This window comes from Zea mays, chromosome 5 (genome assembly GCF_902167145.1).
Source record: "Zea mays cultivar B73 chromosome 5, Zm-B73-REFERENCE-NAM-5.0, whole genome shotgun sequence".
NCBI lineage: Eukaryota > Viridiplantae > Streptophyta > Magnoliopsida > Poales > Poaceae > Zea > Zea mays.
In genome coordinates, this window is record NC_050100.1 from 208634892 (window position 1) to 208706980 (window position 72089).

Here is a 72089-nt window from a genome sequence, read left to right on the forward strand (position 1 = left end):
TTTGCACCTATCTTCTTTTCTTCTTCTTTCTGTTTCTAACACTTAGACAAGTATATTAGTACACAAAACCAATGTACTAAGGCCTAGAAACATACCTTTACTCTAGATTTGCACTTTGTCCATCCATGAGCATAAATTCACATTTAAGCATTTGTGTTGGCACTCAATCACCAAAATACTTAGAAATGGCCCAAGGGCACATTTCCCTTTCACATGTGCCCTTGCAGGTATTTTGGAAATTATGGGATAATCTCTGACATAGTTCACAGCCACATTCGTCAAACAATAGCTCTATTTGCTATGGAACCACCTGTAAGTCTTGATGGAGAGGATATCCGAGATGAAAAGGTAAGGTGGTATAATTTTTTAGCATAGGAAATCGGCACTACTGTGCTAGATAGAAGTTAGAAAGCGCTGGCTTTGATACAGGATCATAAGAACTTCCACTTATGCAGGTGAAGGTTCTCAGATCAATTCGGAAAGTGAACCTTGATGATGTTGTTCTTGGTCAAATTAAAGATATGTCTGGTAAAGTTGACAGATACACAAAATCCATGATACCAACCTATTTTGTTGCTGCTATGTACATTGACAATGCACGCTGAGATGGAGTACCATTTTTTATCAGTACAGGCATGGGACTTATGACGAATAGGTACGTTCAATTCAATGAGTTTCATAACTTTTATTAGGAAAGGTCTTAATAGTTAAATTCTGAATTTAGCCACCTCATTGTAGCACTGTGTTGTTATGATCTTATTGCATTTCTATAACCTAACATCTCAAAACGTAGAATCAGGAATCGATTCTATACATATATCATGTTGTTCTATCAAATGTTTCAGTAGTGCACCCTGTTCTGATCACTTTGTTGATAGCCTTTGCAAGATTGCGACACTTCTATTCTAATTCTGGACCAATTAGTTCAAAACCATGTGCCCTTGCAGGTATTTTGGAAATTATGGGATAATCCGTGACATAGTTCACAACCACATTCTTCAAACAATAGCTCTATTTGCTATGGAACCACCTGTAAGTCTTGATGGAGAGGATATCCGAGATGAAAAAGGTAAGGTGGTATAATTTTTTAGCATAGGAAATCGACACTACTGTGCTAGATAGAAGTTAGAAAGCGCTGGCTTTGATACAGGATCATAAGAACTTCCACTTATGCAGGTGAAGGTTCTCAGATCAATTCGGAAAGTGATATGAATAGAGTGGGACAAAGCAGGGTAAGTAGCACACCATTGTCCTTTCAATAATAGAAAATGGACTCATTATCCTAAAAGTTTCAGCTAGACATCGGCATCTGCGAGTTGATTTTAGTGCGCAAGGTACCCAAATATGCACAGAAACAGGAAGAGGGAGGGCAATGTGCAGTTTGGAAAGTTTGGCCAGCGTGATGAGTACCCCAACCTGATCTATAGGGATGTTCCATACCATTTCCTGAAGGACTCAAAGAATCATCCCTCCAACCGTAGGGCTTATAGATGGTGTAACTAACTCTTTGAATTATGTCAAACATAATGTTTCAGCACTAGATTACTATCATCATGAATTCGTGCTGAAACATAGAATCAAGAAAGGCCTATCTTGGAACGTGTAATGCTTTTATTTTTACATGGGAATGGCAAGATGGCTGTGTGACCATAAGGCTAATGAGCCGGACTATGCAAAATGGAATTTTAAGAAAATAAGGAGGCTGACAGATGCATCATCATTCACTTAAGGCAAAATGTCTGTTTTTTTGTGCTACTGTACTAATGAGAATTTATGATGTCGTTTGGTTTTCTATGATTTAATTTAGCTCACCAGTGCATAGAGACGCTTGACTGAGGAAAACTTGTGTTTTCAGTGTAATCTGCACTTCTTTATTCAAAATGGACAACTTTTATATATAATTGAACCCAGCTAAAGCTAATTTCCCATTGCTTTGGCTAAACTAATCACGAAATATTATTTTTTTTATTTGATACTTGAAATCACATTTATCTCTTGATATAGGTTGCCATTCGTGATGGCATTACTATGGATGGTGGTGGAGTTGTTTCCATTCCTGGAACATTCCACATTGCAACTTATAGGACAGTACATCACTTTTTATTTTCTATAGATTTTTGTGGTGAGCTTATTGAAAGCATCTAGGCCCCTGGTTGGTTTTAGTGATTAATGACAACGTAATACTATATGTGACTAACGTGTGTTTTGCAGAGACAAATGGTAAGTTAGGTCGCATGACAGGTAGAAGTACTACAACGGTGAAAACAATCCCGGAGATAAGAACTCGAAGCGACGGCTAAAACGACGGAACAAAAGGTGAAGGTCTACGGAGTCCGAGTGTCAAGGAGATGTGGACACTCGCGTTTTAGTTAGGTCTTTTATTCTCTTTTAGCCGTACTATAAAGAGGGGTTGTCGATAAGTAGTTTGACCAAGAGAGTTCTAGTGTAGTGTTGGTGCACAATCACACTCATATACAGTGCTAGGTGTCACTCTAGAACTCACACACAAGTTAGAGCGAAAACCGATTTGAAAATCAGCTGAAAAACAAGAGTTAGTGTTTCTGGCTTTGGGGCACCGGACTGTCCGGTGTGCACCGGACTGTCCGGTGCACCCTCTGCCAGGTGGGGCCAGGATGGTCCACGGCAGAGTCTTTCCCCTTCGTAGAAACCCAAGAGCGCAGCTTTCAGAGTTGAATTTTAGTGGCACACCGGACACCGCACGGAACTGTCCGGTGTGCACCGGACAGTGGACTGTTCACTGTCCGGTGCGCCATGAGTCCAACGGCTCTCTGTTAGAACTAGCCGTTGGAAACGACCGTTGGCGCACCGGTGGCGCACCGGACTGTCTGGTGCGCCATCGCGCAGTGAATTGCCTGTAACGGCTAGTTGGTGGGTGAGGGCTATTTATACCCCCTCCACCCACCATATTCAATGTCTTGCACTCCACATTTATTCCAGCACATTGCTAGAGCATTGCAAGCACCAAAAGCCTAGTGAGGAGATTAGAGAACCATAATCCGCGCTTGTTCCTCATTAGCGCTAGTGAGAGCCACCTAGAGCACACACCACTTGCATTAGGCTTCTCTTGGTCAAGCGAAAGTCTACGACTTGTTACTCTTGGTGATCGGCATCACCTAGACGGCTTGGTGGCGTTGGGAGCTCGGTGATCACCGTGAAGATCTTGTTGGTGACCCGACTCAAGTTTGTAAGCGGTCTCGAGGGATCCACCGCGCCGGAGTGGCAAAGGATCATCTCGTAGTGAGCACTTGGTTCTTGCGAGGACCAAGGGGGAGCGATACCCTTGCGCGGGTGCTCCAACGAGGACTAGTGGAGAGTGCCGACTCTTCGATACCTCGGGAAAAATTGGAGGAGTCTTCTAAACTTTGCTTTACATTCCGCACTTAATTCAAGCACTTTACATTGTGTATTTGTTTAGCAAGTATTTGAAGTATTATCTTAGCTTTGTTGCATTTCTAGTATTATATTCTTAGTGCTAGTTGTTGGGGTGAAGTTGGGCTCTTGTTTAGCTCTTGCTTAGGTTTTAATTAGTGTTGATTTTTAGAAAAGCCCAATTCACCCCCCCTCTTGGGCATCGTGATCCTTTCAATTGGTATCAGAGCCTTGTTGCTCATAGATTAGCTTAACCGCTAGAGTTACGATGTCCGGTGGGGATGGATCTCCTCCCGTTTTTGATGGTGACTATTTTCCTTATTGGAAAATTCGTATGGAAGCATACTTAGAGGCTATAGACATTGGTGTCTATAAAGCCGCCACACAAGGGTTCCCCGAACCTAGAGATCCCACAAATCTTGTAGGTGATGAGTTCAATTATGAGAAATGGAATGCTAAGGCCAAAAACACCCTTTTTAGAGGCCTTTGCAAAGATGTGTTCAATAGAGTAAGGAATCATAAAAATGCTCATGATTTGTGGATGGACATTTGTGCTCTACATGAAGGAACTAGAAGTGAACGTGAGGAAAGATATCACATAGCCATGCGAAAGTTAAATTCTTTTGAAATGCTTACTAATGAAAATGCAAATGCTATGTACTCACGACTTAATATTCTTGTAGAGGAAGTCAATGGATTGGGGCTTACTCAAATCTCACAACCGGATGTTGTGAGGAAGATTCTCAGTGTCCTCCCAATAGACAAATATGGACACATTGTCACTGTGCTACATCAAATGGATCTTTCAGTTACCACACTGAAAGGGAAATGTGCCCTTGGGCCATTTCTAAGTATTTTGGTGATTGAGTGCCAACACAAATGCTTAAATGTGAATTTATGCTCATGGATGGACAAAGTGCAAATCTAGAGTAAAGGTATGTTTCTAGGCCTTAGTACATTGGTTTTGTGTACAAATATACTTGTCTAAGTGTTAGAAACAGAAAGAAGAAGAAAAGAAGATAGGTGCAAAAAGCTTGGTTGTGTACAGCCAAGACTCAGCTCGGTCTGGCACACCGGACTGTCCGGTGTGCACCGGACAGTGTCCGGTGCGCCAGGCTGACTCGGCGTGAAGTGGCCGCTCTCGGGAATTCGCCGACGGCGTACGGCTAAAATTCACCGGACTGTCCGGTGTGCACCGGACTGTCCGGTGAGCCAACGGTCGGCTGAGCCAACGGTCGGCCGCGCGATCTGCGCGGGACACGTGGCCAAGCCAACGGTCGGAAGGGGGCACCGGACTGTCCGGTGTGCACCGGACATGTCCGGTGCGCCAGCGGCTCCCAGATCTACAACGGTCGACTGCGCCGTTTAAGGAAGGAAATCGGGCACCGGACAGTGTCCGGTGTGCACCGGACTGTCCGGTGCACCAGTCGACAGAAGGCAAGATCAGCCTTCCAGATTTGCTCTCAACGGCTCCTAGCTGACTTGGGGCTATAAAAGGGACCCCTAGGCGCATGGAGGAGCAACCCAAGCAACCTTAGAGCATTCTTGATCATCCACACTCAGTCTTTGCGCATTCGTTTGTCATTCTCAGTGATTCGAGCTCCGTTCTAGTGAGAACTTTGTGATAGTCTTTTGAGCTCGATTCTTGGCTGTGTGTGTGCGCATTTTGCTGTGGATTTGTGTGTGTTGCTTTCCTCCCTTACTCTGTGCTTCTTTGTGAAATTCAATTGTAAGGGCGAGAGACTCCAAGTTGTGGAGATTCCTCGCAAACGGGAAAAGATCAAAGTAAAGAAGAACACCGTGGTATTCAAGTTGATCATTGGATCACTTGAGAGGAGTTGAGTGCAACTCTCGTCCGTTGGGATGCCACAACGTGGAGTAGGCAAGTTTTGTACTTGGCCGAACCACGGGATAACCACCGTGTCATCTCTGTGATTGATTTCTTGTGGTTATTGTGTTTTGGCTCCTCTCTAGCCACTTGGCAATTATTGTGCTAACGATTAACCAAGTTTTTGTGGCTATAAGTTTAAGTTCTACAGGATCACCTATTCACCCCCCCTCTAGGTGCTCTCAATTGGTATCGGAGCCGTTCTCTTCAAGAAAGGGACTAACCGCCCGAAGAGATGGATCCTAAGGGGAAGGGAATCGTGATCAACGATAAGGAGAAGGAATCCTTCGTCAACGAGCCCAAAGATGACAAGCCGACCGACTCTGGCTCGGGCCATAGACGGAAGGAAGGGAAGAAGAAGAAGACAAGGCGCATCAAGGAGATCGTCTACTACGACGACAGCGACGAATCTTCCTCTTCCCAAAAGGACAACGACGACAACGACTATGACAAACAAAAGACGGTTAACTCAAACTTTTCTTTTGATTATTCGCGCATTCCGCATAGCTCAAATGCTCATTTGCTCCCCATTCCACTTGGCAAGCCTCCTCACTTTGATGGAGAGGACTACGGATTTTGGAGTCACAAAATGCGTACTCACCTATTTTCTCTCCATCCAAGCATTTGGGAGATTGTGGAAAGTGGAATGAAATTTGATAGCTCAGATAGCCCTTCGTTTATTAATGAACAGATCCATAAAAATGCACAAGCTACTACTGTGTTGCTAGCCTCTTTGTGCAGGGACGAGTATCACAAGGTGAGCGGCTTGGACAATGCCAAGCAGATTTGGGACACCCTCAAGATCTCTCATGAGGGGAATGATGTCACCTTACTCACCAAGATGGAGTTGGTGGAGGGCGAGCTCGGACGATTCGCGATGATAAGGGGCGAGGAGCCAACACAAACATACAACCGGCTCAAGATCCTTATCAACAAAATAAGGAGCTACGGAAGCACGCGATGGACGGATCACGACGTCGTCCGCCTAATGCTAAGGTCATTTACCATTCTTGATCCTCACTTGGTGAACAATATTCGTGAAAATCCTAGGTACATCAAGATGTCGCCCGAAGAAATTCTTGGAAAATTTGTAAGCGGGCGAATGATGATCAAGGAGGCGAGGTACGTGGACGACGCGTTGAATGGCCCAATCCATGAGCCTCAACCCATTGCTCTCAAGGCAACAAGGAGCAAGGATGCGCTACCCAGCAAGGTGGCGCAAATTGAGGCGGCCGGTCTTAATGATGAAGAGATGGCCCTCATCATCAAAAGATTCAAGACGGCACTAAAAGGTCGCAATGGACAGCCAAGCAAGACTAAGACCAAGGGAAAGCGATCATGCTTCAAATGCGGTAAGCTTGGTCATTTTATTGCTAACTGTCTCGACAATGATAGTGACCTGGAACACGGGAGCAAGAGGGAAAAGAAGAAGCATTACAAGAAGGCCAAGGGCGAGGCACATATCGGAAAAGAGTGGGATTCGGATTGCTCCTCCTCCGACTCCGATAATGAAGGACTCGCCGCCACTGCCTTCAACAAGTCATTCCTCTTCCCCAACGAGCGTCACACATGCCTTATGGCAAGGGAAAAGAAGGTATGTAATCAAAACAATGTCACTTATGATTCTTCTAGTGATGATGAGTCTAGTGATGATGAAATAGATTACTCTAGTTTGTTCAAGGGATTGGATAGAACTAAAGTAGATAAAATTAATGAATTGATTGATGCCTTGAATGAAAAAGATAGACTCTTAGAAAAACAAGAGGACCTTTTGTATGAAGAGCATGACAAATTTGTAGAGGCACAAAAATCTTATGCTTTAGAAGTTAAAATAAATGAAGTGCTTTCTAGTGAACTATCTTCTTGTCATGAAACCATTGCTACTTTAAAGAGTGTTAATAATGACTTAAATGCTAAACTAGAAGTAGCTAGTAAATCTAATTCTTGTGTAGAACATGTTGAGATTTGCACTAGGTGTAAAGATTTCGATGTTGATGCTTGTAGTGATCATTTAATTTCAATTTCCAAATTAACTGAGGAATTGGCTAGTCTTAATGCCCAACTTAAGACTAGCAAGAATGAATTTGATAAACTAAAATTTGCAAGGGATGCCTACACGATCGGTAGACACCCCTCAATTAAGGATGGACTTGGCTTTAAGAGGAAAGCCAAGAACTTAACAAGCCATAAGGCTCCCATTCCCGCTAAGGAGAAAGGGAAGGTCCCTATGGCTACTAGTGCTAAAAAGAACCATGCCTTTTTGTATCATGATAAGAGACAAACTAGAAATGCTTATAGGAGTTATAATGCGTACGATGATTTTTCTCATGCTATGTTTGCTTCTAGTTCTTCATATGTGCATGATAGAAATATTGGTAGAAGGGATGTTGTTCATAATATGCCTAGGAGAAATGTTGTTAATATTCCTAGGAAAGTTAATGAGCCTTCTACAATATATCATGCTTTAAATGCTTCCTTTGCTATTTGTAGAAAGGATAAGAAAATAGTTGCTAGGAAGTTAGGGGCAAAATGCAAGGGAGACAAAACTTGCATTTGGGTCCCTAAGGATATTTGCACTAACCTTGTAGGACCCAACATGAGTTGGGTACCTAAGACCCAAGCCTAAATTACCTTGCAGGTTTATGCATCCGGGGGTTCGAGCTGGATTATCGACAGCGGATGCACAAACCATATGACGGGGGAGAAGAAAATGTTCACCTCCTACGTCAAGAATAAGGATTCCCAAGATTCAATTATATTCGGTGATGGGAATCAAGGCAAGGTAAAAGGGTTAGGTAAAATTGCAATTTCAAATGAGCACTCTATCTCTAATGTGTTTTTAGTAGAGTCTCTTGGATATAATTTGCTATCGGTTAGTCAATTATGCAATATGGGATATAACTGTCTATTTACAAATGTAGATGTGTCTGTCTTTAGAAGAAGTGATGGTTCACTAGCATTTAAGGGTGTACTAGACGGCAAACTTTATTTAGTTGATTTTGCAAAAGAAGAAGCCGGTCTAGATGCATGCTTAATAGCTAAAACTAGCATGGGCTGGCTGTGGCATCGCCGCTTAGCACATGTGGGGATGAAGAACCTTCACAAGCTTCTAAAGGGAGAACATGTGATAGGTTTGACTAACGTACAATTCGAAAAAGATAGACCTTGTGCAGCTTGTCAGGCAGGTAAACAGGTGGGAGGAGCGCATCACAGCAAGAATGTGATGACCACATCAAGACCCCTGGAGCTGCTACATATGGACCTCTTCGGACCCATCGCCTATCTAAGCATAGGAGGAAGTAAGTATGGTTTAGTTGTTGTTGATGACTTTTCTCGCTTCACTTGGGTGTTCTTTTTGCAGGATAAGTCTGAAACCCAAGGGACCCTCAAGCGCTTCCTCAGGAGAGCTCAAAACGAGTTTGAGCTCAAGGTGAAGAAGATAAGGAGCGACAACGGGTCCGAGTTTAAGAACCTTCAAGTGGAGGAGTTCCTTGAAGAGGAAGGGATCAAGCACGAGTTCTCCGCTCCCTACACACCACAGCAAAATGGTGTGGTAGAGAGGAAGAACAGGACGCTCATCGATATGGCGAGGACGATGCTAGGAGAGTTCAAGACCCCCGAGTGCTTTTGGACGGAAGCCGTGAACACGGCTTGCCACGCCATCAATAGGGTCTACCTTCATCGCCTCCTCAAGAAGACGTCGTATGAGCTACTAACCGGTAACAAACCCAATGTATCTTACTTTCGTGTATTTGGGAGCAAGTGCTACATTCTAGTGAAGAAGGGTAGAAATTCTAAGTTTGCTCCCAAAGCTGTAGAAGGGTTTTTGTTAGGTTATAACTCAAATACAAAGGCATATAGAGTCTTCAACAAATCATCGGGTTTGGTTGAAGTCTCTAGCGACGTTGTATTTGATGAGACTAATGGCTCTCCAAGAGAGCAAGTTGTTGATTGTGATGATGTAGATGAAGAAGATATTCCGACGGCCGCTATACGAACCATGGCGATTGGAGAAGTGCCGCCACAGGAACAAGATGAACGAGATCAACCTTCTTCCTCAACAACGGTGCATTCCCCAACTCAAGACGATGAACAGGTTCCTCAAAAGGAGGCGTGTGATCAAGGGGGAGCACAAGATGATCATGTGATGGAGGAAGAAGCGCAACCAGTACCTCCAACCCAAGTTCGAGCGGTGATTCAAAGGGATCATCCCGTCGACCAAATTTTGGGTGACATTAGCAAGGGAGTAACTACTCGATCTCGATTAGTTAATTTTTGTGAGCATTACTCCTTTGTCTCTTCTATTGAGCCTTTCAGGGTAGAAGAGGCCTTGCTAGATCCGGACTGGGTGTTGGCCATGCAAGAGGAGCTCAACAACTTCAAGCGCAATGAAGTTTGGACACTGGTGCCTCGTCCCAAGCAAAATATTGTGGGAACCAAGTGGGTATTCCGAAATAAACAGGACGAGCACGGAGTGGTGACGAGGAACAAGGCTCGACTTGTGGCAAAAGGTTATGCCCAAGTCGCAGGTTTGGACTTTGAGGAGACTTTTGCTCCTGTGGCTAGGCTAGAGTCCATTCGTATCTTGCTAGCATATGCCGCTCACCATTCTTTCAGGTTGTACCAAATGGATGTGAAGAGCGCTTTCCTCAACGGGCCAATAAAGGAGGAGGTGTACGTGGAGCAACCCCCTGGCTTCGAGGATGAACGGTACCCCGACCATGTGTGTAAGCTCTCTAAGGCGCTCTATGGACTTAAGCAAGCCCCAAGAGCATGGTATGAATGCCTTAGAGATTTCTTAATTGCTAATGCTTTCAAGGTTGGGAAAGCCGATCCAACTCTTTTTACTAAGACTTGTGATGGAGATTTGTTTGTGTGCCAAATTTATGTCGATGACATAATATTTGGCTCTACTAATAAAAAGTCTTGTGAAGAGTTTAGCAGGGTAATGACGCAGAAATTCGAGATGTCAATGATGGGTGAGTTGAATTACTTCCTTGGGTTCCAAGTGAAGCAACTCAAGGATGGCACCTTCATCTCTCAAACGAAGTACACACAAGACTTGCTAAAGCGGTTTGGGATGAAGGACGCCAAGCCCGCAAAGACTCCGATGGGAACCGACGGACACACTGACCTCAACAAAGGAGGTAAGTCCGTTGATCAAAAAGCATACCGGTCAATGATAGGATCGTTACTTTACCTATGTGCTAGTAGACCGGATATTATGCTTAGCGTATGCATGTGTGCTAGATTTCAATCCGATCCTAAGGAATGTCACTTAGTGGCAGTGAAGCGAATCCTTAGATATTTAGTTGCTACGCCTTGCTTCGGGCTCTGGTATCCAAAGGGGTCTACCTTTGACTTAATTGGATATTCAGACTCCGATTATGCTGGATGTAAGGTCGATAGGAAGAGTACATCGGGGACGTGCCAATTCTTAGGAAGGTCCCTGGTATCATGGAACTCTAAGAAACAAACTTTCGTTGCCCTATCCACCGCTGAGGCCGAGTATGTTGCCGCAGGACAGTGTTGCGCGCAACTACTTTGGATGAGGCAAACCCTCAGGGACTTTGGCTACAATCTGAGCAAAGTCCCACTCCTATGTGATAATGAGAGTGCTATCCGCATGGCGGAAAATCCTGTTGAGCACAGCCGCACAAAGCACATAGACATCCGGCATCACTTTCTGAGAGACCACCAACAAAAGGGAGATATCGAAGTGTTTCATGTTAGCACCGAGAATCAGCTAGCCGATATCTTTACCAAGCCTCTAGATGAGAAGACCTTTTGCAGGCTGCGTAGTGAGCTAAATGTCTTAGATTCGCGGAACTTGGATTGAATTGTAGCATACATGTGTTTATGCCTTTGATCATGTTCATTCTGCATTTTGTCGCTTATTGTGGTGCTCAAGTTGTACAAACACTACCTGGACCTCACAAGTCCGTTGCAAAGTGATGCACAGTTTTAGGGGGAGATGTGTTACAACTTGACCCTTTGAGACTAACCATATGCTTGAGTTTGCTTGTTTTAGTCTCAAAGGAGGTTTGAACGGGAAAAGGTGGACTTGGACCATGAAAGACTTCCACTGCACTCCGATGAGAGGGTAACTTATTCCAAGTCCATCTCATGAACTCTTATTGTCATTTGCTCTTAATTGAGGATTTTGGTGAGGCAATGGGGTTAAAGGGCCAAGATTGATCCTGTTTTGGTGCTTGATGCCAAAGGGGGAGAAAATAAAGGCCAAAGCAATAAATGGATCAGCTACCACTTGAGAAACTTTGAAAATAGTAGAATAGAGCTTTTGGTTTGTCAAAACTCTTTCATTGTCTCTTTTGTCAAAAGTTGGCTTCTTATGGGGAGAAGTGTTGATTATGGGAAATAGGGGGAGTTTTTGAAATCTTTGATCAATCTCTTTTGGAATGACTCTCTTTATGCTTCAACATGTGTGTTTGACTAAGAGATAGAGATTTGAGTTTGATTTGCAAAAACAAACCAAGTGGTGGCAAAGGATGATCCATATATGCCAAAATTGAATAAAACTCAAATTTATTTTATTTGAAGTGATATTGCACTTGTTCTAGTTGCTTTATGTTGTGTTGGCATAAATCACCAAAAAGGGGGAGATTGAAAGGGAAATGTGCCCTTGGGCCATTTCTAAGTATTTTGGTGATTGAGTGCCAACACAAATGCTTAAATGTGAATTTATGCTCATGGATGGACAAAGTGCAAATCTAGAGTAAAGGTATGTTTCTAGGCCTTAGTACATTGGTTTTGTGTACTAATATACTTGTCTAAGTGTTAGAAACAGAAAGAAGAAGAAAAGGAGATAGGTGCAAAAAGCTTGGCTGTGTACAGCCAAGACTCAGCTCGGTCTGGCACACCGGACTGTCCGGTGCGCCAGGCTGACTCGGCGTGAAGTGGCCGCTCTCGGGAATTCGCCGACGGCGTACGACTAAAATTCACCGGACTATCCGGTGAGCCAACGGTCGGCTGAGCCAACGGTCGGCCGCGCGATCTGCGTGGGACACGTGGCCAAGCCAACGGTCGGAAGGGGGCACCGGACTGTCCGGTGTGCACCGGACATGTCCGGTGCGCCAGCGGCTCCCAGATCTACAACGGTCGACTGCGCCGTTTAAGGAAGGAAATCGGGCACCGGACAGTGTCCGGTGTGCACCGGACTGTCCGGTGCACCAGTCGACAGAAGGCAAGATCAGCCTTCCAGATTTGCTCTCAACGGCTCCTAGCTGACTTGGGGCTATAAAAGGGACCCCTAGGCGCATGGAGGAGCAACCCAAGCAACCTTAGAGCATTCTTGATCATCCACACTCAGTCTTTGCGCATTCGTTTGTCATTCTCAGTGATTCGAGCTCCGTTCTAGTGAGAACTTTGTGATAGTCTTTTGAGCTCGATTCTTGGTTGTGTGTGTGCGCATTTTGCTGTGGATTTGTGTGTGTTGCTTTCCTCCCTTACTCTGTGCTTCTTTGTGAAATTCAATTGTAAGGGCGAGAGACTCCAAGTTGTGGAGATTCCTCGCAAACGGGAAAAGATCAAAGTAAAGAAGAACACCGTGGTATTCAAGTTGATCATTGGATCACTTGAGAGGAGTTGAGTGCAACTCTCGTCCGTTGGGACGCCACAACGTGGAGTAGGCAAGTTTTGTACTTGGCCGAACCACGGGATAACCACCGTGTCATCTCTGTGATTGATTTCTTGTGGTTATTGTGTTTTGGCTCCTCTCTAGCCACTTGGCAATTATTGTGCTAACGATTAACCAAGTTTTTGTGGCTATAAGTTTAAGTTCTACAGGATCACCTATTCACCCCCCCTCTAGGTGCTCTCACACACCTACACAAATTTTGGGAAAGATCAATGCCCATGAAATGTACATGCACATCAACGACAAAGAAGAATCATCTTCCAAAAGAAAGGATTTGGCTCTCAAAGCAAATCATGAAAGAAAAGGAAAAGCAAAAATACAAGTTGAGGAAGAATCCTCAAGTGATGATGACCTTGATGCAAACATTGCCTTGATGGTAAGGAAGACCACCAAGATGTTGAAGAAGCTAAATAGAGAAGGCATCAAATTTGATTCAAGAAAGAAGAAGTTCTTTTCCAACAAAAGAAAGCCCATTTCTGAGATGGACTGCTACAACTGTGGTGAGCTTGGTCATCTTGCTCATCAATGCAACAAGCCCAAGAAGAACAAGTTCAAGGGCAAGAAAGAAGATGACAGCGATGATGAAAAGAAGGAAAAGAAATTCTTCAAGAGGAAGGATGGAAAGCAAAAGAGGTTTCACAAGAAGAAGAATGGAAAGGCATATATTGTTGGCGACTGGCTCACCGACATCGAATCATCAAGTGGGTCTTCTTCAAGTGAAGAAGAGAATGATGAAAAAGTTGCTGCCATCGCCGGGGACTTCTCTTCACCAGCACCATCGCCATCATCCACTTCTCACCTATGCCTCATGGCTAGGGGTGAACGGAAGGTACAAAATGATATTAATATTGCCGATGATAGTGATAGTGATAGTGATGAAGAATTTGCTTCACCTTCATATGATGAGTTAGCTGACTTACTTAAAGAATATACTCAAATCATTAGAAAGTCAAAAGCTAAATGTGATAGGTTGAAAAATGAAAATGAATCTTTAAATGCCAAGTATGACATAGTTATAAAGGCTAGTGATGAAATAAAAGAAGAAAATAAAACTATGTCATCAACTGTAAATGAGCTCACAAACTCCCTAAAAGATGCTAAGGAAAAATATGACAAATTAAATGAAGCTAATAGGGAGTTGCAAAATAGACTAGTAAAGATCAAGGAAGACTATACTCAAATTAAATTTGATCATGACAATCTTCTTGTTGAAAATGAACTTTTATCTTGCAAAACATATGAGGCTATTAACCCTGTTGTTAAGCTTGATGTAGCAACCTCATGTGATGATTTGATTCAAGAAGAGCAAACTAGTCTACATGCTGAATTGACTGAAAAAGTTGAAGTCCTGACTTTAGACAACCAAAAATTGAAGAATTACTTGACTGATGCAACTACTAGAGGAAAAGTTGCTATTGAGAACAATGATTTCAACAATGAGTTGGCAGTGGATAATCAAAGGCTTAAGAATGAGGTCAAGAAACTAAAAAGTGAAAATGAACATCTTGCAACAAGTGTGCAAAAGTTCAACAAGGGTCAATACCTCCAAAATGAGCTGCTTATGAACACTGTTATGAAAAATAACAAGAGTGGTATTGGATACAATGCTTTTGTGCAAAAGAAAGCTATCACTCAATACAAGCCAAAGCAGACTCACAAGCCTATCAAATGCTTTGAGTGTGGAAATGAAGGTCATTTTGCCCACAACTGCAAAGCTAAACCACCAACTCCCTTGCCTAAGCACTCAAGACCATTTGCTTTCAATGCTCACTATGTTCTAAGAAAGGTTGCAAATGGAAAGATTAAGGTTACATTCCTAGGTCCACCAAATAAGAGTAGACCTAGACAAATCTGGGTGGCAAAGTCCTTAATTGAGAGAGTCACTGGTCCTATGCAATATAGGGCCCTCAAAACTCAAGCTTGAATTGTCTGTGAATGTAGGTGAACTACAAGACCGGTGGGAGCCATTGGGTTATTGACAGTGGATGCACACAACATATGACAGGCAACCCACGGATGTTCACCTCACTAGATGAGAATGTTGATGGTCAAGATAAAATCACATTTGGAGACAATTCAAAAGGAAAAGTGCAAGGACTTGGCAAGGTGGCAATCTCAAATGATTTATCAATATCAAATGTTCTCTTAGTTGCACCTTTGAGCTTCAATTTATTATCAGTGGGACAACTCTGTGATCTTGGACTTCAATGCTTATTCACTCCATCAGAGGTTATTGTAACAAAAATGGATGATGAATCAATGGTATTCAAGGGATTTAGATACAACAACCTCTACTTAGTGGATTTCACTTCAGAAGATGCAGACTTAAGAACTTGCCTCTTCACCAAAGCTTCTCTCGGATGGCTTTGGCATAGGAGGCTTGCACATGTTGGGATGAGCACACTCAAGAAGGTATTAAAGAAAGATATGGTTAGAGGATTAAAGGATGTGGTGTTTGAAAAAGACAAGCCATGCAGTGCGTGTCAAGCTGGAAAGCAAGTTGCTAATACACATCCTACTAAAGCTTTCATGTCAACATCAAGGCCACTGGAACTACTTCATATGGATTTATTTGGACTTACAAATTATGTCAGTGTCGGTGGCAACCTCTACTGTCTAGTGATTGTTGATGACTTCTCAAGATACACTTGGGTGTTCTTTCTCCATGACAAATCTGAAGTTGCATCTATATTCAAGAAGTTTGCCAAGAAAGCACAAAATGAATTTGATTGCAAGATTAAGAAGATTAGAAGTGACAATGGCAAAGAATTTGACAACACCAACATTCATGAGTACTGTGATGAAATTGGGATCAAGCATGAAGTATCTGCCACATATACACCTCAACAAAATGGAGTTGTTGAAAGGAAAAATAGGACCTTGATCACCCTTGCAAGAACAATGATTGATGAGTATAACACACCGGAGAGGTTTTGGGCCGAAGCTGTCAACACTGCTTGTTATGCATCAAACAGGCTATTTCCTCACCGACTACTTGCGAAGACTCCTTATGAACTGCTAAATGGGAAAAAGCCAGACGTCTCTTTCTTCCGGGTATTTGGGTGCAAATGCTACATCTACAAGAAACGCCATCACATAGGGAAGTTTCAAAGACGTTGTGATATTGGTTTTCTTTTGGGTTATTCATTAAAGTCCAAAGCATATCGAGTATTCAACCATGCCACTGGCGTGGTAGAAGAAACATATGATGTGGAATTTGATGATACTAATGGCTCCCAAGGAGCACTTGAAAATCTTGATGATGTAGGTGATGAGCCACTAAGGGAAGCAATGAAGAACATGCCTATTGGAGCTATCAAACCAAAAGAAGATGAAGAAGAGGTGCAAATCATTGACAGGCCTTCTTCATCAAATGTACCACAAGATGATGAAAAAGATGAGAGGCATGCAAATGAAGATACATTTGTCTCTCATGAACAAGCAAGGGTACAAGCCGAAGATGTTGATGCTCCAGGATCTTCTTCCCAAGTGGTTGACAGGAGAAACTCATCACTACTTCAAGCTCATCCTCAAAACCAAATCATCGGGAGTCCTTCACAAGGGGTTATTACTCGATCACATAGACATGCTAATTTTATTGAACATCACTCTTTTGTTTCTTGTGTTGAGCCTACTTGTATAGATGAGGCGCTACAGGATCCGGACTAGGTGAATGCCATGCATGAAGAACTTAACAACTTCACCCGTAACGAAGTTTGGACCCTGGAGAAGCCCCCACAAGATGCAAGAATCATTGGAACAAAGTGGGTGTTCAGAAACAAACAAGATGATCAAGGTGTGATTGTAAGAAACAAGGCAAGACTTGTCGCAAAGGGATTCTCTCAAGTTGAAGGCTTAGATTTTGGAGAGACCTTTGCACCGGTTGCTCGACTGGAAGCCATCCGTATCCTACTTGCATATGCATCATGCTATGATATAAAACTTTATCAAATGGATGTAAAAAGTGCATTTTTAAATGGCTTCATAAATGAACTTGTATATGTTGAGCAACCGCCTGGATTTGAAGACCCTAGATATCCTAACCATGCTTACAGGTTGTCCAAGGCGCTTTATGGGCTAAAGCAAGCTCCAAGGGCTTGGTATGAGCGTCTTCGCGACTTCCTCATCGAAAAGGGCTTCAAGATCGGGACCGTCGACACAACTCTCTTCACAAAGAAACATAACAGTGATATTTTCATTTGTCAAGTATATGTTGATGATATAATCTTTGGCTCGACAAATGACTATCATTGCAAGGAATTTGGTGAGTTGATGTCGAAGGAGTTCGAGATGTCAATGATTGGTGAGCTAACATACTTCCTCGGCTTTCAAGTCAAACAAATGAAAGATGGTAACTTTCTCTCACAAGAGAAGTATACCAAAGACTTGTTGAAAAGGTTCAACATGGAGAAGTGCAAACCAATCAAGACCCCCATGCCTACAAATGGACATCTCGACTTAGATGAGGGAGGTAACCCGGTTAATCAAACTCTCTACCGTTCTATGATTGGTAGTTTATTATACCTTACCGCATCTAGGCCCGATATTATGTTTAGTGTCTGCATGTGTGCTAGATTTCAATCTAATCCTAAGAAAGCTCACCTTCGCGCTGTTAAGAGAATTCTTAGGTATCTCAGGCACACCACAAGCGTTGGTCTGTGGTATCCCAAAGGAGCTACTTTTGATTTAATTGGCTATTCCGATTCGGATTATGCCGGTTGCAAAATTGATAGGAAAAGTACTTCTGGGGGATGCCATCTGCTTGGTAGATCACTAGTTTCATGGACATCCAAAAAGCAAAATAGTGTTGCCTTGTCAACTGCCGAAGCGGAATACATTGCCGCAGGTGCTTGTTGCACACAGATTTTATATATGAAACAAACTCTTCTAGACTATGGCGTAGTTCTAGAAAAGGTACCTTTGTTGTGTGATAATGAGAGTGCTGTTAAAATTGCTAATAATCCTGTACAACACTCTCGCACCAAGCACATTGATATCCGTCATCACTTCCTTAGAGATCATGTTGCTAAAGGAGATATCATTTTAGAAGGAGTGAGGTCGGAAGATCAATTAGCGGATATTTTCACTAAGCCACTTGATAAGACCCGCTTTTGCATGTTGAGAAATGAACTAAATATTCTTGATCTCAGAAATTTTATGTAAAATGTCAAATGGTGTTGTCAAGCTTGCATTGCATGTTTAAATTCCTTGTATTGCATCTAGGACTTGTCTAACCTAGTTGAGATAACCGCCCCCAAAGCGAGTGAAAAAGCTTAACTCGGGTCAAACCTGACAAGTCTTAGTTTTAAGTTTTTAGCACTTAAATTCTTACTTTTTATGCAATTATTGGTTCTTGAAATATGCATGAGGTACTGCACTTAGGGGGAGTATTCAAAACTCAAATCACTCATGAAAACCCCTAGTGCAAACCAAAATGCAAATTTCACCATTTGTCTATTTTCTCTAAAAATTATCTAGCCTATGGCGAAATATTTTGAAAAGTATATGAGGGTGCCAATACCTGTCCCAACAAGTGTTATTTTGTGTGATTATAAGTTGGGATTTGGTTTGGTTGGGAGTTAGATAGAAAAATTCAAATCTTTCCAAAACTCTCCTCTGTCTGGGCTCACCGGACAGTCCGGTGTGCACCGGACACTGCACTGTGCAATGTCCGGTGCACCGGCATCCGCGCGCTAAAATTCAATTTTCCTGTGCGCTGTCCGGTGGTTCACCGGACAGCTACTGTGCGCTGTCCGGTGTGCACCGGACAGGCACTGTAGACTGTCCGGTGCGCCCATATCGCGTTTTAAAAAAAGGCCTCCAGCCCGCAGCCGAGCCAGAGGCTCATATTCTCACCGCCAGCACCCGTTGCTCTCTGCTCCTGGCGATTCTCTTCTCCCCCGCCGGCGAACTCCCTCCACCGGCGGCCACCGTCCCCGACTAGGCTCCGGCGACCTCGCCAGTGCTCTTCCCCCTCGGTGAGCAGCTTAGTTTTCTCCCCTGCCTCTCTATCTCTCTGTTTCTTAGACAGTCTCCACCCCCTTTTCCACCTTTTGCAAATTCTTCAAATTCCTGTGAAACCCCATGAATCCAGTTGGTGGAATGTGTTCCTTTGTCCCTATTGTGTATCCCTGCAGGCTTTTAGCTCCTTCGGGAGGGTTTTCCCACCTCAAATAGTCGTTTCACCGAAACCCTAATTCCCCGCATGCCACGTGCTCGGTGAAATGCCCAAACCAGCCAAAAATGCTCCAATTGAACCCAAATTTTTCAGGCACCTTCACAACACTTCCAGTAACCTACTTGCCAAATTTCACGCCAATCCGAGATTACAGGCTTAAATTTCACCAAATTTCCCGTTTAGAGCGATCGTTTCCGAGCCGAGTGCCCAAATTCCTTTTTCTTCGCCTAAATTCAAACCAAGCACACACTTCACTCCTATTCACCTATATAAACCTATTCGTGAAGTATCGGCTCAATTCCATATCGTTTCGTGCCTCAATTCGAATTCCAAACATCCTATGACACTATTTGTCCGTCAAACGTCGTTTTCACGTCATTTGACTTCTTGATCGTCTCGTCTCGTGCCATATCTCTCTGTGTATGTATTTATTCACATTTCATATGCTTATGACTATGTGACTAATACGTGCTCACCTCTTCTGTCATTTCAGTGACCTTGTTTGACCGTGTGCCGTCTCCCGTCCTGCCTGGATCGTCACCTCTCGTGTGAGCTTTCTAGGTAGTCATCTCATTCTTTGCTAAATCTATCAGTGATTTCTGCTCTGTGCTTAGTCTCTCTATCTCATTTGCAGACATTAGTTCAGGATGCCGCGCACGAAGAATGCGTCGGCGCCAGGGGGTGGCGATGATGAGGATCCTCGTCGCCCCTTCAGGCAGGTCAAGGGCAAGATTGTTTATTTGGAGCAGCAGGAAGGCCGCAAGAAGCGGCGTACGGACAGAGAAGCCCGTGCAGCGGCAGCAGCTGCAGCAGCCGCTGCGCAGGCCGCACTTGGAGATCAGCCGCAGACTCCATCCGATCAGATTGCATTCCGTGCTCGTCGTCTCACCTCCCGGCCTCGCTCCTCCTCTCACACCTCCGCTTCCACTCCGCCACCCACTCTGCCTGCTCCCGTCACTCCTATTGCTCCATCCACCTCCACAGCCATACCCGCTACCTCCTCTACGCCAGCTTCCACTGCTCCTCCTGCACCCGCTCCCGCTTCAGCTCCTCCTGTCCCTCCACCTCGTTTCCGGGAGCGTGATGAGACCGAGGTCCGTCCTCTGGTTTCGGATCCTCGTCTGTTTGATCTTCAGCGTGCTACTGCGGCACGGGTACGTCGGTTCAGGTACGTACCCATGGAGTCTTGGCTACCAGCTCAGAGAGACCCTGTAGCAGGTGATCTTTTCAGCACACGGATTCAGGAGTCATTCTTCAGAGCTCAGATGTCTGCTCAGATAGCTCTGCGAGTGCACCGGCTTTTGGATCTTCCAGCCTTTCTGCTTGCAGCCGGCGCTGACTCTGAGGCGCATATCACCTATCTGCCTGGCCTTCAGACCCTTCTGACTATCAGCGGCAGATATGTTGAGGAGTGGGTTCGAGTCTTTTACGCCTCTGTTTGGATTGACCCGGATCATCAGTGGATGAGGTTCCGCTTTGAGCGAGAGGATGTCACAATTTCTGCCAGTCAGATCCGTCAGCTATTTGGATTCCCAGAGTCGACGACTCGCCTTCACAGCCTCTGCTACGGCACTTCTGACCCTCCTCGTCGCCCTCACGGCGGTGTGGCTCCGGGGACAGCTCACGTCGCGGCTCTGTTCCGCCCGCCTTTCACAGATGGGTCGCGACGTTCACCAGCAGACTTTACTACAACAGCAAAGTACTTATATGAGCTCATCAGACGGACTCTTCTGCCAAGGATGGGATACAGGGAGGCTACCACTCATATTCAGCTTTGGCTCCTTGGTGCCCTGGTCTCCCACTCTGAGTTTGATGTTGTGGACTTCCTGATTTGTGAGACCGAGGACACTGTTCTGGATGGGATTCGTGCTCGTCGGCAGCTGCCTTATGCTCACTACTTGTGCCACATCTTTGCGCAGCTGATTCAGCCACCTCGATTTCAGAGCACCCTTGAGGCCTCTCGCCTTGTTTTTGGATCTTACCGCCCTGCGCCTGAGATTCCTGTGCCAGCTTCTGCTTCTGTGTTTGACTCTCAGGCCGAGGATGCAGCTCTTCGACAGTTTGACACTCAGGGTACAACAGCTGATGATGATGATGATTTTGGGGTTCCTCCTCCGCCTCCGCCTCCTATGCCTCCACGCTCACATGATCATGAGGCTGGGAGTTCTCGTGCTGCCCCTGCTCCTCCTCCGGCTATGGACCCTGCTCTTGCGACGATTCTGGCCAACCTAGCAGCCGAGCAGGCCCGGTTATCCGAGACGATGCTCTCGATGTTTCAGAGCATGCAGGACAGGCAGGATGCACTTCAGCAGCAGCTTCTTCAGGATCGGGCTGAGAGTAGGGCATTCATGGCCCTTATGCTTCAGCATTCTGGTATCTCAGCACCTCCGGTTCAGTCTGCTCCACCTCCTCCGCTTCACGCTCCAGTGGTGCCATCGATTTTGTCAGGACCCCCTGTTGGTACCTCTCCGCTCCGGCCGGTCACTTTGGCGTTCACCTCTCCGGTTCTCAGCTCTGTCTGTCCGCAGCCGCCAGTGCCACCAGCATCTGCTGTTACCACTACCGCTGTGGCAGTATCTGTGACCGCTTCTGTTCCGGTAGCTCCTGCAGCACGGCCTCAGTTCGAGTCAGTACCAGCTCCAGCTTCTACCGCAGATCCTGGATCCGAGACTGACTCTGACCCTCCGCCGGTGTTCGCTCTGCTACCTCGACCACGACCGGATGCGCCCCCGCCGCCTCCTCCTGCTTCAGATGTTTAGGTTCAGGTCCCTTTTGGTGTTTGACGCCAAAGGGGGAGAGATATGAGTTGTGAGAGCTAGGGGGAGTTAGAGAGTTAGTAGAGAGTCAGAGTCATTTTGATGTAATATATGTGCTTGCTACTCTCTGTACTAGTTTGATGTTTTTGGCTCACAAACTCGTCATATACTCTCGTTGCGTATGATTGACTGTGTGTATTATGTTTTCACCTTATATTTTATCACCAATCTTCTAGCTCTTGTTTCATTAATTTAACTTCACTTTTATATGAACAAGAATCTTATGATGTGTATGCGCTCACTCTTATTATTATGGTACACATTCTTTCTGTCAAAGATTACTGAGTATAACTAACCATTCTTTCTATTGACAGAATCTTCAAAACAAACTACTCTCACAAAACTTGTAGGGTTGTCATCAATCACCAAAAAGGGGGAGATTGAAAGCATCTAGGCCCCTGGTTGGTTTTAGTGATTAATGACAACGTAATACTATATGTGACTAACGTGTGTTTTGCAGAGACAAATGGTAAGTTAGGTCGCATGACAGGTAGAAGTACTACAACGGTGAAAACAATCCCGGAGATAAGAACTCGAAGCGACGGCTAAAACGACAGAACAAAAGGTGAAGGTCTACGGAGTCCGAGTGTCAAGGAGATGTGGACACTCACGATTTAGTTAGGTCTTTTATTCTCTTTTAGCCGTACTATAAAGATGGGTTGTCGATAAGTAGTTTGACCAAGAGAGTTCTAGTGTAGTGTTGGTGCATAATCACACTCATATACAGTGCTAGGTGTCACTCTAGAACTCACACACAAGTTAGAGCGAAAACCGATTTGAAAATCAGCTGAAAAACAAGAGTTAGTGTTTCTGGCTTTGGGGCACCGGACTGTCCGGTGTGCACCGGACTGTCCGGTGCACCCTCTGCCAGGTGGGGCCAGGATGGTCCACGGCAGAGTCTTTCCCCTTCGCAGAAACCCGAGAGCGCAGCTTTCAGAGTTGAATTTTAGTGGCACACCGGACACCGCACCGGACTGTCCGGTGTGCACCGGACAGTGGACTGTTCACTGTCCGGTGCGCCATGAGTCCAACGACTCTCTGTCAGAACTAGCCGTTAGAAACGACCGTTGGCGCACCGGTGGTGCACCGTTGGCGCACCGGTGGCGCACCGGACTGTCCGGTGCGCCATCGCGCAGTGAATTGCCTGTAACGGCTAGTTGGTGGGTGAGGGCTATTTATACCCCCTCCACCCACCATATTCAATGTCTTGCACTCCACATTTATTCCAGCACATTGCTAGAGCATTGCAAGCACCAAAAGCCTAGTGAGGAGATTAGAGAACCATAATCCGCGCTTGTTCCTCATTAGCGCTAGTGAGAGCCACCTAGAGCACACACCACTTGCATTAGGCTTCTCTTGGTCAAGCGAAAGTCTACGGCTTGTTACTCTTGGTGATCGGCATCACCTAGACGGCTTGGTGGCGTTGGGAGCTCGGTGATCACCGTGAAGATCTTGTTGGTGACCCGACTCAAGTTTGTAAGCGGTCTCGAGGGATCCACCGCGCCGGAGTGGCAAAGGATCATCTCGTAGTGAGCACTTGGTTCTTGCGAGGACCAAGGGGGAGCGATACCCTTGCGCGGGTGCTCCAACGAGGACTAGTGGAGAGTGCCGACTCTTCGATACCTCGGGAAAAATTGGAGGAGTCTTCTAAACTTTGCTTTACATTCCGCACTTAATTCAAGCACTTTACATTGTGTATTTGTTTAGCAAGTATTTGAAGTATTATCTTAGCTTTGTTGCATTTCTAGTATTATATTCTTAGTGCTAGTTGTTGGGGTGAAGTTGGGCTCTTGCTTAGGTTTTAATTAGTGTTGATTTTTAGAAAAGCCCAATTCACCCCCCCCCCCCCCCTCTTGGGCATCGTGATCCTTTCACTTATATTATTTTCTTTTTGATGCTTCGTGAATAGTTTTACCGCAGGTGTTCGATATATTTTTTAACGCAACTATTCCAAGTCTTTGTAACTCGAGAAGTTCATATTGGATTTCCATCCTGATGTTGCAGCCTTCTTTTATTTGTGGCATCTTAATAATATGGAGTGAAAAGTCTTTTGGTGCAAGCAGGCAGACAAGGCATCCATGTTGGATGAAATCTCTACTATTAATTATGTGCCTATCGTAGGCGTCCACAATTCCCAGTGGTGCACGGTTCTGCCGTCGCGTTGTGCGCCTGCCATCTCTCTCCTTCCTTCCTACCTTCGACGACGCTCCTTCCTTCGACGGCCCGCAGCGGCTCCCCTCGAATCCCGCCCGCGCGCCACCTCGCATCCCGGCCGCCCGCCGCTCGCCTACTATGGAATGGGCGTCCCTCGCATCCCGCCCGCAGCGGATCCCTCAAATCCCGTCAGCAGCGACTCCAATCCCCGCTCCCATCGCCATTGCTTGATAAATGATGACAATGGTGATAGTCATGATATATGGTCAATATTGTATTGATCTTTTTCCGAGTTTTAGGATGTCATGTTGTTTGCTGGAATAGAGATATTTCATTGTTCACTTGGTTCATGTGACAGAGTTAATTACCTTATTTCCGTCCTTTCTTAGTACCTTTTTCTGATATTTGTGTTGCAAATAACACTTTCCTAATCGTGTTGTCATTGTAACTCAATGACATTATTAAAATCATATATAGAAGTCTATATGGTACTGATGGTTGCAATGTAATGGTGAAATAGCTAGATTAAAATAACAAAATTTATGTATTTGTAGGATCACAAATGGATTCCGAAACATTTTCTCATAACAATATAACACACATATGTACATAAGTTATCGTGTTATTATACGGTTCCGTTGCAACGCACAGGCACTCACCTAGTTTATTATTTATACATGAATATTAAATGTTACATTATCAGTCGTATATGTGACTCTAAAGCGTTTCAAAGCATACGTCCTAAGTAAACTCGTATCTTTTTATCTCTTTACACTATAGGTGTACATTTGGGTCGGGCCTGATGGCCGGCCCGAAGCACGGAAAAAAAGCACGGCTCAGGTACGATACGACCCGAAATATTTTAGTGTCGGGCCGGCACGGCCCGTTATTTCGGGCCGGGTTTAGGCCGAGGTCACGGCCCATGGGCGGGCACGAGCACGACTCGTTTAAGGCAGACACGAAATGGCCCATATAGAGGCACGAAAAGACCCATATATTTATTAAAACCACACTTCATTCCACACTTTTATATACTTGATAAAGAACACAAAGCTATAGATAATGCTAGTTAGATGTTTTTTAGCTTTGAATTAGAGTATGTGATGTAATTTTACTTTTGTTATGAACATTAAATAATAAACTGAACTTACGAACTTTGTATAGAGCTGATTATACTCTTTTTTCTTCTAACAAAATGATTTGTAAACGAGGTAGTCATTGCATAGCTGTGATAACTTTAATACAAATATTAAGTTTGCTTTTGTTCAAATTTATTTGTCTTATCTTTTATTTGTTTTATTATTCTTTGAATTTAGGGCTATGATGTGAATTTTGGGTCAAAAACTGAATTTCGGGCCAAAAATAGAATTTCGGCCCCTGATGTGAATTTCGGGCCAAAAATTGAATTTCGGCCTTTTATAATTTTGGGCCGCCCGAAATAAGCCCGGCACGTTTAAGCAATTACGGGCCGGGTCGACACGGCCCAAAATTCAAACGGGTCGGGTCGGCCCGAAATTCAAAAAATACGGGCCTTCTCGGACTTGGGCCAGGCGACCCGAATGTACACCTGTACTTTACACCGGCATGCCATCGAAAAAGGTCTCCAGGTCTATATTATAGGTTGTCTATGATATGACACGGTCTACATAATATAGCTTTAATTAATATTTTTTATAACACAAATCAACTGTTAATGCATTGATACTTTGCGCTCCTGCGAACCTGACCTGAAAGAAATAGTGACATAGGTAGGAATCAAACTTGTACCTTTGCGCTCAAAGCAAGTGGTCTTAACCACTACAACACAAATGTGTCCCTGTTATATAAAGCATAGATATTGTAAATATGTATATTGATAATTAAAAAAACTAGATTTAAATAAATATCTTAATTAAGCAATATCAATATAAACAAATCGTCGCAATGCACGAACCTAGTAAAACTCTATACGAAACTTATATGAAGACTAGACTTAGGGGTGTTTGTTTGGGATTATAATCCACCTAGATTATATAATCCAACAATTTTTGAACTAACTCTTAGTTCAAAAGTTGTTAGATTATATAATCTAGATAGATTATAATCTCAAACAAACACCCCCGAATCACTACGACCAACGCCGCAACAGAAGACTACCACGTTGCGGAAGGACCATCATCTGTGTCCGTAGGTACCGGAAAAGGCATCACTAACTACCGGATACAGTTTGTTTACAGATGCTTTGCCTAAATAAACCTCAGACATGCTAAACTTTTCACAAATAGGACAATTTTCAGTAAGATTGTTAGGAATTGAGGATCTTGCTTCCTGCAGCAGACGTGTCGTCGTATGATTCTGTCGTCGTATGATTCTGTCGTCTTAACATCGAGAATATACCAGAACAGTCGACCAACAGAGAGCGTGTTTGGCTAGCAAATTCATACGGATTCAAGTTAATTTTGAAGATTAAGTATTTTTCCTTTTAAAAAAAGGGTGTTAGTTTAATTGAACATGACTTAAGAGAAATTAATCTCAGAGTCAGAAGTATTGTTTTTCGAGTGTAGTGAAACAATTAATTGCAACATTATGCTAAGACAATTTGTCGTATTGCTCACTCCCGAATCCGTTGTTCACATGCTTGGGGATTGGTTAATTGCATCAATTGAAATGATCGTAAGTTAATCTACACGGATTCCAACCATCATTTGAATAATTTGGTGCACACGTAATAATATTAATATTTAGGAATAAAATGTGTCACTTCTTTTATACAAGTTATCTTTCATGAAATATATTAGGGGATAATTGTAATTATACCCTTCGGTGAACTTGCAATTGCGGTTCTACCTTCTTTTTTAAAACTTTATGTTTTTACTCATCCGTTCTAAAAGTGAATCTACTGTTTGCCCCTAACTCTCAACGTTGTTAGTGAATCAGAATTAGCGAGTAATAAATAAAAATTTGAAAAAAAATTGAAAGGTTCGAACTACCCTCGTATTATGTACAGGCACTACCCTAACTAGAATAAAATCATAATTATGTAATAAAATGATGAGTAAAATCATAATAAATTCTAGGATAGACATTTTTTGTCTTTTCACATCAATTTAATATATGTAGCAGCACATGGGTATGACTGAAGTTGAGATAGAAAGTATGCTTGAGATAGCCTTCGTCAGTGGCCAACATTTTAGCCATTATTATACGGTCACTTAAAATAATATTTTATACTGTAGACTGCAGCGTTCACCGAGTATAGTTTGAATATATGTATAAAGATATGTAATATGTTAATATGTTAGAGATAACCTTAAGGCAGCAAAGCCAAAATGATTCCACGGTCAACTGTCAACCATTAGGGGCTACGATTGGGACGACGAGCTCTTGCCATGCCATGCCGGTTGCCATTGGTGGAGATAGCCTCGTCCGTTCGTGCAAGTGCCATCATTCCGCAACGCGTGCTATCCTGCCGCGCCGCCGGCAGGCTCGCCACTAGGGTTGGTCAAGTCAACGGCACGGCCGAGGAGATGAGCGACACCGGAAAGCGGTGCGTGCGGCGTTCCTCCCGCCGACGCGACGTGCGGTGCGCGGCCGCGGCCGAAGAAACGGCGGATTCGGACGGGTCGCTTCGCTGGTGAGAATGCAGCAGCTAGTTGCCGTTGAGGCACATGCACACTTCCGTAATCCACTAATCCGCACGCGGCGGCGAAGTCCAACGAGGAGGGCCGGCCCCGGCGGCGCCCGGGGACCACCCGAGAGATGCCCCCCACCTCGTTGCGGGGCCCTAGCGCAGGGAGGCATGCATCGGCTCCCGGCATCTTCTTTCTACTGGGCGCGCTGGCCCAGCCCGTGCCCAACTCCCGAGAATGGCCGGGCGGGACGGCGCCACCCGACGTCGACGTCGCCGTCGCGCTGCCTCCTCGCGGACGCAAAGACAACATAGAGAGATAGAGAGAGTTGAAAGGTGCAAAGGCGGGGCTGGCGAGTGCCGATTCCGCGCAATCCTAGTTGCTCTTTGCTCCTGTCGTCCTCCCGGTCTTTCTCAAGTTTCCCTTCGGCTTTCGCCACTTAATTCATGTGTTACCTGGCCATTACGGGTGGCTTAAAGCGACGCTAAAAGATTTGCATCAGGCATGGCCTGGCACATAAACAACCGCAGCATCCCGGGTGGTGGCTGGTGCGGGGCGATTAGGAATCCAGAGCGGCCCCGCGGTGACGCATGATTCTTTCCGTGCAGGCTTTCCTAGCTCTCCCACCTTCCGCAAACGGGTCCTATCTGGCTGACCACGCGAACCCGCCACCCCCCAACCGGTCAATTCGTCCAGCTCCAGCCACTCGATCAGCATGCCGGGATCCGAATTCGGAGCCTCTCCTTTTACCGATTCCCTCTTCTTCTTCCTCCAGTCCCCGCACCCCTCTCCCCGCCTTCGATTACGCCACGATAAAATAGCTAAACTACTAGCATGCGAGTGGGCGTGTCCATGTGATTGTTCAGCGTCCAGGTCAGGACTTATCTCCCCTGCATCTCTCTCTCTCTCTCTCTCTCTCTCTCTCTCTCTCTCTCTCTCTCTCTCTTTCCTCTTCAATCATCTTCCGCAACCCACCAACCGTGGTTGATTCAACGCTCCGCTCCGCTCCGCTCCTAGTATTCGCCGCCGTCTCACGGTGACCTGTTCGTGGAAATTCCTTCATTTATACGTAGAGATAGGTTCAGATGACACGAGCAATTATTTTTCGCTAAGACGTCGAGATAGGCAGCAGAGCAGACAGCCCGCGCGCGGAATTGAATTACTAGTCGGATTAGGTGGGCAACCACGGAGTTGAGCGCGCGATGGAGAAGGGGAGCAGCGGGCCGTCCTGCCGCGCCGCCATCTGTGGCATCGTCGTGCTCCTCTGCGCCGTCGCCTTCTCCTGCTCCCTCGCCGCGGAATTCCGCAAGGTCAAGGTACGGTTGCCCTCCCCTGCTCCGCGCTCTTCGTCTCGCGTTCCCGGATCTGAGGGGTTCGTTCGTGTCGCAGGAGAAGGACATGAAGCTGGACGGCAGCCTCTGCTCGCTGCCCAGGAGCTCCGCGTTCGAGCTGGGCGTCGCCGCCATCGCCTTCCTCTTCGTGGCGCAGCTCGTGGGCACCACGGCGGCGGTGAGCACCGCGTGCGCCGCCGAGCCCAAGAAGAGGCAGAGCTCCGCCGCCCGAGGGCGCGTCGCGTTCGTCGCCCTCCTGGCCCTCTCATGGTACGTATACAAAAACAAATGATCGTGGCGACAGGACCCCGGGCGGGCGCGATTCTTTCCAGCGCACATGAGCTAGGACTAGGAGTGAACTCAATTCCGTCGTCCGGTGTTGTTGTTGCGCGGGTGCTTGCTGCAGGCTGAGCTTCGCGGTGGCCGTGGTCCTGCTGGCGACGGCCGCGAGCATGAACCACGGGCAGCGGTACGGGCGCGGGTGGCTGGACGGCGACTGCTACGTCGCCAGGAGCGGCGTGTTCGGCGGCGCGGCGGCCCTGGTCGTCGTCACGGCGCTCATCACCCTCGGCCTCACCTTCGCGACCGAATCGGCCGCGGGGGCCATGGCGACAACGCCCGCGTCGTCACCGGCGACGCGCGCGAGGATACGTGTCGACGCGGCGTCGGCGGACGCGGAACAACCGGGCGGGCGATCCAGGCAATGAGGCAAGCAGGCAGGCAGGCTGGCAGTGGCAGGGGCGCGGCGCGGGGCGGGCCAACCGGAGGCGGCGGGTGAGCGGCAACGCTCGTTCCGGCTGCAAAAGGCCACGCCCGCGTGGACAACGGAAAGTGGCAGGCGCTCGCCGCCGGACCCGACGGGTGGGACCGCGGGGGGGCGGATGGATTATGGATATACCGCTGGTTGGTTGGATATTTAGCAGCCGCGACAGAGGGTACATACATTACCGTTTACTGTCCTCTTACTGACACGATCGTCTAACATGTAAATGACGCTAAGCGATCATTGCAAAAAAAAAAATTGCAAAGATAAACCATACGGAAATTACCACTTTGTTACAGCTGAGTGTTGAGTGTTTGTGTGCATGTGCACCAACCTGGTGCTAGTGGTGGTGGGGAATGGGCATGTTCAGCCTGGCGCCTTGATTGGATGACCTGGACACTGTACTGTGATTGGTGACAATAATACTACATTGAAAATTTGAAATGATCAAATGGACATTCTTTCATGAACCCAGCAAACTTCTGACAGTGAGTAAGAAAAAAAAGAGAGCATGTTCTCGGTATAACATGGCATTCGTCACCTAGATCGCATCTAGCACAACGCTGATAGCTTAAGCAAAACTCATAACAGTAACTAGAGTAAGAATTATTGAGGTTACAGAAAGTCTAGCAATGACAGGAAGTCACTCAGGAATGCAATGACATTCGTTGCCAAGAGCAGCCAAATTCTTGTATGGTGGATGCAATTTTGTCCAGAACAATCCGTAGAGTCCGTTGAAAGGAGACGGCATCGACGAAGTCAGAATCGGACGCGTCTAGTGTCCCCAGGTCCAACGAAGCGGGCGGGCTACGCGATGCGCTAGGCCATGGCGCGAAACTACCTGCACACTTGTCTGGTTGTAAAGCTGCAATGAAACAATGCAAATGATGACCTGGTTCTGGTCGGCAAAGACGACGCGATTGCATCTGAGGGGGGCATAACCGAGGTACGCCGTACGATTATGTAACGAGTGCAGTAATTTACAGGTCCCAAATGAGATGATCATTGCACGTGATTCTGCATCTCCGCTGGAAACGTGGATAAAAACGTGGCGCGAGGGGGAGCATGTGCGTGCGTGTGCTTTGTTTCCACAGCCATCCATGCAGGTTGGTTTTAGGCGTTAGGCTATCCGCACTCATACTACCCTATTTCTCTACCCTAAAAGGAATATTCCATCCTGGTCAGTGAGATTCTCTACTCTATCCAACAATTCTCTGCGGTCACGATTACCCTATATATCCACCCTATACGTCCCTGGGCCCACCAGCAGGCAGAGCAGGCAGGCGCTGTTGTCCCGTCCCTGGGCCCACCTCTGCTCCGGCGAGAGAGAGCAGCAGCATTTAGCGTAGGCGATCACGAGCGCTGTATTTGGCGTCTGCAGTGCTGGAGAGAGAAGATAGAGTTGGATTTACAGTCACCGCTGCAGGCCTCCAGCTACTGCAAAAATTTACGGGTTCCATTTCCAGCTCTCCGGTGTGGGCAGCCTTAGCAGCAATCAAGGTTTGCCTGCCCAGAACTCCGCGAATTTTGAGCAGGAAACAACAGTAACGGAGGCAGCTAGCACTGGGCCGAAAAAATGCAGTTCATCCACCTTTGCAAATTTCTAGCACAAAATAAGGATGTATCCTCCACACTAGTCGATTATAGTAACTGATGTAGGATTAATTCTAACCGTCTAACTGCGATCGTTGATCGTGAGGTTATCTTAATCGTTGGTTGCAGTCCAGTGGCGGAGAAGGCAGGTCTTCGCTACAAAACGTCGCGCGATGCCTGCTACGATGAACAACAATAAATGTATGTACCTCTATTCCTCTTATTAGAATAGATGTACTCATCATCGGGGATTTGTAATTAAGAATTGGTATTCTAGAAGCTTAGAAATTGATCATAGACTTCATAGAATCTAACAAAAACATAGTCTGTCCATGCACACATCCAACGAGAACTGCACGTGGTTACCTTTTTTAGAAACTCCTCTGTACATTCATTGGCCATAGACTATAGAAATCAAACAACCATGTATATCTAGAAACTCATAAACATAGCTTATCCCCAACGAGGAGGATCACCATTGAAACTGCACCCCTGGTAAACAATCTCTGCCGAAATAATTAAAATTCTTCATCCTAACTCCACGGATATTTTATAATCTGACAAAATTGTTGGGGCGAAGGCGAAGACGCTACCCTTCGCTCGATGCCTTCGTCGCCTCGCTCCACCAACGACGCTGTCACACCCGGTTTTGGAAGACAAACCGAATGCGAACTATGTACGTGCCAGGATCAGAACTCACGTACACAGCGATTACATAAATGAACATCATCACACAATGCTCGAATAATAACATAAAAGAGTACTTATTACATCATAGAGTCATAGACATCCACATAGTCATTGTCTTAACAAGTAAATCAAAGTACTAAGCGAAACGCAGTAAAGAAAAGGCCTCCACAGGCAGCTGACTGGGGGTTGCCGCCAACCCACACCTAGAACTCATCGTAGTCTTGGAACTCCTGGAAGTCTCCTTCCACGGCTTCGCCTTCTCCTGAGCAGTGATTACAATGCGGACAACCTGGTGTTTTGTGGTAAAGCAAGGATGAGTACACATCAACGTACTCAGCAAATGTCCCGTTTGGCTGAAGTGGACTAGCTTTATGTGGGGTTAGGCTCAAGCAGTTGCTTTTAGTTGGTCAGATATTTATCATTAGTAGAAGCCAGATTTTAGCATTAACCAACCCGTAACCATTTCCTCATCGAGGAACATCATCATCATAGTCGAACCGAAACCATATCATAACCATTGTATCTCGAACCATCTGTATCCCTAATCAAAGAGGATCCCAAGGCTGCTCTTAACCGTGAGCACGGCTGATATACCAGTTTCACTACCCTCTGCAGAGGTTGCACACTTTACCCATGAGTCATGATTCCCTTTCTACCCGGGAAGAGCTACTCCCCATTGACCACTACCTAGGTGGTCCGGCAGGGCATCACTACGTAGCTTTTACAAAGATTCCCTAGAGATCATAGCTGCCCGTTAGGTTTCTCCAGTTTGATAAACACAGTACCCCTCCCCGCAGGAGAGTGACTAACAAAGAGCAAAACGAAAGAACCTCGGCACTCAGCCTCGGCAGAGCAAGCACTGTGCCTGGACCCCATTGACGGCACGACGGCTAAGCAATTACACCTCTAGTTCATCTAATTAATCAGCTAAGGGCATCCCATTTCACCCTCATGGTTGCACTGTTATCCCGGGTGGTCTCTCAACGAACCAGTCCTTACGGAGAGGTACTCAGGAAACAGCCTGAGCCCCCTAGAGTATCACAAGATCATCAACATCATCAGGATAACAGTATCATAAATAGTCACATCATGTTCATTGATTATGTTAAAGCAGTAGCAAAGTGCTAACCATAACAACCCAATAGGTCATCAAGGATAAAGTAAAATGTAAAGCTAGTCAATCCTTAGGTTTCAAGTAAGTAATGCGGGGTAGTAAGTTATGAATGAATAGGACATAATGGGACAGAGGACACTTGCCTTCACCAAACTGCTGATCAGGGACTTCCTCTGCAACTGCCTCGGGAAACACAGACTGCTCGTTGTCTACGCAAAGCAATCATTCACACTATGCACTTGGGGAAAATAACAAACAAAACAATATACCAAACATATGCAGCAGAGAGGGGTCACAAGTTCATAACAGAAAAGGGGGTAGGCACTCTAGTGTTCCCTAGGTCTGGGGTTAGAGGACTACACAAAGTGATTCATTATCCACTAATCAAGATCAAGTCAGTGGTGGGATTAAATAATTATCTGGTTTAAGTTTCTAAACTTAAGTGTTTAAGTCTACAAACTTAAGTAATCCAACTTTTATTAAAGTCTACTCATTTCCAATTATCTTAAATAAGGTTTCAATAGTCTTAATCCTATCCTAGTGATTAGCTATAAATTAATACATGGAAACAGCAGGGAAACATTGCATAAACAGATAGATAATAATATTATGAACATTTTGCAATTTGAAACACCCAATTTGGAGTTCATATGACAAAGTTATGAATTTTACAAGTTTAGGGGTCAAAATTATACCCTAAGGACTTATTTTGAATTAAATAAAAGGGCCAGGGACTTAACTGCGAGAAACCAGGGACGGCGGGCGCAATTTCCAGAAAACAGGGGGGCTCTTTAAGAAAACGCGCGGGCGAAGGGGTATCGGGCTCCTACGGCCGTCAGATCTAAAGCGAACGACCAGGATTAGATCCTGCGGGCGGGCGCGCGGGCGCGCGGCGGCGGGAGCGGCTGACAAGCGGGGCCGGGCGGGCAGAGCGCACGGGCGACTGGCAGGCGGGACCGGGCGGGCAGAGCGCGCGGGCGGACTGACGGGCGGGGCCGGGCGGACAGCGCGGGCGCGCGGGCGAGCTGACAAGCGGGGCCCAACGGGCAGGGAGACGGGGTGAGGGGGCAGTGGGCCTGGGCCGCTGGATCTCCGGCGGACGGCCAGGATTAGGTCTGGCCTGATTAAAACGAGGCCGCCCGATCTGGGATGGACGGTGGGGATCGGGTGGCCGGCCTGGGCTTCCCCTACGGCTAGCTGGGGCGGCGGCGCTCGTCCCCGCGGCGGAGGGCTCGCCGGAGACGAGGGGCGCGGGCGACTGGCGGGGCTCTGGGGCAATCCGAGTGGTCGGGGAGGTCGGGGGGGACGCGGGGAGTTCTCCGGCAGGGTCTGGGTCGGGGCAGAGGCACCGGAGGGGGGCGGTTCACGGCGGGGCGGCTCGGCGGCGGGGCTATTCTACTCCGGCGAGCAATCAAGAGCAACAGAGAGCAAAACAAGGGGCGATAGGGGCGGGAGAGGTCCGTTACCTCAAGGCGGGCTCCGGGGACTCCTCGGCGGCGACGGAGACGCGACAGGGACCCGGGACGACGGTGGCGGCTGCACGGCGGACGACGGGTGAGCGCGGGCAGAGAGAAATAGGGAGGGGGAGAGGGAATTGGGGCGCGTTCCGGGTTGCGGACGCCAGAGCGGAGCTCACCGGGGCTAAGGGCGCGGCGGAGCTCCACCGGCGACGAGAAACCGAGCTCGGGACGGCGGGATTATGGTGGCGGTGCTCTGCGTGCGCGCAGCGAGGGGGGAGAGAGGGTCTACTGGGCGCAAATGGGGGAGGGGGTGAGGGCGAGTGGGGTTCGGGGCTCAAGTGGCCAGGGGCGAGGTGGGGGCGAGTTCCACGCGCGACGTGGGCGCGGGGAAGGTGGGCGCGAGCAGCTCGGCGGCGGTTACGCGGGGACGACGGGGCTGACAAGCCGGGCCCGCAACGCAGAGAGAGAGGAGAAAGCGGGCGCGCGCGGGGAAAGCGGCAGCGCCGACAGGTGGGGCCGGACGAGCAGTGAGAGAGAGAGGCGGGTGCGCGGAAGGCGGCCGCGCCGACAGGCCGGGCCCGCTGCGCAGAGAGAGGAGGGGAGGGAGGCGCGCGCGCGAGAGATGGGCCGGCTGGGCCGAAAGGCCAAGGGGGCGGCTGGGTTGGGCTGCTTTACCTTTTTCTTTTATTCTGAATTGTTTCTCCCTTTTCTTTTATTTATTCTATTTGATTCAAATTCAAATGAGCCCCAAATTCAAATTAGACCTTTTGAGAATTATGCACCAAACAAAAGTGAAATCTAGGGTTCAACATGATGCAACAATTCATACTCCACTAGGGTTTAACATAATAAACTATAGTTACAAGTAAAATAAGCACTTAGCCCCTATAGAAATGAGAGAGGAAAGAATTAGGAAGGATGAGAAAAGGAAGTAACACCTGAATTTGTGAATATGAGCAAAGAAATTTTATACCCCCAAATTCAGGGTGTTACAGACGCCAAGGACGCTGGTCCGATGAGGACTTCGCAACTGGACTTCGCGGGCGCCCTTCGCTCTTATCCATCGCGAGACGAAGGCAAGACTCCGACAATGTCTGCTAGCCTCACGTTCTCATCGGGTCCGGAAGCCCAAGTGGGATTCGGCCCACTGTAATGGGCCCCGCGGGGATAAGCATGTTACGGGCCTCATCTTTAATAGCCTTTCTGTAATGACGGTCTGTAACCTCCCCTTGGGGGAATATTCTGAGGATACTCTGGGTTCCCGAGGGCATAAACGTCCTTGTTTCTGGGCGGTAGGCACTCGGGCACCTATAAATACCCCCGTACAGTACCCTTGAGGGGACAGATTAACAGAGCTATTGTCATTCCCCGTTGAACCTTGCAAACAATTTCTCCACTCTCCCGTTGGGTCTACTTGTTCGCCTGAACGAGCGCCAACATTTGGCGCCCACCGTTCGTGCTACGAACAAACCACCCGCGATGGCACCCAAGAGAGCTAGTTCGAAGGCAGCCCCATTCGTCGACGAAGCAGCGAAGGCAGCACTGCTAGCCGAGAAAAAAAGGCAAGGCCCTCACAGACAACACCCCCAAGAAGCCTGCGAAGACGAAGCTCTCAGCAAGAGACAGCGCCACGAACACCCTACTCCCGAAGGCACCCTACACACCTGCAGCTCCGGAGGACTACCACAAGCACCACCCCTAGGCTTTGTTCCACCAGAGGGTGAAGACGCAACAGAGGACGGTGAAGTCATCGGCATCTCAGCCGAAGAACAGCTACAGCTACGGGCCCAGCGCATCAAGGACCGCAACCTCCAAAAACAGAAAGACATCCCCAAGGCCAAGCGCCAACGTGTCACCGCGCAAACCAAGGTGCGCCAGATGATACGAGATGAGGAGCAGAGAGCCCAGGAGCTCTAGCAAGAGAACGCGCTCATGCAGAATGAAGGCCAGCATGATCGGTAGCATGGCCCGCCCCTCCAACAGTGTGCGCCAGCTAGAGACTTATTCATACCCCAGCACGGGCCCTTCATCCCGCATGCTGCAGCTTTCCAAGGCATCAACTACCTTGATGAGCGAAGCCCCCTGGCTCCGCAACTCCAAGCATCACCGTGGCCTGCCAACTTCAGGGCAAGGACCTACCCCAAGTACAACGACAGCACCGACCCATCACAATACATCATGAGCTACCAAGTCGCCGTCGCATCATCCGGAGGGGATGACGCCACAATGGCCAAGTCTTTTATCATCGCCCTCGAGGGTCCGACCTTGACCTGGTACACCAGGTTGCCACCATTGTCCATCGACTCCTGGAAAGGACTCCGGGACAAGTTTCTACTCAACTTCCAAGGGTACCGACCCGATACCGATGCTTTGGCCGAGCTATCACTCTGCAAACAGCAAGAGAAGGAAACCCTACGGGAGTACTACCACAAGTTCCTGACTCTCAAGTCACAATTGCCTTTAGTCGACGACCACATCGCGATACACTACGCCATCAGTGGCCTTCGGGCTGGCGTCCTATACAGTCACTGCATCAGGGACCCACCCAAAAATCTCCAAGAGCTCTATTAGCTATTCGAGAAGTATGCCAGATCCGAAGAGCTCCATCAGTGAAAGGTCGAGTCCCAGAGAAAGCCCAAGGACCCTCCGCAGTCCAGCAGAACCTGGACAAGGCCTTCACAGTCAGACTCCGGACGGGACAGTCGTAGGCAGCAGCAGGTGCACAACATAGCCAACAAGCACCCCGCTGGCGAGGCCGCTTGTCGTCAGGAATATCCCCCCAGTGCCGCGGCAATGGCACGCGAGGCCAGGGCCGGGGATGGGCGCAGCAACCGCGCAGATATTACTGCCTGTTTCACGGTGAGGATTGCGCACACCCAACAAGGGATTGCCTGGAAACAAAGGCCACCAGGGACAGGATGTCTCGAGCACAACCAGCCGACAACCAGAGAATTGTCGCGCACACATATCATCACCACCACCCACAACCATACAACAACGGTCACGTCCAGCGCCCACCCAACCATGCATATCCACACCATCAGGAAGTACAAGTCGTCCCACTCCCGTCTCCGCCTCCGCATCACCTGAACCCACACCACCAAAATCACCCCAAGCACCAAAGCAGGAAGACTTCGCCGATCAGCCATATCGCGGAGTCATTCACATGATCACCGGAGGGTCCAGCGTCGACTTCGAGACGAAGCGACAAAAGAGGGATCACTACCGGAGTGTCAACCATGTCACCCTCGCCGGCCTAGTGGTACAAACGAGGTGGTCACATGTGCCACTAACTTTCGATGCCAGAGATGTTGATCTCCGCAGCGCACCCCACATCGACGCCATGGTAATCAACTGCAGTGTAGCAGGCTGGGACCTGCACAAAGTCCTAGTTGACAACGACAGCCAAGCGGACATCATCTTCCTGCACGCCTTCGACCGCATGGGCATCAGCCACAGCTTACTCAAGCCTTCGGACAACCCCCTATATGGCTTCGGCGGCAAGGGCACTTTCCCTGTGGGCAAGATAGAACTACCCCTGTCAATCGGCGTAGCACCCAATGCGTGAAGTGAGCAGGTCACCTTCGACATCGTCGACATGGTTTATCCCTACAACGCTATAATGGGTCAGGGCTCCATCAATAAATTTGAAAGCAGCCATTCACGGACTATACCTCTGCATAAAAATTCCGAGTCCGTAAGGCGTGACAACAATTTACGGTAACCAGCAAACTGCGCACAATATTGAGAGAGACTTCGTTCCAGGTCAACAGAACATACACTGCCTTACAACACAGCACGAAGTCTCCGAAGCGACCCGCCCAGCCGCCGACGAAAAAGTAAAGGCGCAGCTGCAGAGCAACGACGGGACGAAGACAGTTCCCCTCAACCCGGCGACGCCCAAGCAAACGATCGTAATAAGCGAAGACCTGACCTCGCAAGACGAGGAGAAACTCATCTCCTGTCTCTCCAGAAACAAGGACGTCTTCGCCTGGTCCGCCCTCGACCTGGTCAGAGTCAGTCGCACCGTCATTGAGCACAGTCTGGGCATCAACCCTTCGGTGTGCCCAAAAAAGCAGCGCCTGCGCAAAATGTTCGATGAAAAGACGGAAGCCGCCAAAGCTGAAGTGCACCGCCTGCTGGAAGCCAACTTCATTGAACCAATCGCCTACCCTACGTGGCTCGCCAACGTAGTCATGGTACAAAAGAAAAGCGGTAAGTGTCACATGTGCATCGACTTCACCAGCCTCAATAAAGGCATGTCCCAAGGACAATTTCCCGCTGCCACGGATCAACAAAATAGTCGATAGTGCAGCCGGATGCGAAGTCATGTCCCTTCTCAACTGCTTCTCTGGCTAACACCAGATATACATGAAGGAGGGAGATAATGTCAGCACCAGCTTCATCACACCCTTCGGAACGTTCTGCTTCATCAGGATGCCAGAGGCACTCAAGAACGCTGGGTCAACCTTCTCTTGCCTCACCAAGACGGTGCTCGAAAGCCAAGTGGGCCACAACATTTTCACGTACGTGGACGACATCGTTGTCGCAAGCAAAAATAAAGAAGATCACCTGGCTGACCTCGCGGAGTCGTTCGCAAACATGCGGGACGTACGACTTTGCCTCAACCCCGAGAAGTGTGTCTTCGGAGTTCACTAGGGGAAGATACTGGGCTACCTGGTGTCGTACCACGGGATCGAGGCCAACCCAACCAAGATTCAAGCAATCATCAACATGACACCCCCGCGGTCAACCAGGGATGTCCAGCGACTAACAGGTAGATTGGCCGCCTTGAACAGATTCATTTCCAAGTCCGCAGAGCGGAGTCTACCCTTTCTCAAGACACTGCACGGTGCAAAAGACTTCGCGTGGGGACCAGAGCAGGCGACAGCCTTCGAATTACTCAAGCAACACCTGTCAGACTTGGCAATTCTCACCAGTCCCGACCCCTCACTGCCTCAGCTGCTCTACATCGCAGCCTCACCATATGCAGTCAGCGTAGCGCTAGTCCAAGAGCAAGACAGAGAGGGCATGACCCGGCAGTGCCCAGTCTACTACGTCTCTGAAGTCCTCACGACCTCCAAGTGCAACATGACTGAATTAGAAAAAATCTCATACGCAGTTGTCATGGCATCGTGCAAGCTGCGCCACTACTTCGAGGCGTTCAAGGTACGGGTCACCTCGGACAGGGGACTGGGAGAACTGTTCAAAAACCTGGAGGCGTCCGTCCGAATCGCCAAATGGGTAGTCGAACTCTCCGAGTACTACATCACCTTTGAACCCAGGACAACAATCAAGTCGCAGGTCCTGGTAGACTTCATCATTGACTGGACAGGGCCAACACGACAGCAAGAAGAGTCTCCAGAGAAGGTGTGGATCATCCACTGCGATGGCGCATGGTGCCATGCGGGGGCAGGCACAGCGGCAATTATCACGTCACCCACAGGCGTCAAGCACAGATGCGCAGCACGCCTTAGCTTCGCCTTTGAAGCATCCCGATCCTTTGGGACTCAAATATGATACAATTACTAGTCCCAGGAGGCTAGTAACCACATTCCTTACTTCAAATAGTACAGAGTTCGAATAATTGTTATTACAATACCAGGGTACAAGCTCGAGAGAGCCAGAATACAAAGCGCAGTAGAAGATACACTAGCCCAAGCCACAGGTAGAACTGGGTGCAGACACAGCCCCCTCAATCAAGCATAGCAGAAAAGAAGTCTTCGGCTGCTGAAAAACATAAATAAATCTGGGTGAATACTCTAGGTATTCTGCAAGCCCATCCTGCTCCCGTAAAGAGAAAGGGACCTATAACATACATGCTTTATATGGTGGAGTTGAAGTCACTCTTTTTTTCTCAGCGAAAGGCAGTACTTTTAGGGTTTTTCCCAAGGAATTAGAAATAACACAATACTCAACCACCACTGAGCTTCCCGCTCCCGTGGCATCGTTTTCTTTTCCAAAAACACACTCACACACACACATTTCCCTGTTCACCGAGATTGTAAGACACTAATTGTCATACCACACCAGACTCGTCCATTCCAGTGGACACGGACTATTCGAATAGGTTTGAACTCTGCGCAGAGGGGTACACTTTACCCACTAGTCCGGCTCTGCGATCCCATGGCCAATGAGATCCGAATACGAATCTCTTTCTTCCCTCGCACGTCCTAACCTTAACGGTTATACCGGAAGGAGTCAGGCCACCGCCATGTCCAAACCGGACAAAACATTCCCCCTCCTTATCCTCCCGGTGCTCCCCAGCCTTCATAACTCTGGGGTTGGACCGTACGAGTTCAGATTGAGTGACTGCCCACACAGTCTCTAGTGGTTGTACTTATCATGAGTACAGGTAGTGAAAGATGACAGACCGGTCCTTATATGAGGGGACAATCCTTCTGCTCACGCCTAAACCAGCTGAGCCTTCACCTTAGGCCCTCCCCTAAACCAGGGAGTCCCTGATCATCCCACTCATAAGGTGATGAGGGTGAATACCCTTCATCGCACACTTTTTGAAAACCTCGCTTAGTGAAACACACTGCCCTTTTTCCCATCCCATATTTTGTATTCAAAAGATGTTTGTTAACGCGGGCTATCTCTCTGCTCACAATGCAAATATTCCATCCCTTAATCCTGGCTTAGGTAGTGGTAGAAAGAATAGGTAAATTATGCATCAAGTGAAGGATGGACTTGCCTTCGTTGAAGCTTTCCTGGCGCAAAAGATTTATCTCGGAGGGGTCGGGCTCCTGCCCTTCTTCCGGGGCTACGGGTTCCGGATCGACGGTCCCCACTTCTTCTAGCAAAACAGACAATAAACAATACATCAAACAGTGGTTTACTGAGTGGATTGTGTCAAGTTCCTAACATTATCATTCTATGTGGCTTAGAAAGTGCTTGGATAATTTTTGGTACATAAAATATCAAAATATATGTACAAAACTAAATGGGAAAAAGAAAAAGGAAAAAGGAAAAGGATTTTCGGCTCTGGTGAGCCGGAGGGGAGAATTCCGGCCCAGCCGGGTGCAGGTGCGCGCGTGGGCGCGAGCGCGCTGGCCCAGCACGGCCCAAGGGCGAGAGACGGCGAGGGCACACGAGAAGACGACATTGTGGTCATGGGCCCACGCGCCAGGGAGAGCGGTAGGGGAGACGACGTCAGCGGCCGACGGGGCAGGGGCAAACCGGCCGCCCCGCGGGGAAAACCCGGCCGCTGGCGGGTTCAACAGCGATTCACCGCCGGTGACCCGGTTCCTGGGGTTCGGGCAGGTGCCAAAGCACGAGAAGAGGCTGGCGAGCTTAAGGGTGGGTCCAATTTTGCCAGAGGTGACTGGGAGGGAGCTGACCACGGTGGGGTGGCGGAGCTCCACGGCGGGAGTCATCGCCGGTGAAGTTTGGGTGGTGATCGGGGGCAGGGAAGCGGTGTTCCGAGTTTGCGGCGATGTGGCGAAGCTGCTGAGCCTAGTGAATTTCTCGCTGAACAACTGATAGTCGCCTAGAGGGGGGGGGGTGGATAGGGCGAAACTGAAATTTACAAATATAAACACCACTACAAGCCGGGTTAGCGTTAGTAATAAAGAAATGAATCCGTGAGAGAGGGCGCAAAACAAATTCCAAGCGAATAAGCAAGTGAGACACGGAGATTTGTTTTACCGAGGTTCGGTTCTTGCAAACCTACTCCCCGTTGAGGAGGCCACAAAGGCCGGGTCTCTTTCAACCCTTCCCTCTCTCAAACGATCCACGGATCGAGTGAGCTTTCTCTTCTCAATCACTTGGAACACAAAGTTCCCGCAAGGACCACCACAAGATTGGTGTCTCTTGCCTCAATTACAAGTGAGTTTGATTGCAAAGAAAAGATCAAGAAAGACGAAAGCAATCCAAGCGCAAGAGCTCGAAAGAACACAATGCAAATCACTCTCTCTAGTCGCTACGGCGTTGTGTGGAATTTGGAGAGGATTTGATCTCTTTGGTGTGTCTAGAATTGAATGCTAGAGCTCTTGTAGTAGTTGGGAAGTGGAAAACTTGGATGCAATGAATGGTGGGGTGGTTGGGGTATTTATAGCCCCAACCACCAAAAGTGGCCGTTGGGAGGCTGTCTGCTCGATGGCGCACCGGACAGTCCGGTGCACACCGGACAGTCCGGTGCCCCCTGCCACGTCATCACTGCCGTTGGATTCTAGCCGTTGGAGCTTCTGACTTGTGGGCCCGCCTGGGTGTCCGGTGCACACCGGACAGGTACTGTTTGCTGTCCGGTGTGCCAGTATGGGCGCGCCTGACTTCTGCGCGCGCAGAGCGCGCATTAAATGCGCGGCAGAGAGCCGTTGGCGCGGAGATAGCCGTTGCTCCGGAGTCGCACCGGACAGTCCGGTGCACACCGGACAGTCCGGTGAATTTTAGCGGACTAGCCGTTGGAGTTTCCCGAAGCTGGCGAGTTCCTGAGGCCGTTCTCCTTTGGCGCACCGGACACTGTCCGGTGTACACCGGACAGTCCGGTGAATTATAGCGGAGTCGCCTCTGGAAATTCCCGAAGGTGGCGAGTTTGAGCTGGAGTTCTCTGGTGCACCGGACACTGTCCGGTGTACACCGGACAGTCCGGTGCTCCCAGACCAGAGGGCCTTCGGTTCCCACATTGCTCCTTTGTTGAATCCAAAACTTGGTCTTTTTATTGGCTGAGAGTGAACCTTTTGTACCTGTATAATCTATACACTTGGGCAAACTAGTTAGTCCAATTATTTGTGTTGGGCAATTCAACCACCAAAATTAATTAGGGACTAGGTGTAAGCCTAATTCCCTTTCAATCTCCCCCTTTTTGGTGATTGATGCCAACACAAACCAAAGCAAATATAGAAGTGCGTAATTGAACTAGTTTGCATAATGTAAGTGTAAAGGTTGCTTGGAATTGAGCCAATATAAATACTTACAAGATATGCATGGATTGTTTCTTTCTTATATAACATTTTGGACCATGTTTGCACCACATGTTTTGTTTTTGCAAACTCTTTTCTAAATCATTTTTAAAGTTCATTTGCAAATAGTCAAAGGTAAATGAATGAGATTTTGCAAAGCACTTTCAAGATTTTAAACTTTCTCCCCCTGTTTCAAATGTTTTTCCTTTGACTAAACAAAACTCCCCCTAAATGAAATCCTCCTCTTAGTGTTCAAGAGGGTTTTGATATATCATTTTGAAATACTACTTTCTCCCCCTTTCGAACACAATAGGATACTAATTGAAAATATTCAACACTTAAGTTTTTGAATTTGGTGGTGGTGCGGTCCTTTTGCTTTGGGCTCATTTCTCCCCCTTTTTGGCATGAATCGCCAAAAACGGAATCATTAGAGCCCTCGAAGTGCTTTCTTCCCCTTTGGTCATAAATAAATGAGTTAAGATTATACCAAAGACGAAGTCCGGTCCTTTTGCTTTTGAATTCTCCCCCTAAAGATGGAGAGATGCTTGGAGTGACGGTGAAGTATGAGTTACGGAGTGGAAGCCTTTGTCTTCGCCGAAAACTCCAATTCCCTTTCAATATACCTATGACTTGGTTTGAAATAGACTTGAAAACACATTAGTCATAGCATATGAAAGAGATATGATCAAAGGTATATAAATGAGCTATGTGTGCAATCAGCAAAAGAAATTGCGTGAATCAAGAATATTGAGCTCATGCCTAAGTTTGGTAAAAGTTTGTTCATCAAGAGGCTTGGTAAAGATATAGGCTAATTGATCTTTAGTATTAATGTAGGAAATTTCGATATCTCCCTTTTGTTGGTGATCCCTAAGAAAATGATACCGAATGGCTATGTGCTTAGTGCGGCTATGCTCGACGGGATTGTCGGCCATCTTGATTGCACTCTCATTATCACATAGCAAAGGGACCTTGGTTAATTTGTAACCGTAGTCCCGCAGGGTTTGCCTCATCCAAAGCAATTGCGCGCAACAATGGCCTGCGGCAATGTACTCGGCTTCGGCGGTGGAAAGAGCAACTGAATTTTGCTTCTTTGAAGCCCAAGACACCAAGGATCTTCCCAAGAACTGGCAAGTCCCCGATGTGCTCTTTCTATTGATTTTGCACCCCGCCCAATCGGCATCCGAATAACCAATCAAATCAAATGTGGATCCCCGAGGGTACCAAAGCCCAAACTTAGGAGTATAAGCCAAATATCTCAAGATTCGTTTTACGGCCGTAAGGTGGGATTCCTTAGGGTCGGATTGGAATCTTGCACACATGCAAACGGAAAGCATAATATCCGGTCGAGATGCACATAAATAGAGTAAAGAACCTATCATCGACCGGTATACCTTTTGATCCACGGACTTACCTCCTGTGTCGAGGTCGAGATGCCCATTGGTTCCCATGGGTGTCTTGATGGGCTTGGCATCCTTCATTCCAAACTTGGTTAGAATATCTTGAGTATACTTCGTTTGGCTGATGAAGGTGCCTTCTTGGAGTTGTTTGACTTGGAATCCTAGAAAATACTTCAACTCCCCCATCATAGACATCTCAAACTTCTGTGTCATGATCCTACTAAACTCTTCACATGTAGACTCGTTAGTAGACCCAAATATAATATCATCAACATAAATTTGGCATACAAACAAGTCATTTTCAAGAGTTTTAGTAAATAGTGTAGGATCAGCCTTTCCGACTTTGAATCCATTTGCAATAAGAAAATCTCTAAGGCATTCATACCATGCTCTTGGGGCTTGCTTGAGCCCATAAAGCGCCTTAGAGAGCTTATAGACATGGTTAGGATACTCACTGTCTTCAAAGCCGGGAGGTTGCTCAACATAGACCTCTTCCTTGATTGGTCCATTGAGGAAGGCACTTTTCACGTCCATTTGATAAAGCTTAAAGCCATGGTAAGTAGCATAGGCCAATAATATTCGAATTGACTCAAGCCTAGCTACGGGTGCATAGGTTTCACCGAAATCCAAACCTTCGACTTGGGAGTATCCTTTGGCCACAAGTCGAGCTTTGTTCCTTGTCACCACACCATGCTCATCTTGCTTGTTGCGGAAGACCCATTTGGTTCCTACAACATTTTGGTTAGGACGTGGAACTAAATGCCATACCTCATTTCTAGTGAAGTTGTTGAGCTCCTCTTGCATCGCCACCACCCAATCCGAATCTTGAAGTGCTTCCTCTACCTTGTGTGGCTCAATAGAGGAAACAAACGAGTAATGTTCACAAAAATGTGCAACCCGAGATCGAGTAGTTACCCCCTTATGAATGTCGCCGAGGATGGTGTCGACGGGGTGATCTCGTTGAATTGCTTGGTGGACTCTTGGGTGTGGCGGTCTTTGTTCTTCATCCTCCTTGTCTTGATCATTTTCATCTCCCCCTTGATCTATGCCTTCATCTTGAGGTGGCTCATTTGATTGATCTTCTTCTTCATCAACTTGAGCTTCTTCCTCATTTTGAGTTGGTGGAGATGCTTGCATGGAGGAGGACGGTTGATCTTGTGCATTTGGAGGCTCTTCGGATTCCTTAGGACACACATCCCCGATGGACATGTTCCTTAATGCGATGCATGGAGCCTCTTCATCACCTATTTCATCAAGATCAACTTGCTCTACTTGAGAGCCATTAGTCTCATCAAACACAACGTCACATGAGACTTCAACTATTCCAGTGGACTTGTTAAAGACCCTATATGCCCTTGTGTTTGAGTCATAACCAAGTAAAAAGCCTTCTACAGTTTTAGGAGAAAATTTAGATTTTCTACCTCTTTTAACAAGAATAAAGCATTTGCTACCAAAAACTCTAAAATATGAAAGGTTGGGCTTTTTACCGGTTAGGAGTTCATATGATGTCTTCTTGAGGATTCGGTGTAGATATAACCGGTTGATGGCGTAGCACGCGGTGTTGACCGCCTCCGCCCAAAACCGATCCGAAGTCTTGTATTCATCAAGCATGGTTCTTGCCATGTCCAATAGAGTTCTATTCTTCCTCTCTACTACACCATTTTGTTGAGGGGTGTAGGGAGAAGAGAACTCATGCTTGATTCCCTCCTCCTTAAGGAAGCCTTCAATTTGAGAATTCTTGAACTCCGTCCCGTTGTCGCTTCTTATTTTCTTGATCCTTAAGCTGAACTCATTTTGAGCTCGTCTCAAGAATCCCTTTAAGGTCTCTTGGGTTTGCGATTTTTCCTGTAAAAAGAATACCCAAGTGAAGCGAGAATAATCATCCACAATAACTAGACAGTACTTACTCCCGCCGATGCTTATGTAAGCGATCGGGCCGAATAGATCCATGTGTAGGAGCTCCAGTGGCCTGTCGGTCGTCATTATGTTCTTATGCGGATGATGAGTGCCAACTTGCTTCCCTGCTTGGCATGCGCTACAAATCCTGTCTTTCTCAAAATGAACATTTGTTAGTCCTACAATGTGTTCTCCCTTTAGAAGCTTATGAAGATTCTTCATCCCAACATGGGCTAGTCGGCGGTGCCAGAGCCAACCCAAGTTAGTCTTAGCAATTAAGCATGTGTCGAGTTCAGCTCTATCAAAATCTACTAAGTATAGCTGTTCCTCTAACACACCCTTAAATGCTATTGAATCATCACTTCTTCTAAAGACTGACACCTATATCAGTGAAAAGACAGTTGTAGCCCATTTGACATAATTGTGAAACGGAAAGCAAATTGTAATCTAAAGAGTCTACAAAAAAACATTGGAAATAGAATGGTCAGGTGATATAGCAATTTTACCCAAACCTTTGACCAAACCTTGATTTCCATCCCCGAATGTGATAGCTCTTTGGGGATCTTGGTTTTTCTCATAGGAGGAGAACATCTTCTTCTCCCCTGTCATGTGGTTTGTGCACCCGTTGTCGATGATCCAACTTGAGCCCCCGGATGCATAAACCTACAAAACAAGTTTAGTTCTTGACTTTAGGTACCCAAATGGTTTTGGGTCCTTTGGCATTAGACACAAGAACTTTGGGTACCCAAACACAAGTCTTTGACCTCTTGTGCTTGCCCCCAACATATTTGGCAACTACTTTGCCGGATTTGTTAGTTAAAACATAGGATGCATCAAAAGTCTTAAAAGAAATGTCATGCCCATTTGATGCACTAGGAGTTTTCTTTCTAGGCAACTTAGCACGGGTTGGTTGCCTAGAGCTAGATGTCTCACCCTTATACATAAAAGCATGATTAGGGCCAGAGTGAGACTTCCTAGAATGAATTCTCCTAATTTTGCTCTCAGGATAACCGGCAGGGTATAAAATGTAACCCTCGTTATCTTGAGTTATGGGAGCCTTGCCCTTGACAAAATTTGACAATCTTTTAGGAGGGGCACTAAGTTTGACATTGTCTCCCCTTTGGAAACCAATGCCATCCTTGATGCCCGGGCGTCTCCCATTATAAAGCATGCTACGAGCAAGTTTAAATTTCTCATTTTCTAAGTTGTGCTCGGCAATTTTAGCATCTAGTTTTGCTATATGATCATTTTGTTGTTTAATTAAGGCCATGTGATCATGTATAGCATCAATGTTAACATCTCTACATCTAGTGCAAATAGAAGTGTGCTCAACAGTAGATGTAGAGGGTTTGCAAGAATTAAGTTCAACAATCTTAGCATGAAGAATATCATTTTTATCCCTAAGATCGGAAATTGTAGTTTTGCAAACATCAAAATCTTTAGCCTTAGCAATTAAATTTTCATTTTCTATTCTAAGGCTAGCAAGAGAAATGTTCAATTCTTCAATCCTAGCAAGCAAATCATCATTATTATCTCTAGGATTAGGAATTGAAACATTACAAACATGTGAATCAACCTTAGCATTTAGACTAGCATTTTCATTCCTAAGGTTGTCAATCATCTCACGGCAAGTGCTTAGCTCACTAGATAATTTTTCACATTTCTCAATTTCTAGAGCATAAGCATTTTTAACCTTAACATGTTTCTTGTTTTCTTTAATTAGACAATCCTCTTGTGAATCCAAAAGGTCATCCTTTTCATGAATAGCACTAATTAATTCATTTAATTTTTCTTTTTGTTCCATGTTAAGGTTGGCAAAAAGGGTACGCAAATTATCTTCCTCATCACTAGCATTATCATCACTAGAGGTTTCATATTTAGTGGAGGATCTTGATTTTACCTTCTTTTTGCCGTCCTTTGCCATGAGGCACTTGTGGCCGACGTTTGGGAAGAGAAGTCCCTTGGTGACGGCGATGTTGGCGGCGTCCTCGTCGTCGGAGGAGTCGCTTGAGCTTTCGTCGGAGTCCCACTCTCGACAAACATGGGCATCGCCGCCCTTCTTCTTGTAGTACTTTTTCTTCTCCTTTCTTCTCCCCTTCTTGTCGTCGCCTCGGTCACTGTCACTAGATATGGGACATTTAGCAATAAAATGACCGGACTTACCACATTTGTAACAAACCTTCTTGGAGCGGGACTTGTAGTCTTTCCCCCTCCTCTGCTTGAGGATTTGGCGGAAGCTCTTGATGACGAGCGCCATTTCCTCATTGTCGAGCTTGGAGGCGTCTATTGGTTGTCGACTTGGTGTAGCCTCCTCCTTCTTTTCTTCCGTCGCCTTGAATGCGACGGGTTGAGCTTCGGATGTGGTGGGTTCGTCAAGCTCGTTGATCTTTCTTGAGCCTTCGATCATGCACTCAAAACTTACAAAATGCCCGATAACTTCCTCGGGGGTCATTTTAGTATATCTAGGATTACCACGAATTAATTGAACTTGAGTGGGGTTAAGGAAAATAAGAGATCTTAGAATAACCTTAACCACCTCGTGGTCGTCCCACTTTATGCTCCCGAGGTTGCGCACTTGGTTCACCAAGGTCTTGAGCCGGTTGTACATGTGTTGTGGCTCCTCCCCTTTGCGAAGCCGGAACCGACCGAGCTCCCCCTCGATCGTTTCCCGCTTGGTGATCTTGGTAAGCTCATCTCCCTCGTGCGCGGTTTTGAGCACATCCCAAACCTCCTTGGCGCTCTTCAACCCTTGCACTTTGTTATACTCCTCTCTACTTAAAGAGGCGAGGAGTATTGTTGTCGCTTGAGAGTTGAAGTGCTCGATTTGGGCCACCTCATCCTCATCGTAGTCTTTATCCCCTACGGACGGTACCTGTGCACCAAACTCAACAACATCCCATATACTTTTGTGGAGTGAGGTTAGATGGAATCGCATTAAATCACTCCACCTAGCATAATCTTCACCATCAAAAGTTGGTGGTTTGCCTAATGGGACGGAAAGTAGAGGTGCATGTTTAGAAATGCGAGGATAGTGTAGGGGGATCTTACTAAACTTCTTACGCTCTTGGCGTTTAGAAGTTACGGAGGGCGCGTCGGAGCCGGAGGTTGATGTTGATGAAGTGTCGGTCTCGTAGTAGACCACTTTCCTCATCCTCTTTTGTTTGTCCTCACTCCGATGCGGCTTGTGGGAAGAAGATTTTTCCTTCTTCTCTTTGTGGTGAGAAGAAGATTTCTTCTCCTTCCCTTTGTTGGAGGAGCTCTTCTTCTTCTCCCTTCGTTTGGTGCGGGACTCTTCCGATGAAGTGCTCCCGTTGCTTGTAGTGGGCTTTTCGCCGGTCTCCATCTCCTTCTTGGCGTGATCTCCCGACATTACTTCGAGCGGTTAGGCTCTAATGAAGCACCGGGCTCCGATACCAATTGATAGTCGCCTAGAGGGGGGGTGAATAGGGCGAAACTGAAATTTACAAATATAAACACCACTACAAGCCGGGTTAGCGTTAGTAATAAAGAAATGAATCCGCGAGAGAGGGCGCAAAACAAATCCCAAGCGAATAAGCAAGTGAGACACGGAGATTTGTTTTACCGAGGTTCGGTTCTTGCAAACCTACTCCCCGTTGAGGAGGCCACAAAGGCCGGGTCTCTTTCAACCCTTCCCTCTCTCAAACGATCCACGGATCGAGTGAGCTTTCTCTTCTCAATCACTTGGAACACAAAGTTCCCACAAGGACCACCACAAGATTGGTGTCTCTTGCCTCAATTACAAGTGAGTTTGATTGCAAAGAAAAGATCAAGAAAGACGAAAGCAATCCAAGCGCAAGAGCTCGAAAGAACACAATGCAAATCACTCTCTCTAGTCGCTACGGCGTTGTGTGGAATTTGGAGAGGATTTGATCTCTTTGGTGTGTCTAGAATTGAATGCTAGAGCTCTTGTAGTAGTTGGGAAGTGGAAAACTTGGATGCAATGAATGGTGGGGTGGTTGGGGTATTTATAGCCCCAACCACCAAAAGTGGTCGTTGGGAGGCTGTCTGCTCGATGGCGCACCGGACAGTCCGGTGCACACCGGACAGTCGGTGCCCCCTGCCACGTCATCACTGCCGTTGGATTCTAGCCGTTGGAGCTTCTGACTTGTGGGCCCGCCTGGGTGTCCGGTGCACACCAGACAGGTACTGTTTGCTGTCCGGTGTGCCAGTATGGGCGCGCCTGACTTCTGCGCGCGCAGAGCGCGCATTAAATGCGCGGCAGAGAGCCGTTGGCGCGGAGATAGCTGTTGCTCCGGAGTCGCACCGGACAGTCCGGTGCACACCGGACAGTCCGGTGAATTATAGCGGAGTCGCCTCTGGAAATTCCCGAAGGTGGCGAGTTTGAGCTGGAGTTCTCTGGTGCACCGGACACTGTCCGGTGTACACCGGACAGTCCGGTGCTCCCAGACCAGAGGGCCTTCGGTTCCCACATTGCTCCTTTGTTGAATCCAAAACTTGGTCTTTTTATTGGCTGAGAGTGAACCTTTTGTACCTGTATAATCTATACACTTGGGCAAACTAGTTAGTCCAATTATTTGTGTTGGGCAATTCAACCACCAAAATTAATTAGGGACTAGGTGTAAGCCTAATTCCCTTTCAACAACCAGAGAGGCGGGAGGAGGAGAAGGAGCTTACCGAAGCGGAGGGAGGGGCGGCGGTGCTGGTGCGGTGGAGCTCAGGGAGGGAGAGAAGAGTGGCCGAGGCCGGTGCAGATCATGGAGGAGCTCGGGGCGGCCCTTTTATAGGCGCCCGAGGGGAGGGAAGCAGCGGTGTTAGGTGGACGCCGGTGAGGTGCACAACGACGGAGTAAATGGTGCACAACAGCGGCGACGGGACCGCTCGGCGGGGCGGTGCCGTGCAAGGACGCGACCACAGCGAGCGAGGACGAAGTTGTGTCGAACTTCTCTGTGTGGCGAGTGCAGGCGGGGAGGAGGAGAGGACGATGGCCGACGGCGATCGCGCTGAAGTCGTGCGCGGCGAGGAAGATAGGGTGGCTGACTGGCGGGGCCGGCTTGTCAGCGATGCGCGGGCGCGAGAGAGCGAGGGTGAGTGCGGCTAGCGGGTGGGGTCGGGCAGCAGTGAGAGAGAGAGAGCTCGCGGGGCGGGCTGGCGCGCGCGAGGGAGAAGGCCGGAGGTGGGCCGAGAGAGGAGGGGGAGGTCGCGAGCGCGGGGAGAGAGAGGCCGCGGGTATGGGCCAGGAATCGGCCCAGCCAGGGGGGAAAGGTTTCTCCTTTTTTATTAATTTCTTATTTCCATTTTCTATTTCTATTTCTTTTATCTCCTTTCCTCTTCAACAATTAATTAACTAGATAATCTTAGGTGCTAAAAAATATAATCTATGTGAGGTGCTTCTAATCAAACAAAGTGTATGCATATGATGAGAAGACCTATGGGGTGGAGTTTAGGGAGAGATAAATAGGGGGAGATTAGGGTTCCAAACCTCGGGTTGAAATTTTGGGATGTTACAAACCTACCCCACTTAAAGGAATCTCGCCCTCGAGATTCAGACAGGGTTCGGGAAAAGGTAAGGGTATTCCCTCCTCAAAGAGTCCTCGCTTTCCCAGGTAGCTTCCTCTTCTCCTTCTCTGCTCCACTGAACTTTACAGAGTCTCACTTCTGAGTTGCGGGTCTTTTGGACCACTGAGTCAAGAATCTTTATTGGCTTTTCCCGGTACTGGAGATCTTTTTGAATCTGGATTGTCTCTGCCTCGATGTGGTTCTCAGGTACTTGCAGGCACTTGCGGAGCTGGGATACATGAAACACGTTGTGGATATCTGACATGGATTCTGGTAATTTAAGGTGGTATGCCGCGGGTCCCACTCTGCCAATGATGGGATAGGGGCCGACGAATCGCGGTGCTAGCTTTCCTTTCATTTGGAACCTTTTGACACCACGCATCGGGGAGACCTTGAGGTATACGAAGTCTCCTTCCTCAAATCTGAGTTCTCTCCGCCTGTTGTCTGCATAACTTTTCTGTCGACTCTGAGCTTCCAGTAATCTTTTGCGGATTAGGGCAACTTTCTCTTTGTCCTCTTTAACAAAGGAAGGTCCTTCCAGTGTCTTTTCCCCTACGTTGGACCACATTAGGGGGGTCTGGCACTTTCGTCCATACAATGCTTTGAACGGTGACATCTTGATACTGGCCTGATGGCTGTTGTTATACGAGAATTCGGCATACGGCAAATTGGACTCCTAGTTTCTGTCGAACGTCAACACGCAGGCTCTTAATAAATCCTCAAGAACCTTGTTGACCCTTTCTGTCTGACCATTTGACTGGGGGTGATAGGCGGTGCTGAAATCTAACTTGGTGCCCATAGCTTGCTGAAGGCCCTTCCAAAATTTTGAAGTGAACTATGTCCCCCTGTCTCACACTATCTTCCGAGGGATACCATGGAGTCTGACTATCTCTTTAAGGTATATCCGGGCAAGGGTGGCTCCTCCAAAGGTGGTTTTCACTAGGATGAAGTGGGCTACCTTGGTAAGACGGTCTATTATTACCCAGATAGAGTCATTCCCTTTTTGCGTTCGGGGTAGTCCGGTTACAAAATCCATGCCTATTTCCTCCCACTTCCATTCGGGCACTAGGAGGGGTTGCAATAGGCCTACAGGTTTCTGGTGCTCGGCTTTTGTTCGTTGGCAAGTGTCACACCGGGCCACATACTGTGCTATCTCTTTCTTCATCCCTCTCCACCAGTATCTGGTTTTGAGGTCTAGGTACATCTTGGTGGTTCCTGGGTGGTTGGAGTAGGCTGAGTTGTGAGCTTCATTGAGCAGGACTTCCCGTGCCTCTCCTTTTGGTACACAGAGACGATTCTTGAACCAAAGGACTCCTTGTTCATCTGTCCTGAGGTCCGGAAGTTGTTCTTTGAGAGCTTTTGCCATAAGTCTTGCTGTCTCCGTGTCCAAGCGTTGAGCTTTGCGTATGAGGTCTTCTAGCATTGGCTTGACTTCTAGGCTGTCGTTGTTCCCTAGACATGCATTCAGCTAAGCTGATTCCTTCTTCCAATCTTCTAAAAAGTTGGTTCCCTTTATCCCGAAAGGTTTTCGGCTGAGGGTGTCTGCTACCACGTTGGCCTTTCCGGGGTGGTAATGGACCTCAAGGTCATAATCTTTGATCAGTTCCAGTCATCTTCTCTGACGGAGGTTGAGATCTGGCCGAGTGAAGATATACTTCAGACTCTTGTGATCGGTGAAGATGTGGCATTTGTTCCCAATTAGGTAGTGCCTCCATATTTTCAGGGCATGCACTATGGCTGCCAATTCCAAATCGTGGGTGGGATAATTCTGCTCATGCGGCTTGAGTAAGCATGATGCATAAGCAATAACTTTCTCATTTTGCATCAGGACACACCCTAAGCCTTGCCTTGAAGCATCACAGAAGACAACGAAATCCTGGTGTATATCCGGTAGTGTCAAAACGGGCGCGGTCGTGAGCTTTTCCTTTATGATCTGGAAACTTTCCTCACACTTCGGGGTCCACACAAACTTATTGTCTTTCTTGAGGAGTTTGGTCATAGGTCTTGCTATGCTGGAGAATCCCTTGATAAAGCGGCGGTAATATCCTGCCATTCCCAGAAAGCTTCGAACTTCACTGACGTTGGATGGCTGCTTCCATTTTGATATTGCTTCTACCTTGGATGGGTCTACCTCTATTCCTTCTGTAGTCAAGATATGCCTAAGGAAGGCTATCTTTTCTAAACATAATTCACATTTGCTGAGCTTAGCATAGAGTTGATGTGCCCTGAGTCTTCCGAGGACGATCCGGAGGTGACGCTCATGATCTTTGCGATTCTTGGAGTAGATAAGGATGTCATCAATGAAGACTACGACAAACTTATCCAGTTCTTCCATGAATACCTTATTCATGAGGTTCATGAAAAAGGCGGGTGCATTCGTTAGTCCAAAAGGCATTACTGTGAACTCATATTGTCCATATCGGGTGACGAATGCAGTCTTCTGAATATCTGCTTCCTTGATTCTTAGCTGGTGATATCCAGACCTTAGGTCTATCTTGGAGAAATATTTGGCTCCTTGTAGCTGGTCGAAGAGATCGTCGATCCGAGGGAGTGGATACTTGTTTTTTATTGTAACTTCATTCAAGGATCAGTAATCAATACACACCCTCATACTTCCATCCTTTTTGGTGACGAAAAGGACGGATGCTCCCCAAGGAGACGAGCTGGGACGGACGTACCCTTTTTGTTGCAACTCTACGACCTAGAGTTTTAATTCTGCTAACTCTGTGGGAGCCATGCGGTATGGTCTCTTTGCGATGGGTGTAGTGCCAGGAATTAGATCTATGTAGAACTCCACTCCTCTTTCAGGCGGCATTCCTGGCAACTCTTCTGGGAATACATCCATGAATTCTTCTATTACGGATATACTTTCTGCTGCTAGATTAAACACCATTGGATCATTGGCGGGTGGTTGAGCCTGACAAGAAACTGATTTTCCTTGGCGGTCGGTGAGAAGGACGGTCTTGCTTGCGCAACTTATGATGCCCTTGTGCTTAGTTAGCCAATCCATTCCTAAGATCACATCAATCCCTTGGGATGGCAAGACAGTTAAGTCTACCAAGAACACTACCCCACTTAAAAGAATTCTGACTTGGGAGCATTTGAGCTGGCATAGAAGGTCTGACCCTGGGGTTCAGGTGACCAATGGGATTTCTAGGTGCGTAGAGGGGATGCCATGCTTTTCCACAAAACTAGTGGCTATAAATGAATGGAATGCTCCTGAATTAAAAAGTACAGTAGCGGGAGTAAATTCGATAAGGAACTCACCGAGCACTACTCCCGGAGCTTGCTGAGCCTCTTGAGCATCGACGTGGTTAACTCATGCTCTGCCCTAATATTGGGTCTTGCTCTGCTGACTGTTGGAGGAGGGTGCCGAGGTATTCTTGGGGCCATTCACCGAATTGGAGTAAGTAGGTCCTGGTGCCTTCAACTGGGGGCAGTTATTCTTGAAGTGACTGGGGTCTCCGCAGTGCCAACAGGCATTTGCTGGTGGTTGGTTTCTTGTGACCGAGGGGGCCCAAAAGGAGCTCTGACTCTGCTGGCTGAAACGTGACGGAGTGGGTCCAGCTGGTCTATTGAAGCTTGGTCCCTTGGGTGGAAACCCGAAGGATCGAGCTCTCTGGTGCCGGTCTTGCTGCTGAGCTCGGAGAACTTGGAATTTCCTCTTGAGGTGACCTTTTTCTTCTTCCTTTGCCCTTTCCACTTGTATGGCTTTGTTGGAGAGGTGCGAGAAGTTGAGGAAATCTTGGCTGGCAAGGATGGTCTTGAGTTCTGGTCTTAGCCCTTTCAGAAAACGGGCCATCCTCTTGGCTTCTGTGCTGACATCGTCAGGCGCGCAACGAGCCAATTCTGTGAATTTGTGCATGTACTCACTGACAGATCTTCCTCCTTGAGTTAGTTCTCGAAATTCATCTTCCTTGAGCTGAACGATCCCCTGGGGTACATGGTGCTCTCGGAAAGCAGTTTCAAATTCTGCCTAGGTAGCATCTTTGACGGTAGTGCTGAAGGTATCCCACCACGCTAGGGCCATCCCGGAAAGTTGATGAGCAGCCAATTGAACACGCAGATTTTCTGGGCATCCGATGGCTTCTAATTTCCTTTTTATCGTGCGCAGCCAGTCGTCGACATCGAGGGGATTGCTGGACCCAGCGAACGTGGGAGGCTTGAGCCTCAGAAAATCTCCCATCCTGTCCTGTGGTATTCCACCATTCGGGCGCTGATTCTCTAGACTTCTAGTGAGGACTTCAATGAGTCGGGTTTGGTTGGCTAGAACTTGGGCTAAATCTAATGGCAGCTCCGGAGGTGCGAGGAGGTGGGTCTCACTCCCTTCTCCGCTAGCTTCTCCTTCAGCACCTAGGGGAAACCCTGCTCCAATCCCGGAGGCGGTAGGCGTGGTTTTATCCGAAGCCATCTGCCAGGGAAAAAGAGTTACTACTATGCATATGCCAATTTTTTTAACCAAGTTATTTTATTCATTACACAAGTTCATTACAAGCATACAGTTACCACAAGTCGCATTACACGTGGGTGCTATCTAAGGTACTCCCGAACTCCTTTTCTAAAGTGTCCCCAAATTCCTTGAGGAGGTCATCAAGGCTAGCTAGGGACATATCCTCGGTGTCGGACGAGTTCTCTATCCTAGTAGGAGGTAGGGCTGGAGGGGCTTCCTCCTTCTGCTCAGCCTGGCATCCTTGGCTTCTGGTCTTCTTTCGGATTTTCTTCGCGGGGGCGAGCTTCTTTAGCTTCTTGTCGTAATCCATCTTCAGAGTTCGGTGGGCTTCACGAGTGTTGGTTTCCTCGCCTTCTACTATTTTGAGACTCTCTTGGAGGGACACCTTTTCCCTTTTAGGTTCCTTGACTTGTTGCTCCAGGCTTTCCACCCGGGAGTTTAGGTGAGTGCAGTGGGAGGAAAGGTCATCATATTGGTTATCGAGAGTGTGGAGGTATTCGGCCATGTAGACGATGGTGGGGTCATCCTCGGTAGGATCTCTTCCTGACAGAGCCTGAAGTCTTTTCCTCCAGGCAGGGGTATTTTTGTTGCTGGGTGGAAAGTAGTGAAGGGGGGTTTCAAAGACCTTTCTGCTGTAGTTTTGGCATAGCTGTCGGAGGGCTTTTCGGGCAACATTTTGGCAAGTGTCTGGGAAGCGGTGTCCGGTGAAAGTGACTTGGAAAGGAGGGTGGTTTGGGTAGCTTCGGCTTTCTCCCAGGTAGACTGCCATAGAGCACTTCTCTATTCCATTCTCGAGATATTCCTTCCAGACATATTCTGGCTTCTTGCGGATCCCCATGCGAAGCGCACAACTTCGCAACAGATGTAGGAACCCTTCAACCTCTGAGCAGTAGGATGTCCTAATGACCAGAGAGTCTTCCATCTGGAATAGGAAAAGAAGGATCTGTTAATATCGGGGGAAAGGAGAGAAGATTTTTTTGGGTAAGAGGTATTTTCTTTTAAGGCAAACTTTTAAGGTCAGGGCTGCGACCTACGGCAAGTCCTATGGTTCTGATACCTCCTGAAGCGTCCCAATCCTTTAAGACTCAAATGTGATACAATTACTAGTCCCAGGAGGCTAGTAACCACATTCCTTACTTCAAATAGTACAGAGTTCGAATAACTGTTATTACAATACCAGGGTACAAGCTCGAGAGAGCCAGAATACAAAAGCACTAGAAGATACACTAGCCCAAGCCATAGGCAGAACTGGGTGCAGACACAACCCCCTCAATCAAGCATAGCAGAAAAGAAGTCTTCGGCTGCTGAAAAACATAAATAAATCTGGATGAATACTCTAGGTATTCTGCAAGCCCATCTCGCTCCCGTAAAGAGAAAGGGACCTATAACATACATGCTTTATATGGTAGAGTTGAAGTGACTCTTTTTTTCTCAGAGAAAGGCAATACTTTTAGGGTTTTCCCAAGGAAATAGAAATAACACAATACTCAACCACCACTGAGCTTCCCGCTCCCGTGGCATCGTTTTCTTTTCCAAAAACGCACTCACACACACACACATTTCCCTGTTCACCGAGGTTGTAAGACACTAATTGTCATACCACACCAGACTCGTCCATTCCAGTGGACATGGACTATTCGAATAGGTTTGAACTCTGCGCAGAGGGGTACACTTTACCCACTAGTCTGGCTCTGCGATCCCATGGCCAATGAGATCCAAATCCGAATCTCTTTCTTCCCTTGCACGTCCTAACCTTAACAGTTATACCGGAAGGATTCAGGCCACCGCCATGTCCAAACCGGACAAAACATTCCCCCTCCTTAGGGTTGGACCGTACGAGTTCAGATTGAGTGACTGCCCACACAGTCTCGAGTGGTTGTACTTATCATGAGTACAGGTAGTGAAAGATGACAAACCAGTCCTTATATGAGGGGACAATCCTTCTACTCACGCCTAAACCAGCTGAGCCTTCACCTTAGGCCCTCCCCTAAACCAGGGAGTCCCTGATCATCCCACTCACAAGGTGATGAGGGTGAATACCCTTCATCGCAAACTTTTTGAAAACCTTGCTTAGTGAAACACACTGCCCTTTTTACCATCCCACATTTTGTATTCAAAAGATGTTTGTTAACGTGGGCTATCTCTCTGCTCACAATGCAAATATTCCATCCCTTAATCCCGGCTTAGGTAGTGGTAGAAAGAATAGGTAAATTATGCATCAAGGGAAGGATGGACTTGCCTTCGTCGAAGCTTTCCTGGCACAAAAGATTTATCTCGGAGGGGTCGGGCTCCTGCCCTTCTTCTGGGGCTACAGGTTCCGGATCGACGGTCTCCGCTTCTTCTAGCAAAACAGGCAATAAACAATACATCAAACAGTGGTTTACTGAGTGGAGTGTGTCAAGTTCCTAACATTATCATTCTGTGTGGCTTAGAAAGTGCTTGGATAATTTTTGGTACATAAAATATCAAGATATATGTACAAAACTAAATGGGAAAAAGAAAAGGAAAAAGGAAAAGGATTTTTGTCTCTGGTGGCCCGGGGGGAATTCCGGTCCAGCCGGGTGCAGGGGCGCGCGCGGACGCGAGCGCGCCGGCCCAGCACGGCCCAAGGGCGAGAGACGGCACGGGCGCGCGAGAAGACGACGTCATGGTCACGGGCCCACGCGCCAGGGAGAGCGGGAGGGGAGACGGCGTCAGCGGCCGACGGGGCAGGGGCGAACCGGCCGACCCACGGGGAAAACCCGGCCGTCGGCGGGTTCAACGACGATTCACCGCCGGTGACCCGGTTCCTGTGGATCGGGCAGGTGCCAAAGCACAAGAAGAGGCTGGCGAGCTTAAAGGTGGGTCCAATTTTGCCAGAGATGACTGGGAGGGAGCTAACCACGATGGGGTGGTGGAGCTCCGCGGCGGGAGTCGTCGCCGGTGAAGTTTGGGTGGTGATCGGGGGCAGGGAAGCGGTGTTCCGAGTTTGCGGTGAAATGGTGAAGCTGCTGAGCCTAGTGAATTTCTCGCTGAACAACCAGAGAGGGGGGAGGAGGAGAAGGAGCTTACCGAAGCGGGGGGAGGGGCGGCGAAGCTGGTGCGGTGGAGCTCGGGGAGGGAGAGAAGAGTGGCTGAGGCCGGTGCAGGTCATGGAGGAGCTCGGGGCGGCCCTTTTATAGGCGCCCGAGGGGAGGTAAGCAACGATCTTAGGTGGACGCCGGTGAGGTGCACAGCGACGGAGTAAATGGTGCACAACGGCGGCGACGGGACCGCTCGGCGGGGCGGTGCCGTGCAAGGACGCGACCACAGCGAGCGAGGACGAAGCGGTGTCGAACTTCTCTGTGCGGCAAGTGCAGGCGGGGAGGAGGAGAGGCGGTGGCCGGCGGGGATCACGCTGAAGCCGTGCGCGGCGAGGAAGATAGGGTGGCTGACTGGCGGGGCCGGCTTGTCAGCGATGCGCGGGCGCGAGAGAGCGAGGGTGAGTGCGGCTGGCGGGTGGGGTCGGGCAGCAGCGAGAGAGAGAGAGAGAGAGAGAGAGAGAGAGAGAGAGCTCGTGGGGCGGGCTAGCGCGCGAGGGAGCAGGCCGGAGGTGGGCCGAGAGGGGAGGGGGAGGTCGCGAGCGCGGGGAGAGAGAGGCCGCGGGTATGGGCCGGGAATCGGCCCAGCCAGGGGGGAAAGGTTTCTCCTTTTTTTATTAATTTCTTATTTCCATTTTCTATTTCTATTTCTTTTATCTCCTTTCCTCTTGAACAATTAATTAACTAGATAATCTTAGGTGCTAAAAAAATAATCTATGTGAGGTGCTTCTAATCAAACAAAGTGTATGCATATGATGAGAAGACCTATGGGGTGGAGTTTAGGGAGAGATAAATAGGGGGGAGATTAGGGTTCCAAACCTCGGGTTGAAATTTTGGGATGTTACAGCCTTGGAGTCCGACAGATGCACCAACAATATAGCAGAATATGAAGCCGTCATCCTGGGCCTTTGCAAATTGCGAGCACTCGGTGTCACCACATGCATAGTCAAGACAGATTCCAAATTAGTTGTCGGCTAGGTCGAAAAAGAATATTCAGCAAAAGACCCCGCGCTCATGCAGTATCTCCCGGCTGTTCGCAGTCTCGAGAAGCAGTTCAACGGCTTCACACTACAACATGTGGACCACGCCAGGAACGAAGAGGCCGCCGCGTTGGCTAAGGCAGCGGCCAAAGGCGAGACCTTGCCCTCCGACGTGTTCTACCACGTCATCGGCACACTAGTTGTCCGCAATCCAGAGGGCTTACAAGTAACTAACGAAGCCGAAGGCCATCGCATGGTCAACCTCATCATGACTGAAGATTGGCGGGGCCCAATAACTTTGCATCTACAAGGAAATTACCACCCAAGCGACGTCAATGAGGCCAAACGCCTCAAGCACCGAAGTCGGGACTTCGCACTAGTCGGGGGCCAGCTATACAAAAAGGGGATCAGTCAACCCATGCTAAAGTGCGTGACCGAAACCGAAGGCATTCAAATCCTTCGCGAAGTCCACAGCAGAACTTGCGGGTCCCACTCAGGGCCCAGGGCCCTCGCTGCCAAGGTGATCCGTCAAGGATTTTACTGGCCCATGATAATCTATACCGCGAATCGAGTCACGAGGTCTTGCGAAGCATGCCAGAAGTTTTCTCCCCGCTCGAGCAACCCTTCGCAGTTCACCAAGCTGATTGCCCACACATGGCCACTTCAACGCTGGGGGTTGGATATTGTAGGACCACTGCCTATGGCTCAAGGGAACCTCAAATTCACCTTCGTCGTCGTCGAGTACTTCACCAAGTGGATCGAGGCCAGAGCAGTATCCACAATAACGTCGAAGACTGCCCAAAAGTTCTTCTGGCAAAACATTGTCTGCCGATTCGGAGTGCCGTCCGAGCTCACAGTCGACAATGGCAAACAGTTTGACAACCAGGACTTCAGGGATTTCTATTTCTCCATCGTCACCAAGCCTGTCTTCGCCTCGGTATACCACCCGCAATCCAACGGCGTCGTCGAGCGCGCCAACGACAAGATTTTCACTGCCATCAAGAAAAGACTTCTCAACGACAAGAAGGCCAAATGGGCCAACCAACTACCTGAAGTGGTCTGGGCTCTAAACACGACAGAATGTCGGGCAACCGGATTCACACCTTTTCGTCTGTTATATAGATCTGAGGCCATGACGTCGCAGGAGATAAAGCATGGGTCGCCCCGAACAAGCACATCAGCGGTCCCCAACGTTGACGAACCAACGTATAAATACCTCATCGACGGAGACCGCGTCCTCGCCCTACAGGCCCTCAACAAATATCAGGCTCAAACCAAGGCCTGGCGCGACAACGCGGTCGTCCCAAGAGAGTTCAACAAAGGAGACCTCGTACTCGTCCAAAACACCCGGACAAAATCATGGGGCAAGCTGGAGCTGAAATGGGAAGGTCCATTCATCATCAAGTCGAAGGCATCCCCCAGCGCGTACAGGCCAGTAACGCCTTCCGGCGAAGACTTAGAGCACTCCTGGAACATTGACAATCTCCGCAATTTTTTGTCTAACCATCAGGGCCCACGCGCCCTTGTAATCCAGCAAACAATGTTATTCCGGCCTGCACTCTTTTCCTCTGGGGGTGAGGTTTTTAACGAGGCGGAGCCATGTAATATACCAGCAAAAGCCCCCGCAAAAACAAAACTCAGACGCAACGTGTCGAAAAAGACCGCATCGACGGTCTTCGGCATTCGATTACACCAAAGTCACCATGACAGGTAGCGCAGCCTACCCTCGCGTGCGACACTCCGCGCAAAAGACGCATAAGGGTGCAGCCGGAATAGCACAACAAGTGCGCCAATCGAAGTCTTTTCTCAAAAAGACACTCCGTGCAAAAGACGCCTAAGGGTGCAGCCGGAATAGCACAACAAATGCATCAATCGAAGTCTTTTTCTCAACAAGTAACTCCGTGCAAAAGTCGCCTACGGGTGCAGCCGGAATAGCACAACAAGTGCGTTAATCGAAGTCTTTTATTAAAAAGACACTCCGCGCAAAAGACGCCCAAGGGTGCAGCCGGACAAGCACAATAAGCGCACCATCGAAGTCTTTGTCCGAAAAGACACTCAGTGCAAAAATCGCCTAAGGGTGCCGCCGGGTAAGCGCAACAAGTACGTCAATCGACACTCCGCGCAAAAGTCGCCTACGGGTGCAGCCGGATCAGCGCAGGCATGCGACAAACGGCCAGCATGCCACATTGTAGTTCCAGTTACATACACAGCGAGGGCACCATATACTACATCGGCTCAACCTTCGGGATGATACCCAACTCCCTATAATTAAACAACATTATTCTCAATTCCTCACCCTAAAAAAGATTTCGCAGATCCCCCTCACCTATTCTCGTCCCAATCGGCGAGGACAACAGTTCTCGTTTACCAATCCGGTCTAATCGAAGACGGCCCTGCTCCATCCCCATACGACGACGTCTACCACTTCGCGAAACCTCACCCACGCTGTGCTTCGACACCACCATTCGTCGCCTGTACTCAGTCCTCGCACTAGGAAGATCAGCCGCATCACCAACCTCCACACGCGGCAAGGACTCCGCTGCGGCCACATCTAATGCAGCAAAATAATCCAAGCCTTCATCCGAGGACTCTTGAGTCCAGGAAAACGAACTCCCAGACTCACCATCAGACTCAAAACACTCATATCCAGAACCAGATAAATTATCATCGGCAGGCACAACGGTTGCGGCCGCCACAAAATTAGTATTGCCAGCAGCGGTTGCTTGCGCAGGCCCAAACGTCGGAACCTGCGCAGCAACTGAGGTTCAATATCACAAAAACAAAACTTTACACCGAAAGCCCTAGCCCCTATTCCGCCACCTGCGAAGGCCCGACCGACGCCGTTGGGTCTTCGGCAGCTGGTTCGCCCACCACCATCGAAGTGTCCTCACCCGTTGGCATAGTGGCCGGCACGAGGTCTTCGCTAGCTCTAGTCAGCGCTGGGGTCACCAAGGGGCCCTCGCCAGCATCGGATGGCGGCGCCAGCTCCACCCCTGATGCCTCGGGCAGTGTGCTATCCAGATCACGAGGTCCTCAACCTCTTCATCATGTGCCATCTACAGCAATAATACATTCATTCAACAACCACACAAATACACACACATACCCACACATATAATCACACATATGCATTTTTACCTGATCCATCGCCCGGTCGGACCTCTCCCGGACAGTCTCATGGTCATGAGGGCCCCACATCCTATCGTAAAGCGCCCCAGTCGACCGCTTCAGCACCGGGTCCTCAACCTAGAAGATTTCGCGCTTGAAGTCTTCGTCCGATCGGTCGAAGACTTCGAAGTGCCTGCATCCCTCGCGGGACAGGGCACTCACGGCCCCTTCGCAGGTGATAAGGGAGGCGAAGGACATGAGGCCCGTCACAATCGTTGGGAGCACTTCCAGCTCCTCCTGCAGCCACCCAAAAAAGCGGAGGCCCACCTCCTAACCGGATGCTTCAAAGGGAGCGGTCCGTGCACCAAGCTCCCGGTACGCGTCCACGAGCTGCGCGTGCGTCCGATCGACCTCTGCGCGCGTAGAGGCCTCCGCTTTGTCCAGGCGGTCGCGCAGGCCGCCGAGCCTCGTCTCCATCTCCTCGACGCGTTGGCGGGTGAGACTGTCCTCCGCCCGCGCAAGTTTGGCCTCGGCTTGTGCAGCCTGCGCCTCAGAACAGGCTCTATTTGCGTCCTTCCTCTCCGCCGCCAACTCACGCCTGGGTTCCTCCTTCTCGGCCTCCGTAGCCGCCAACCTCTCCATCAGCCTACGACTCTTGTTCTCCGCAGCTGACTTGTCCCGAATAGCATCTGTATGCTGCACCCGGAGGCGCTCGATCCTACCCTCGAGTCATTGCCTCTCGACAGCGAACTCCGAAATCAGGGCGCCCGACACAACATGGTCGGCGAAGGCGGTCGCCTGCCACGAAAAATCCATCAGATTCGCAACCACATCAAAACAACGAACTAACAAAGTCCAAGATGACTTACATGCTTCAGCTGCTGTGATGCATGCTTCAGCTGCTGGGACACAGAGTCCGCCACGTCTTTAGTGGCGGCGGCCGACAAAATCTCGCCGCTGGCGCAGAATTTGGACCATGGGTCCTGCGAAGTACCCTTCGCTCCAACCGCCGTCGTAGGAGGAGTGGCCGCCACCGGAGCCGGGACAATAGCCAGCTACCCAGCATCCGACCCTGCACCATAATCTTGTTCAAGACCCAGTCCCCGTGTTAAAAAAAATTCACCAACGAGTCCCCGGCTCGTGTGCGCATCAAACACCATGACACCACCTACGCGGTAATCATCCACGTAGATGTCCATGTCGAAGTCGGCACCACCCGCCGCCGCTTCGTCGGTGCGCACCGGCGACGGTGGTCTTCGCTCCTTCATGGGCTCAGCCGAGGGCGGCTTGCCCGCGCCGGAAGCGACAACCCTCGCACCCACTGAAGACTTGCTGGGCCCGGGGACGGCTGGCTTCCCAGCCGGCGGTGGCTTGCTGCTGCCTGGGCGATGGACTTCACGCCTCCCCGTGCCCTCTTCACCTCGCGACTAGGGTCCCCGAGCCTAGTGAACGACCGGCGCTTCTGCGCCGTATCTTGACGATCCTTGTCCATCACTCCCGATACAACAACAGCAATATTTCGTCCATAAGAAAAAAAATCTTCATCTCACGGGCCAAACGAGACGTAAATATGTCCTCATCGGCCGCTCGGGGGATCGGAACGTTCCTTGGCCATCGACCCCCGGTAACCTCCAGCATTCGCGCCGAAGACTCTCTGAGTTTGGGCGAAGACATCCTTCCCCCGACGGCTGCACAAGTCCCCATCAACTCCACAACAAAACGATCGGAGACCCCCAACCCCTTAGCCGCAGTATCTAGTTTCCTCTTCTTAATGGTCGGCGTAGCCTTCCGTGAAGGGCCTTCCCTAGCCGCAGCCGCTGACTTTTTTCCTCGGCGATCGACAGCCGCAGCAGAGTGGTCTCCAAGGTAGCCGCCATATGGCAAACGGTTTAACTCGAAGACATGGTTCAAGCGAACGTTGGATCCTCAAATATCCCAACTCCGCAGAGCCTCCGTCGTTGGCGCATACCGCCCCACAATCCTCACAGCCCCATCCTCCACTTCACGCACGAACGCGACCGGGTCTCGGCCGCGCAAATCCAAGGCGAAGGTCGGACTTTGCACCAGCTGCTTGCCCAAGGTAGGCATCTGGCGAGGGCATACTTCGCCCAACACCCAGCCATGCGCTAAGGGCCACACTCTGTAACCGATGAATTCCTCAACCAAATCGCGCCCGCTACTCATGCGGGCAGCGCACCGGAGGGCCCCTTCGTCCTCATCGTCCTCCGCCCCTCAAACGGTGGGAATGCAACATAACAGCGGGAGCACATTACGGCCGCGGGGAGCCCTGGGAGGTCTTCAACTTCGCCTCCCGAAACATAAAACCAATAATCCCACCAGTTGCCCCACTTGTTGCGAGCGCAGGGAACTAGTTCCACGACTTTCGTCGAAGTCTTTCCGGTCCTCGGCGTGAATGTGCACGATCCAAACTGTGCAATCTTACTTCCAATTTTTCTCTTCTGCCAGTATAGACAATAATTCTTGGCGAAGACCTCTACGGAGGGCTGACCGCCGTACGAAGTCACCGCCCAGACATACTTCGCTAGAGCCACCACGGCGTTAGGTGTCAATTGGTGGACCTGGACTTCAAACCTCTGCAAGACCTCCGCCACGAAACGATGCGCAGGTAGGCGAAGGCCGGCGATGAAGAACGCCTCAAACACGACTAACTCGCCCGCAGGCTCAGGAATCTCTTCCGCCCCCAGGACGCGCCCAACACCGTTCCCAAAGTACCCCAACTGCTGCATATCCTGCACGCGAACCGAGGAAATCCTCGAAACGCCGAACTCCACCGTGTGGCCCGGCTGTAACTCCATCGCCGCCAAATCGCTCAAGGTATCTTCGGACGACGAATCAGCCGATGGCGCATTCGCAGCATATGAGGAAGAAGACGACATTGCTACGTACCGTCGGCGGCGGCGCGCGGTTTGCTTGACGCGGGCCAGATCTCCGATGCAGAGGAACAAGGAGGGCAGGCGAGCGGTTTCAAAAGTTTAGGGTTTTCCGGCGCACGCAAAGGTAAGAGACAGCCCGAGCCGCGCCACCCTTTTTATACACATGACGCGGCGCTTCGGGAAACCCGCAGTCCAACAGTACCACGTCCATCAAAGGTCACCTCAAAAACCCCCGTGGGACCACTTCGAGCGAGGGCAACGTCTCCACCATCTAGCGACATCTTCGGCACCAGATGACTCAGTCGAACTGGTCCCTCGGAGGGCAAATGTTGGGGCAAAGGCAAAGACGCTACCCTTCGCTCGATGCCTTTGTCGCCTCGCTCCACCAACGACGCCAAGGACGCTGGTCCGATGAGGACTTCGTGACTGGACTTCGCGGGCGCCCTTCGCTCTTATCCATCGCGAGACGAAGGCAAGACTCCGACGATGTCTGCTAGCCTCACGTCCTCATCGGGTCCAGAAGCCCAAGTGGGATTCGGCCCACTGTAACGGGCCCCGCAGGGATAAGCGTGTTACGGACCTCATCTGTAATAGCCTTTTCTGTAATGACGGTCTGTAACCTCCCCTTGGGGAATATTCTGAGGATACTCTGGGTTCCTGAGGGCATAAACGTCCTTGTTTCTGGGCGGTAGGCACTCGGGCACATATAAATACCCACGTACAGTACCCTTGAGGGGGCAGATTAACAGAGCTATTGTCATTCCCTGTAGAACCTTGCAAACAATTTCTCCACTCTCCCGTTGGGTCTACTTGTTCGCCTGAACGAGTGCCAACAACGTCGCACGATGGCTGCTACGACGAACAACAATAAATGTATGTACCTATATTACTCTTATTAGAATAGATGTACTCATCATCGAGAATTTGTAGTTACGAATTGGTATTATAGAAGGTTAGAAATCGATCATAGACTCCATAGAATCTAACAAAAACATAGTGTATCCATGCATACATCCAGCGAGAACTGCATGTGGTTACTTTTTTTTAGAAACTCCTCCGTACATTCATTGGCCATAGACTATAGAAATCAAACAACCATGTATATCTAGAAACTCATAAACATAGCTTATCTCCAACGAGGAGGATCACCATTGAAACTGCACTCCTGGTAAACAATCTCTGCCGAAATAATTAAAATTCTTCATCCTAACTACACGGATATTTTATAATCTGACAAAATTGGCGGAGACGTTTGCCAATGTAGAACTCTCTGTATGCCCATTGGCAGAGTCATTTGCCAATGCAAAACTCTGTATGCCCAGATTAGAGGCCAGCGACATGCCTTTCCAGCATGCCAAAGCTTCCAGCTGCTGGGTCCGTTACATATGTTAAAATCCTGAATGATTAAATTCCTTGACTTGATATTATTATTCACATTTGTTCGATTAGCATTAGGGATAAAAACGGTAGAAAACGATCAAAAAACAGCTAATTTGGTTTTGATAAACTCTATGGTCAAAATACGGAATCTGAATTATCGGTTTTTCAAAAACGATTGAAAACAATAAACTCTAGTCGAAATGGAAAATACATAATCAATTGTCATTTGTCCTAACTTTTAAGATATTAGAATACACAAAGAATCATTTTATTTAGAGTAATTACAACTTTTGTTTCCTCTTATTTATTCAGTTGAACACAACAAAAGTATATAACTTACATAGATTATATGCTAGATGTGTCTCCTATTATATAAAAATGGTATCATCGCAACTCCAAAATAAAAAATGCGAAAACGATAGAAAAACTAGCTAAATAATTTCCGTACTGTTTCTTATCGATTTCCAAGCAATTCGTACTAGCTAGATGGATCCGCGGCCCACCCTCGCTGGAACCGCGCCACGGGCCACCAGCCCCACCACATGGGCTGAACTGCTCCCACTGCCGCATGGGCTGGCCTCAGCTCCTCACGCCAGCTGGGCCGGCGCCGCTGGGCTCGCCCCGCTGAACCCAGCCAGTGGGCCTTTTTTTTCTCTCTCTCGCAAGTCGCAACTCTGTTGTCCCGTCCTGTGCATCCTTGGCAGGGAACGAATGAGGCCAGAACAAATCGCTGCTCTGTTACCTACAAAACCTCAATGGCCAGGATCCAAGAACAAGTAGCTCGCCCACTACTGTCTACTTTAGAGTTACACTCTGAACAATTCATGCTACACATAATAAGCGAAAAAAAAAGAATTACCTGCCAGAAAGAATAATTTCAGATAATAAGATCATAAAAAGGAGCCAGTTGCATGGGCTCTGCCGCGCGCTTTGCCTGGAAGTGAAAAGCGCCTACAGATCTACTTAACAGAACAGGCCCGCACAATATCGTGGTAGCAGTGTAGCACTAGCAGGGTGGTCCTACGAGGCAATGTACTCCCTCCAGTGCAGTAAAGGTAGTCGTTTAGGACATGATTGTGCATACCAAGGAGTGATTAATTATCATAGAGTTTTCCCTGTTTGCCCCTATTAAATAGGGATATGGGTGCATTAATGCCACCAAAACAATCAGGCTTGAGTGGTTGCTGCAGCAGCTCTAAAGCATTCTAGACTGGAGGTCTCAAGTTCGATTCCTTTTAAGTGCATCTTTTTTTGTGCAATTACTAGGGGCAACAACGTCCAAATCCCAGACCCACGCGCGCTATGACTTCTTTTTGTGCACGCTCGGTCACGCGCAGGATGACTTCTTTTACTGCACCGGAGGGAGTAATACCACCCCCACACGATCCACGCGTAAAAGATCTCCTGACCATCGCTTTGCGCACCGGCCATCGCTTAACTTACCAGCTAAAAAGCTGTGATGTTTTCAATCATCACTGGCTGGCTGCATGATCTGTATGCAGCCAGCTTTTTGGTGTGGCGCAGCCCCAGCGGAAGCGTCCGTCAGACAGGCACACACAGAGGTGCGCTGTAAAGAGGACTGCGCCACGTAGCGTCGGCTCGGCCGGTGCTCCGCAGCTCGTGCTGGATCGGTAGTGGAACCCAGACCCAGGCCCTCGGTTCGTCGTGACTGTGATCTCAGAATCTGGAGAGAGAGGTGGCGGCCCTTTCTCCCTTTTCCCCGTCCTTTTGATTCCCGAAAGCGACGCGTAGCCAGCTGCGAGCCCGCAGCGTTGTTCGATCCTGCCTGGGCGCACGTCGTCACAGCACTGCTCTGCTCCCTTTTCGTCTTTCGATCGAAAGTGGAAGAAGAAGAAGAAAAAAAAGGCACGGCGGACCGAAGAAGCGACGGCTGGTGTTTCGGCCGGCGACGCGAGTGCGGGATGCATTGTATTTTTGTATATATAAAACACACACACACGCACACGCGGAGTGCAGTGCGTTCGGAAAATGGAAATCCCGGCGCATTACCTCACCTCGGATCTCCATTATTCTCTATGCTTCCAGCTGACACAGACTGTGCCGCCAGGAACTGCGACGTGTGACGGCCGCGCGCGCTAGTAGTGGGCTCTGACAGTGTGCCTGACTGACAGAAGAAAGAGTGGATGATGGCGCATGCATGGGCCTGACTGAAGCACCGAGCCCACCGAACAATTAAACCAGCCTCTCGCTTTCGGATTCCTCTAAACTAATGAAAGACTCTTTTGTTCGCTTTACAAGGCAGAGGACGCTTTTTGGATGATCTGTCAGGAGAGGCGCGTCAGCGTAGTATATTTTGCCTAAGGGCATGTTCGGTTATCATGAATTTAATCCCTAGGTGGAATTAATCCACAAGAGGATTCAATGGATCCCCTGCTTACACTCTTTCCCTGGATGGTTTAATTCCATATTCAACAGTTCCCTGTCTCTCTATTTTTTTGTTCGGTTAGCCTCAATCGCCAAAGTAGAGAATGATGTTTTTCAGCCTACAGGCCCCAGGTAGCAGCTGTGTGTTGCAAAGCAACTTGTATAATACAATTGGACAAGTTCGAGCTTCAAATAACTCATATACCATGCAAAGCAAATTGGATGGTTTTCAGCCCACGTAATTAAATGGAAATCAAGTTTTCCAACCTGTCAAGCACTACATGATTAATTGAAACCTTCAGTTCTGCATGGGTGCCAATCTGGCCAATAGAAGTGTTATTGCTTATGCAGTTTGCACATGATTTAAATAGATGAAAACAAATAACAAAGTAGAGTTAGTGCTTGCAGTCAGCTTGTCCCACTCCCATACTTCCTTTGCACTTTTCCTCCCAGCAAATTAGTACCAGCTTTTACGTGTCCTCATCATAACAAGTATTGACCATGAATCAAAATACAGACATCACTCACAGCTCACAGTTCCAGGCCATGGTTACAACCTAGCACTAAGTTGACCAAGGCTTCTAAATTTAGAACTTTTAATAGCAGAAGTGCCTTGAAGATGTAAAGCCTGCAAATATACAGGAGGGACAATGATCAGATTCTCCACCAACATAACTCACTAGTGCTTTGGGTTAACAATAATCATATAAAGGAACCAAGTTATGCTGACAGAAAATTATTTGGAATAATACCAGCAATCAAATAAAAGAACCAAGTTGTGCTGACAAAAGCAACATAAAGACCAAGAAACTATATGACAAAAATTTTGTGAATACATCATTCTTTTGTGGGCGAAGAGTATACGTAGATATTAGTTTATTTAAAAAATTAAAAAATTGGTTTAAAATTTAGTTAAAGCTCATTTTTTGCCTGAGTCAAGGTAATACAACACATCAGTATCATATATCCAAATCTGTGGATTCACCAGCTCAAAGGAAGATAGCAAAGATAACAACAGGTTAGCGTTGCTGAATTGTAAAGTACAGAACTAGCTAGTGTTGCTGAATTGTAAAGTCCACAAGCAAATTGTTGCAGCTCGCCTTCATGCTAAGAAATTGACATGCTGAATTGTTGAGCATGCAGCTGAAACACACTTAGATAAACTAAGGTATATATACATGCAGCCTAATTAAAGTACTAGAACTACTAATTACTTGGTAATGCACTACATATGTGTAGAATGTTCAGAGGAACAGCTAGCGTTGTTCCAACATGTGCATGAACTTTTAACTGAAAGGGCATGTTTTATCAATCTCTTTAGACCTCAGTAGAGTTTAGGCAGTGGAAAGCTACTAACTAGGAGAGATGTCATTTATTTTTTAACTATCACTTAACAGGCAGAATTAGCCAAACAAAAAAAGGACCATGCTTTTACATAGACAACCTGTAAAGTCCAT

General features: G+C 48.1%; 1 protein-coding gene across 3 annotated transcripts; it reads left to right on the plus strand.

The window, feature by feature from the left end:
- The first annotated feature begins 27384 nt into the window (after positions 1 to 27384).
- LOC100194275 (uncharacterized) lies at positions 27385 to 30237 on the plus strand. Of its 3 annotated transcripts, none has more exons than XM_008683016.3 (4): positions 27385 to 28564; positions 28765 to 29007; positions 29081 to 29292; positions 29429 to 30237. In XM_008683016.3, exons 2-4 carry the CDS (start codon positions 28894 to 28896, stop codon positions 29727 to 29729), a joined length of 627 nt encoding a protein of 208 aa, XP_008681238.1. In that variant the 5' UTR covers positions 27385 to 28564; positions 28765 to 28893; the 3' UTR covers positions 29730 to 30237.
- The last annotated feature ends 41852 nt before the right edge of the window (positions 30238 to 72089 follow it).

What these genes read in the sequence shown, in the direction of transcription:
- LOC100194275 (XM_008683016.3), top strand. Translation starts at nt 28,894, where the DNA reads ATGGAGAAGGGGAGCAGCGGGCCGTCCTGCCGCGCCGCCATCTGTGGC. An exon ending in CGGAATTCCGCAAGGTCAAG is followed by an intron (nt 29,008 to 29,080) that starts GTACGGTTGCCC and finishes TTCGTGTCGCAG; the next exon opens with GAGAAGGACATGAAGCTGGA. An exon ending in GCCCTCCTGGCCCTCTCATG is followed by an intron (nt 29,293 to 29,428) that starts GTACGTATACAA and finishes TGCTTGCTGCAG; the next exon opens with GCTGAGCTTCGCGGTGGCCG.